This window comes from Lathamus discolor, chromosome Z, assembly GCF_037157495.1.
Source record: "Lathamus discolor isolate bLatDis1 chromosome Z, bLatDis1.hap1, whole genome shotgun sequence".
Taxonomy (NCBI): Eukaryota; Metazoa; Chordata; class Aves; order Psittaciformes; family Psittacidae; genus Lathamus; species Lathamus discolor.
Window position 1 is genome coordinate 62310577 of NC_088909.1, and position 72089 is coordinate 62382665.

General features: G+C 38.2%; 1 protein-coding gene across 1 annotated transcript; it reads left to right on the forward strand.

Moving 5' to 3' along the window:
- The first annotated feature begins 12129 nt into the window (after nucleotides 1-12129).
- On the forward strand, nucleotides 12130-51847 carry SLC27A6 (solute carrier family 27 member 6). Its single transcript, XM_065661613.1, has 10 exons — nucleotides 12130-12730; nucleotides 21470-21676; nucleotides 23638-23796; nucleotides 24835-24959; nucleotides 35420-35614; nucleotides 43643-43733; nucleotides 45512-45710; nucleotides 46320-46417; nucleotides 48962-49092; nucleotides 50772-51847. The coding sequence occupies exons 1-10, from the start codon at nucleotides 12217-12219 to the stop codon at nucleotides 50946-50948; spliced, it is 1896 nt and encodes a 631-aa protein (XP_065517685.1). The 5' UTR covers nucleotides 12130-12216; the 3' UTR covers nucleotides 50949-51847.
- The last annotated feature ends 20242 nt before the right edge of the window (nucleotides 51848-72089 follow it).

Sequence of the window (72089 nt, forward strand, 5' to 3'; positions counted from 1 at the left end):
AAGTGATAAAGTTTGTAAAGGCTTGATGTTGCCTTGTGCTAAGCTTCTGTATCAGTAAGAATACAAAAGATGATTCCTATGTAAGCAAACTATTTGGCAAAGACATGCCTCTTGTCATTTTTGTCAAGAAAATTTTGAGATTTATACTTTTGAGATTTAGAGCCTGTTATTGCCACTGATCATCTTTTATCATGTGACAGGAGTACTGCTCAGATTCTGCGGTCTGTTCCACACAGCAGCTAAATACATCTCCTACCATCCAGTCTCCTGCTTATGCTGGGGACATGCATGTTAACAGTCCTGCAGTCTCCAGAGAATGCTTTTATCTGTGCAGCACCACAAATTCATCACTCTGTTGTTCCTGCACACAATACAACTTGTGCAAGAACTATCACTACCTATGAATTTATGTTTTCTTTTTTAGTTGGAAAGCAAGATAAATATTCAAAATACTCCCTAGGAGACCAACTAAAGTAGAAAATAGGTAAGGGAGGGAAGCCATTATAGAGAATAAGCAATCTTCCCACTGCCTCTTTTGGAAGAAACAAAGGAAGTTTCTCAGTATCAAGCCATAAATCTTTGCAGTCTTGACAGCAAAGAAGCACAGGAACCTGGAAACCTCATGCACCCAGAAACCTGGGAAGTTTTTACCCTGTGCAGAATGTTTCTACACATTACGCAGTGCAGGAACTCCAAGCCTCAGGCAGGGAGCTAGACAAACTGTCAGAAACCAGGCTAATGCTATTAAAAGTTCAGGGGCAATGAAAGTGTTGCATGGCTTTCTACTTCACAATGTACATGCTGATTTTAAAATATCGCAATGGTTTTATGTGGCATGTCTAATTCTGTATGGCATTCGTAGTGTTCTCTTAGGCTTAATAGCACTTGTTTGTTTTCTCTGATAAGACAAGATTAACTATAAAATTCTAATATGTCAAACAAGTTTGACATCTTCCAACATTTTCTACAAATATGGGTTCTAATTAAAAAAAACATTTACAGAAATCAAATGACGGAATTCTGTAACTCTTGGTATATTAAACAAAATACCTTGTTTTAGGTCAACAGCAAGAAAAATACAGATCATTTTACATGCTTATAAGAAAACACAAATCTCACTTATATATTGAGAAGGAAAAAAAACTAAAAGGTTTCTTTGTATTTAGTAAAAAAAAAAAAAAAAAAAAAAAATCCACACCAGAACCCTGCTGTTTCAAAATACAGAAATAAGGCACATTTTACCACATCCATCATGATTAAACTTTGACAGTCAACACCAAAGGAAAATCACAGCTGCTGAAAATATGCTAATATCCTTCAAACACAGCAGAGAAGTAGGGGTGAGCAATTTTCTGTCCAAGTATTCTGATCTCTTGATGAGTCCTCATGCAATAAAGCGACATGAAGACCAGAGTTTGGTACCTAAACATCATACTGAAATTGGACAAAAGAGAGAAATAAAAGTTCCAACATAGAATCATAGAATAGTTAGGGTTGGAAAGGACCTTAAGATCATCTAATTCCAACCCCCCTGCCACGGGCAGGGACACCTCACACTAAACCATGTCACCCAAGGCTTCATCCAACCTGGCTTTGAACACTGCCAGAGATGCAGCATTCACAACCTCCCTGGGCAACCGATCCCAGTGCCTCACCACCCTAACAGAAAAGAACTTCCTCCTTATATCCAAGCTAAACTTCCCCTCGTTAAGTTTTAACCCATTACCACTTGTCCTGTCACTACAGTCCCTGATGAAGAGTCCCTCCCCAGCATCCCTATAGGCCCCCTTCAGATACTGGAAGGCTGCTATGAGGTCTCCACGCAGCCTTCTCTTCTCCAGGCTGAACAGCCCCAGCTTTCAGAGACAGAGATACTTCTGCGGCCTTACAGTAGGTTTGTGAGAGTGCTGAAAGAGATGATGATATGTGGGATATTCTGCTTCGGAATGCTAGAGACAGTAAATGCGTATTTGGAGTCTGCCTGTTGATAGGCAGAATAGAAAAATGCATTGTGTAGCAACAGCTCTTAATTATTTTCTGCCAGACCTATCAAACGGCTTTTCTACACATACAGCAGTGTTTAGCAATTTTGACTGATCCAGCCTGTGGAAGGCAATGTAGTGCTGAGGGACAGAGAACAGGAAGGGGACAAGGTAACGAGGACAGCATGTCCTTGGACTCTCTAAGCTCCTATTGCCCAGTCCTCCAAGTCCATCTACCTTGTTTCTCACCCTTAGTTGTCAGTAGTCTAAGGTAAAAAAAAAACAACAACAAAACACAAAAACACAAACCCACCCTTGCTGTTTACCAGCATGAGAGATATTCACTAAGCTACTTGAAAAAGAATGCATGAGAGAAGTGATTTATTGCCGTTTCCGAGCCTGTGATGTCTAGGCAGACTGCTATTACAAATGTGAAACTGTTCTTCAGCCTGTTTTTTCTTCCGTTAAGCAATTTTCTGCTTTGCTTATTCCACACATGAATACTATTCCACAAACTCCTGCCCTGGCATTCTGCAGCAGTTGCAAAAACAACTCATGCTCATTTCCCCATGCTGCTGTTTTTCAGATATCATGGCTTACAGAGAGATGGAAATGTAGGAAGACATACTAACCACAAATTACTCCAGTCAGACCATGCTGGCTGGTCATCTCTGTATATCTTCGCATGGTCAGCTGACTTTCTGAAAGCTTCCAGAATTCCTTTTCCTTTCAGTTGTAACTGGACGTGACTAACACGTTAAAAGTGATTTTCAGCGCTGTCAGTATAGTAGCATGCCAATACAAAATGGCATTACCTTAGCCTGTATTAGTACTTCACTGACCACTAATATACTGTAAGGGGATTGTTCATACTGTTGAGACAGGACTCTGAAGCTGTGATTAGCCAACAGGACATTTATTAAGTCACTAATGGACTAGTGTACAAGGCAGCTTACAAATGTTCATTACAGTAAATCCTTAAAAGAAACTAAATTGGCCACTGCACACAGACATACCCTTGAAAATTACTTTTCCAACACCCTGGCATGAAAGCAACATTTTGCAACAAGATCATTCGTATAGATATAAAAAGTTATTAAACTGCATCCAGCTGAAGGTTTTGGCAAGAAAATCCCTTTCAGAAACAAAGCATAATTATTTGCTCCCATAAAGCTGATTTTTTATAAGTGTCTATACTTGCCTTATTGTTACCAGTTTCTTTTTTTCTTTTATTACCAGGCTAGCATTTGAAGATACCTAGATATTTACCTCCTTATTTTTAAGATAACCACTTAATAGCACACACACACCCCAGGCAGTTAGAAACTAAGAAGATGGCCAACTTGTCTGAAATGTTCATCTTACAGCTTAGAAACATCATAAAATGACAAGCACAAAAAATATTTTCTGTGCATGTAATACTGACTATATCAAATAAATGCAAATTAATGACATTAAAATATCTGATCGAGTCACTTCTTCCTCATTAACTTTATAAGGTTTATCAGTTACAGTGGCTGAATATGACAGATGTAAACTGCATGTCATATGACAAGTTACGTGAATGAAAATACATGATTTTATTTATTTTTTCTTTTTTCCAGAAATGGTTTTCAGAAAAATGCTAAAGATTTGAGGCTCAAGCTGGAGTCAGTGAGCACTGCATCTTCTTAGAACCTGTGAGCATCAAGTCACAGACAGTGCCATGACAGGCAGGTGCCACTAATTGGCCTTAATAGCTCTGACCACCTGGTATTGGCTCAACTTCACCACAAAGCCCCAAGAGCTCTGTTTAAGCTGAGGTCTGGACAGCCACTCTTACCTGAACTATGCTGTCCCAGTTCTGTGGATGGACCTTGCTGTATCCTTTGTTTCTAGTACTACATCTGGGCTCACTGTCTGGACCTTGCACCTGATTCAATCCCCTGGCCTTCTGTCAACTGCTGACAGCCCCTGTGTTGGAGTATTCCAGATCCCCTGTGTGTTGAGGCGCAACAGGACTACCTTCTGCTCAGGGAGGGTACTGCTGCCTGTACTGTGGGCATGCTCAGCACCTGACTTGTCCCAGCATATTGAGCTGCTGTTGTTGCTTGGTGACACTATGTGAAGCGGAGCCACAGTAACACAAAGTGGGAGTTTTCAGTCATCTCTCAGAGTAAGCTGCCTTGTGAAAAGGGAAAGAAGAACACCAAGAAAAAAGGGGACCACAAAGAGCATGCCAAACATTTCTTCAAGCAAACATGAAATTCATGTGTGCCAGAAACTGTTACTAGCTGTAAAAAAAACCACACCAACTTGATACAGGAGACTTAATAAAACAGTATTTTGCTTTACAATCACACTAGCCTGGGTGTAGGTAGAATATGCTTGAGGAATGAGTCTCTTGCACAACAAAATGACTGTGGTTTTACGATTCAGAAGAAAAGGCCTAAACATGTGCAGAGAAATACCAGTACCTGTAACTGTCAAGCATCTAAAATTATTGTCTCCCTCATCCATCCTAATTTGGGTTTTAGGCATTCAAGATATTTGTTTACCCTCTTTATTTCCATAAAACAGAAAAGTAGCGTGTGAGGAGAAAACTAAGAAAATGAGCAAAAAGTTTTGCTACTGAATTTAAATAAGTATTTTAGCATAGCCCAATTATACCAGATGACACAGTATTTCTCAAAATGGTGATCCATATAGAAGACAGGATTTTTTAAAACATAGGGAAAGATTCTGAAATGTGAGTACAAGTAAAGGGAAGAACTGCTAGCAAGAGGAGGCTGCAGTTGACAGACTGTTGTATCAGCCAACGCTGATAATATCTTCAGAGTCATCAGGTAAAATTTCTAATGTAACCGAAGTACAAAGTAAGAAAAGCACAAGTAAGGGACAGATGTTCTCTGGCACATTGTTTCTGTAATGGAAACATGAAAGCTCAGAAAACAGAGGCAAGTTGAAAACTATCTTAGGCATGCCTGAAGGCACAGAAGGAAAACACCCTGTTCTAATCCTTTGAAGGATTATTCCAGCAGCCCTTTCAGCTAGAAACTCAACAGGATAATAAAAAGACTAAACACTTCCAACTGGTAGCTATGCAAAACACACTGATTAGAAAGACTTCTAAAAAATTATTTTTAAATTAACTTTTCTCCCCCTAGCACATACCCAAACAGAATTGAAATGCTAGGCGTCTAGCTCAGAGATGATATCTTAGAACCAGTTTGTTGTATTTACTCATTGTTGCAGTTTTGCTCGAGGTATCCACATTGTTTTGGCACAGGCCAGCACGTCAGAAAACTTCCCTGGTGATCATTGGAAGACTTTCTGCTATACTCCTATGTTACAGTATTCTAAGCCAAGATAAGATTACATAGAAGTAATTTTTATCATTTGACATGTCTTAAAAAATTAATGGGGATATTACGGTCTGCATTAGTAGTCTAGAACAACAATTATAAGAATAACAAAAAATCATGGCATGCACTGCCCATGTGTTTAGTTACTTTCAAATCACCCATAACTTAAGTCCAGTCAAACTGCGGTCATTAGAATACCTATTTAAAGGATGTGAAAATCATGGCACTTCATACTAAGAAGTCCACTTGTTTTCCATTCAGTTTTCTGAAAAACATGTTTTCTCCATGCTTTGAAGACTTATGTCTTTCTTGCACTGCACCAGAATATCCTTTCTACAGGATTTACATTCAGATTCAAATCTTCATCTGACTCTTATTTAAGAGGTGTTTTTGACCTTTTTCTCCAAATTATTAACTGCCCTCAAGAGACATGTGTCCCTTTGAACAGTCAGAGCCATCCATTTCCTGTACGCGATTAGCAAGGCAGGAGCGGTGAAAGGAGCAAAATCAAGAACATGGGCTTGAATCTACCAGAGTAAAATGTGAAATTGATTAGCCAGGTTCAGATAATACATATATATATATACATACAGCTCTACACTGTGTTATCCAGATATTAAAAGGCATAATGTCTCAAAATTATTAACATCAAAATTACGTGTTTTTTACACTACAGAAGAATTTCAGCAATTTGTGTATATTTTCTTGCTACATTGAAATGTTACGGGAATATACTTTAGTTTTAGCTTATCATGCTTTTCAAGAAGATTTTTTTCTTCCATCTGAGTTCCACCAGAAGAAAATTAAACTTTTTTATATTTCATTATTGGGTCATTCGATACTCTGAGGCATCAATTTTTTTTCTGTTGAAGGGAAATTGAGCAGAATAATTACAGTATACTAAATAATTTAGTGCTCAGCAATTTGTCTGTGGTATGAGGTTATGAGTTCTATGTAATGTAAGGGGTAAAATAGATTCCAGCTCATGACATGTAACAGGAAGCTGATTAACGGTTATATTTCTTCCTATACTTTTGAGGTTTTACTTCCTTAAAATAAATGTCACTACATTTAAAATATAGGAGGTTTTAGGGGGTTTTTAGAGTTAATATTTGGAATGGCCTTAATTAAGCTTCCTTCACAGAATGAATTTACCATTTGAAAGTGTGTCCTATGTTAACAATTTTAATCTCATAATAACATACACTTCTCCCAGACAACTATCGCTTTATTCAATGCACATGGTAGCTCGTGTTTACTTAAAAGTTGAGTAGTTTGTGTTACAGTCATTGACCCATGCATGCAGAAAATTTTATCTTTGCTGCTGCTATTAATTAGTTAACATGAAATAAAATTATTAATTTATTTGTAAGCCTTTCAAATCCTGTGCTATTTACTTTTAAAAATATTAATAAATATGCATACATCTCCACTAGATAAAAACCTGACACTGTAGAGAGGAAAAATTCTGGTGGTGAATTTTGCTCTCCTAACTTCAGAGGCTAGACCAGCCACCTAAACTGAGGTATACAAGTGCCACTTAGGATGCATGAGACTGGCTTATCACCTTCTATATAGCACCTAAAGGTCGGGCAAATTTTGCCAAGGAATCTAGAATAGCACTAGATCCCTAATCATGGGCAACTGAGTCACACCCAGCGTAGAGGCAACACTTGCTTATAAGCCACATCCTTACACTGCTGATACAGCTGAAACCTTGTCAGGATAGTCAAGCAACCAATTCAACTCATCCCACATTAGACATCAGACTAATTTGGTCAGACAAGTGATTCTAAATTATCTTAGTCATACTCAATCTCCTTTTGTGCAAGCTCCCACTATAACCAATTCTTGTGTTGGCCCATCTGCCTCACAGACACCTGTGTGCTGAATTTGACTCAGAAAAATTAATCAAATGTGTCTGATAAGTTTTAAGGGTTCAATTTTTCAGCATCCCACTTAGCATAGCATATAAAGCATGGCTCCCCATGACTTAATCTATAGTTGTTTGATTAATAACCAAATCAAGAGTCTAAGAGGGTCTTAAAGTCTAAGGTTAGGCATATAGCTTGGCTAAATCACTCTATTTGGGGAGAGCATAAGTAATTAATCTAGCATCACTTAGGAATTGTGGCACAGGCAATGATCAAATCCAACTCCAGTATTGCTTCACCTGAATGCTGTGACTCTTTCATTGTCTGATGAAATTTCCTGCCTCAGCTTATCCATTATTATACAAATGAGAAACTTACTGAAAAACAACTTACCAACTATAGAAATTTCCTTCCTCCCTAGGGGAGGATGACAAGATGCAAATTAATCTTAACCTCACAAAGAAACTTAGATAATGAGTTCAGAGGATTGATACAATTTCTGTGCACAGTTGAGAGAAAGAGGGACAATTTAGAGATCATAAAACCACAATTTTTCTTTGAAACTAAGTATTTCAGTGTATCAGAGTTATTACATTAGGATCTTGCTCATCATTTCTGTTCTTTGGGATTAGCAGCACTGGTAACATCTAAAGCACAAAATTCTTCCTTCACTGGTCTCATGACTAATGTCTTTGATGTGCCAGTCATTAGACACGTTAGTAAATGCAATCTCCTGCTCACTTGCCTGTCTGATTTTCAACTCACAGCACAGTTTATTTAAAACACATCTCTCATTCATAGGTTATTCTGTATATATCTTCTTTTTGTGCTCTATCAATTACCTACCACCTGCAGCTTTTTCTTTCACTCTCATCAGTATACACAGAGCTTCACATAGATCTGACTCTTTGAATACTTTTGTTCTCATTTCTTGCCATACCTGCACTACATGGCAGAACGCTTCCCCTTCAGTTTTCTTTCTCCCTTCCTCAAACTAATCATTGCAAACCAGAGTATCTTTAAACCCCCTCTATCTTCTTCTTTTGAATCAACATGTAAGGATAGCTCACGGTCTTTCCGTTTATTCATTATGCACATTTACATAGCAGTTAACAATGCCAAACTCTAGTCCACCAAGTAACGGTACAGTTGTTTTTTTATGTTACTTCAAGGACAGGTTACAGTAGCATTTAATTTACTTATTATTTATTAAAAAAACAACCAAATGACCAAACAAAGCAAACAAAAACAACAAAACAAACAAAAACACAAAAAAACAACCAAACAAACAAGACCACCACCACCACCACCAACAAAAAAGCACACCACAAAACACCAGCCCAAACTTTCACCTAAGGAAAGCCAGATAAAATTCTAACTCTTCACAAAACATATTTCTGGAAAGTGATGCTCAGCAGTTGCAAAACTGCAAAACTAAATAATTCTGTCTTCCATAAATGTACATCTGTATAGGATACAACATATATAGATACCTCCACTACACCTTACAAGTAAGGAACTGTCTTCTGTAGATGTACATGTATATGGAATACAACACATAATGGATACCTCCACTACACCTTACAAGTAAGCAACACTACTGCATCAATAAAAAACTATCAGCCCACTGCCACTATTGCCTTTAAAGAGTCATGAAATCTATTTGTAATCTAGTTTTACACTATTTAGTTTGCTTGAATTTGTTTCCAATATATGTCCAGACAGCATTCATATAACAAAGCTGTGTCTGTATATTCTTAACCTAATCAGGCCTCAGTCTTAGTGGTAAACCAGGAAATAACACTAGTACAAGAGACAGCTGAGAACAGAACTCAGCATTTCAAGCATTTGTTGTTTATTCCCTTGGAGCAAAGCCAAACGTGTTAGTCTAGATTTAAAACTTTATGCTAAAAGTCAAAAAAGTAGAGTTTTAAGCTAAAATGGACTGTTCTGCAGTTGGAGCTGACAGAGACTACTCACGATTTAACACAGTTTGACTATGCAACGACCTAAAGAAAAGATGTCCCAGTAGTAAGGAGCATTCTTAGTTTTGAAAAGCAGTTTAAGAAGCTGTTGCCTGCCACTTCTCAACATGTTTGTTGCTGTCTCAGCCCACCTTTCTCCCTGATCCTCTCATTCAATTCTCGGTGCTTAATGGGACCACAGGAAAGACAGTTCATATGATTTCCAGGATTTTAAGGTGCTAAGAAGTTTTTTTCAAATGACATAAAGTAATGAGCATGAAGCTGAGCTTTGGCTTGACTCAAATGGCCAGAATTAAAATTCTATTATTTCTTGTATCCCTCAGTTTCCAGAGCAGAAAAAAACAGAATAAACTGAACTTTTCGTGTTAAGATTATTGGGGAATTGGTAAACAACGTACTTCAAAAGCTCCTTTCTCTCAGCAATAAAGTACCATTTCTCCAACTGCATGACATGAAATGTATGCCAAAATGCCTGAGAAATCAATGCTCTGTTGTTTCAGTTCTGCAGTAGCTTTTTCAAACATTAAGCAAGGCAGTGTGCACTTTGATTCAGACTTATTTACAAGCTGAGTTTGTACAGCAGAAATGTGTATCACATTTACTACAGAGGGGAAAGTCTTCTTGTAATAACACAATAATTTGAGGAATCTATTTGCAGCATTTGAATTAAATCACTTGAGTTCTTTATTAGTTCCATGTTTTTCTATCACCTATTGGGTAACAAGAGAGCACTGGCATGAGTGATATTCTGGAACATTGTTGTTATCCTCCACAGGTGGGAGGGCAGGTTTGTCCCTTTATGAGTCATTTGTGCTGTGGTTTAATCAGAGTGTAGGCCTCCTGGGCTTGCCAGAAACAATACATTTGTTATTCTGATTGCCTGGAAACTGTTCTTCATTATCTGTACAGATCATCCTTTCGGCTCTTTTGCAGCTGTTGCTTCCTCACCCATGAACATTTTCACTGACACTTCAATGACACCAATTTTCTTGCTTCTGTGATAAAGCTCTAAAAGATGCTAAGGAGATTCTTAGACATAAAGAGAAAGACTTGGGCAGAAGTAGGGAAGAAGCCAGTGACTGCGTACCACACAGCCACTAACTTGTTCACACACTGAGTCCTCCCCCCCAGAGTGGGATGGGGAGAATCAGGAAACAAAAACTAAAACCCATGGGATGAGGTAAGAACAATTTAATAATAAAGTACAGTATCATACTACTAAAAATGAAATCGGAAATAACAAAGAAATATAAAACCAAAAGGAAAAAAAAATTAAACTCAACAACAACAAACAAAACCCCCAACCGAACAACAGTGATGCACAATACAATTGCTCATCACCCACTGACCCAGCACTTTGTCTTGTTGAATCTCATCCCACTGGCCACTGCCCACTGATCCAGCCTGTGCAGATCCCTCTGCAGAGCCTTTCTACCCTCCAGCAGATCAGCCTAATGTCATCCACAAATTTACCACACTTGATCCCCTCATCCAGATCATCAGTGAAGATAATAAACAACACTGGCCCTAACACTGAGCCCTGAGGGACACCACTAGTGACCAGTTGCCAACTGGATGTGATACCATTTACCACCATTCTTTGGGCTTTGCCATCCAGCCAGTTTCCAACCCAGCAAAAAATACACCTGTCCAGGACATGATAAACCGATTTCTCCATCAATATAGTAAAGGAGGATTCTAGAAAGAACCTAGAGATGAGTTGCTGTTACTATTCAGGCTTTACTGCTCTGTTCAGGGTTTCTACTAATACTTGTGCTAGTTAGCTTCAAAAGAAGTTAGCATATCCCTTTAGATACGGGATTCCCTCCAAGCTGTTCATAAAGTTCAATTAGAGTCTGTAAGAAGTATCCTCTGGTATATAAATTTCTGTTTTGTCCAGAGATGACATCCCTCACTGACTCCAAAGCGCACAAAAAACAGCAATCTGGCTTGGAGTTTAAAGGAGACCACCAAGGCCAAACTGTCAGCTTTCAGATCTCACAATTAAGACATGCCATGGTCTACATAACTCCAGACTCAGCTAAACTAAAACAGATAAGCCTTATGTTACGCACTGAGCCACGGAAGCATTTTGCAAATCAGCAGGTCACCAAGAGCAACAGCACTGGGTGCCGAGCCACCAGCATGTTGAAGTGCTTGGGGTACAGACCTCTGCAGCATCGGGATCAGCACCATGCCCAGGTGTGACTGCTTCCCTGCATACCTCCCTCAAGACAAAGGCGACATTTGCATGGTGTGCTAGCATTCAGCCTTGGCCCAGCCCGTTTCCAGGGGGACAGAGCAGCTCCTTAAGGTAGTTGCTAGACCCGGGGTAGTTGCAGTGCTGGTCTCCTCAGTTTAAAGCTACCCCGGAGGCCCACGTTGGGTGTGAGCACGGACAGCGGGCTACCTGGGCCGCTATGGCGACAGCGCCTGGGCGCCGAGGCTCAGGGACCAGTGGCGGTAACTGAATTCTCGGGCACGAACCGCCGCAGGCAATCAGGGATCAGTCTGGGTGCGGGGGGGAACGGGACACCCCTTGCCCCCCCAGAGATGGGGTCCATCGCTCTGCCGCCGCCTTACCGAGCCTTCCAGGCTCCCGGCTGCGGAGTGAGGTGAGAGAGCACGCCCCGCCTCACGCAACCGGCTCAGGGAGCAGCCCCCGCCGCCCCGCCCGCAGCACCCCAGGGCGGGCCGTGCTGCGGGAGCCTCGCCTCGCTTCACCGTTCCGCCCGCCCTCGCTGCTCCCGCTGGGGCCTGTCGCCTGCACGTGCCCGGCCCACCGCAGCGGGGGTAGGCTGAGCCCGGCGGGCGGCTCCGGGCGGCGGGGCGGTATCCGTGGCTCCCCAGCTGCCCTGCAGCTGCCTGGCCGGGAGCTGCTGCGGGCTTCCGCGGGCGGTAGCGCACTGTCCTACAGGAGGAGCGGGCAGGAGAAGCCGCAGCCTTTGCCGGCTTTCTCCGCAGACTCGGCACTCCACCTGTTCGCTCCCCGCGTCCCGGCTCGTGTGTCAATCCGCCTGGCTGTAGGGAAATGAGTGGCTGGGAAGACCTTTATCCGCTCCTAGTGCTGCCCTCGTGGGTACCAGGCGCTGCCGCCGGAATTGTCTCCATGTACCTCATCCAAAGGGTCATCTTCCCCTACTTCTGGGCAGACCTGAGGTACCTGCTGAAAGTACTGTTGTATGGGCTGAGAGTGGAGACGTACCGGCTGCAAGGGAGGATTTTCACCATCCTGGACAAGTTTGTGAAGCTGGCTGAGAAGCAGCCCCACAAGCCGTTTCTCATCTATGAAGGGAAGGTGCACACCTACCGGGACGTAGACAGGAAAAGTAACAGGGTAGCGCAGGTCTTCCTACACCATGGCGCTCTGAAGAAGGGCGACACAGTGGCCTTGCTGATGGGCAACGAGCCAGACTTCATCCATGTGTGGTTCGGACTGGCCAAGCTGGGCTGCGTGGTGGCTTTTCTCAACTTCAATGTCCGATCCAGATCTCTTCTGCACTGTGTCAGTAGCTGCGAGCCCAAGATACTGGTCGTGGGGGCAGGTACAGTATATGCCTGATTTGTGCATCCAGAGTTTAAAGTCACATATCCCCAGAGACTGTCTCTCCAGCTTCTTTATTGAAAACCTGCTTTTAAGATTTTCACAGAATGAAAGAAACCTAGGGCTAGAAGGAGCTTCAAGAGGTCATAAATTGTAAGCCTGTAAGGCAGAATGAAGTATACCCATGCTTTGGGGATACCGGTTTAACCTTTAAAATGATTGTTGCAAGAAAGTTTGCAACAGCTCAGTACAGCATGTTCCAAGCAGTTAATTGCTTCAGCGCTTGCCCCGTGTACCTCAGAAAAGATTAAAATGGTCTATTAATTTCCCATTTCTTTCGAAAACATCTGTTTTAATCTTACTTAAGCCGTTAAGTTTTGTTCTCCTGTACTACCTCCCCTCCTTTCTAGTGATCAAAACCACTCTGCAAAATCGAAGGTCTAAGCTTAGACTATACAATCTCCATTACACAACTGTTCACAGTCTTCTAGGAACTAAAACTGAGGGTTTTTTTTTTTTTACAGGCATAGCACATAGTAATTGATTTGTAGTAACCAACTTACTCTTGGTGTTGTAGAAGAAATTTAATAGGAAATAATAGTGTTACATAAGTTTCCAAAGGATTCTACATTTTTATTGAGTTCTTCAGAAGAATTTAAAATCTTATGTAGGCATACTGTGCATTTTCTATGCAAAGTAGGCTTCAATTGTGTATAAATTGAATGTCTAAACTGACAGCAGATCCAAAATCTAAACTTGCCTTAGCATTTATGCTGAAGTGCAAGTGAACCTGCAATGCTAAAAGATCACAGAGAACTCTGACATTTAGTTTGAGGACAATATTTCAAGATATTAAATAGTAAAGTTGTTTTACCTCTCTAAAATTATTATTTCGAGTCTAACCTGCCTTACTCCATTTCACAAGTTCTTGCTTTATTCCTATTACACAGGTTGTAGGGTTTTGCATCCATGACACCTAAATGGGGAATTTACTCCCATTTGTTCTCTGCTGCTGCAAATTTGAGCTTTCAAAAATATACTTCAGATTTTTCCCCTTGCATGTTTTGTAATTATAAATTTTGCCATTCTGATTCTATATGGTATGCTGGTTGGTTTCAGAATGCTTGGTAATTAAACCAAGAGAATGAAACAAAAGCCAACTTAAATATAATCCCAAAGCACATGTCAACAGTGCTTCTGAGCTGACAATTTTTAATTTTGCTTTCTTACTTGATAAAAACCACCCTAATTTAACACGGTTTCATGAATATGTGCTTTTCCATGGATGGATTGAGGAACAGAATTAATATTCAGGGAATTTTTGTCTGTGGTGAGGGAGAACTTTGGATCAAAACTTTTATCTAAGAGTATCTTTATTAAAATGAGAGGTTAACTAAGGGGGGTTGTGGAGTCTCCTACACTGGAGATATTCAAGGCCCGCCTGGACAAGTTCCTGTGTGATGTACTGTAGGTTACCCTGCTCTTGTGGGGGGGTTGGACTAGATGATCTTTTGAGGTCCCTTCCAACCCTTGAGATTCTGTGATTCTGTGATTCTGTGAATGAAAAAAACATTAGTGAAGCGGGAATGGGATCCGTGTTTCTGCAGTCTTCACTGATACCAGCAGCTAACAGTAAAAGTGACTGTGTTAACTAGCTTACTCTATGAGTCTGCTTCTGCTCACAAAAGAATAGCTATGTGCAGGCAGGTCATACCAAAGGTATATCAATATATTAGTCTCTGAGCTGGACTTTTGTATGCTGGTCTTCTGAAGTTATTCATGTGTTTCAGTCTCTGCATTACATTTGTCAGTCCCTTGAATCTGCAAGGCTCTGCAGTATTCTTTTTGGGGACTTAGAGGCTCTTTTTTATCTCTGTCTGTGAAACAAGGTGAAGTTCTGCTATGTCCTTGATTATTGGCCATGTCATGTGGAAAAGAAGCCTCTCTTCAGGAGTCCAGGTTTTGCAACTGAACGTTCATATACCGTTTGGTGACTGTGAGGACTAACTCATACCACTCTTGAAACAAAACATATTATGCATAATTATTGTACATGGTAATTTCTCCTTTATATTTGTAAAAATTGCAGGACACTATTAAACACTGAGGTTACACAGTTAGATAACTCTCGGAGGTCTGTAAATATGTTTTCATCAAGTATTAGTGTGTGTTTCAAGGAATTATTCTTACCAGTAAGAATGACTTGAACTTAGCTGTGTGTTTTGCTTTTGTGGCACACTTCTCCACAGGATTGTGCATAGCTTTAACATAGTAGATTTTTTTTGCAAAATATTTACACTAAAACCAATCAACCTGTGGTCCATTATCTGTCATTGTCATAGTCAGGCATCATGTTTGGCAACTAAGATTGGGGTTTTTTTGTATGTATGATTAGTAGTGGATTAGTATGTAATCAGTAGATTAGTATGTAATGGCATTATTTCTGATTAGTGGAAATTCTAGTTTAAAAAATATGTATATTTTTTTACCCTCCACAAACAAACATATGCTTGACTTAGCAATTCCGTTTCTTTAACAGTTACAAAACAATCTTTTCAGTATTTTGGATGACCTTTGAACTTGTTCATACACTGTAACACAGCGGAAATCATCCACTTAACACTTTGCCCATTGACTGTTTGGGCTCAGCAAGACCAAATTTGCTCTTGAAATTCTTGTCTGTAATGGCGCATTAAATCAGGAACCTGTATTCAAATCCACTTAATATTAAGGTTTGTTTTGTGCCAAAGGGAAGCTTGCACCTTCTGCTGATATCAGATCAGCAGAATATTTGTTCCCATAGATCATTGTTTATTATTAATCATCCCTGCTCAGAATGGTGGTGCAGCCTTTCTCTGCGAGAGATGATTGCATCTTGGTACATGTCATTTTTCCAAATGCTTTTGATTTTACAAACATGATACCTCTATCCACATGGGCTCAGTACTATTTGTGGTTGCATTTTCTTCCACGCCATGTTCAGTGTTTCATGCTGCCTCTTGCAAGATGACTTTGATTTGTGGAATTTGTGCTCTCTAGTTTTCTTTTGTGCGTGCATATTTTTCAGAGGTTGTGGTTTAGTAACCTGGTCCAATTAGTATCATCGTGTCTTTCCTTCAGCACTCGCAGTCAGACTTTCTTCAGCCTTCTTACAATTTCCTGATATTTTGATTGCTTCTTCTAACTTTAGATGGGAGTCTTCCAATAGTAATTAAGTTTGGGGGGGTTGGTTTTGACTTACATATTCTACATATTTTCTGCAATTGAATGTTTTATTTTTACGCCAAAGATATGCTATAAAAACATTAAAATTTCTCCTTCTTTTTTGTTTCTTACATGAAATGTCTATCTCTAAAAGGCTGATTTCTTTACTATGATCGCAGCAAAATAATTTAGCAAAATCTAGTAACTTGTGTTTTTTCTTTCTCATTGAACTGCAGGTTGTAAGGCAAATACAGATTCTCTGATTTACAGATATTTAGAGTTTGTGTTCCTTTCCATTATTTCCACTAGCCTTTGTGCCAGAGAGAGGTTTTGCTTTAGCTACTTTCATTTGCCTGCTGTTCCCAGAGCAGTTACCTCTTGCTTTAATTTGTTACGTAACATCCTCACACTTCTATTCCCAGAAGTACTGTCTACCACCACTCCCTTTCTGGGGAATGTTGAAAGAGATTCAAAAATTGGAGTTTAAAACTGCATTTTAATAACACAACTATTAACTAGCATGTAAGTGAAGTAGGAACTTCGAGAAAAAAAGCAGCTGTATGCCCATGTTCAGGACCACACAGCAATCTGACCTGTTTAAAAGGTACTGGATCTTAGCTACATGTGTTACAAGATTATGCTACCCTTACTTGTTAAAAAAAATGCTGGTTAAACAGCAGAATAAGGTAGTGCTTAAAATAAAGGCACCTTTTAAGGCAATGTGTCCTTTCTAGGGAATATTTATATTCATTGGAATCTTGCTTGAACAAGGGATTACACTTTATCTTTTGGACAGTAGCTGTGTAACAGCAATACCAGTAAACAACACTTAAAATTCAAGTGACCCAACAGAAGGTACAAATGGAATTTGCCGGTGCATTTTTAGTGTTGCTTCTTGGTAAAATTCAGGTTTTAGTAGGACACCCCTGATTGCCATCATGACTTTTGATGTGAGATTTAACTGTGAAATGACTGTATTATTTAACTGCATGTGATTGATTTGCTGAAGTCTTGGTAGCAAAGGCTATTCAGGGAGCGTACATGCTGCATGGGCATGTGTGGGCAGCCTGCTCTATGTGGGCCAGCTTGAGCAGAGGTGTTGGACCAGGATGACCTCCAGAGGTGCCTTCCAAACACAGCTGTTCTGTGATTCTGAAATCCTGTACAGAACTGCATCTGCCAGCTGTGCAAGTATAGCCTTTTCCTGGACAGGATTCTTTACTCTTGATGCACCAGCACTGCTTTCTGCTACTTCTGAGTGTGTTCTGAATTTCTTTCCATCTAAGCTCAGAATCAGGGTCTTCTGTAACTATCAGGAGTAAAGTTCAGACAGAAGATACCTATATCCTGGAGAGAGTGAACAGTGTTTTTCGGTATGAGTGAATTAAGGTCACATGGTACTATATACAGGTAGCAGTATTATCTCTTATGTCTTAGTAACTGAGAGAAAAAAATAATGAATTTTACCAAAACTGTCTTTTGTTAACTATTTGGAATAAAAAGCTATTTAGACTGAAACATTTAGGACAAAGAAACCATAGAAGACCTACAGAAGACACTCTTACTTGCTGTTAGTCACCATGTCTTTTAGATCACTTGGTTTTCCTGTCTCTGTCTGAGATGGCCTTTAAATGGAAAACAGTGCTAACTGTGATTCCCAAGCTGGTTTCTGTTTTACTACCTTTACTGCCTTCAGTGACATTTCAAAATACAAACACTGATCCTGGGCCAAAGCAGACTTTTAATTTCTGTTATTATTACTTAGTGAAAATAAGTGCTCAGTGTAAGGAGTCACTTGGGGCATCAAATACAAATAACAATTATTTCCTGAGGCTGATGTAGGGAAGAGTTTGGACTTGCCATGGCTTACTGAGCATACCAACCAGGGTACACATCAAAGCCATATAAAAAAAAAAATCACACAGTTTCCTTCCAAGTAACTTTCTGTTCAGTACAAGTTGATCTCATAATCTGATGTATTCCTTTCATCAGTGTAGGACTGTGTCCTTGCCAACAGGCTGCATTGTTTCTTCGCTGAAAAATAACATAAAAACCCTTTTGTGCAACTTGAAGCCTAGGACAGGAGTTAAAATGAAAACATATTTTCCTTGCTTTCTGAAAAGATGTGAGTTACATATCCATGTAACCAGTTTAATGGAAGTTTCACAAACTTTTTGTTTAACAATGAATTCTTTAAAAGCAACAGTAAAAAAAAGGCAAAAAAAAAATAAAGGTGGAGGAACATATTTATCTTGACCAGTGACAGGGTTTTTTTGGTTGTTTTTTTTTTTTTTTTCCCCAGTAGAAGGTAAATAGCAAATGGTGAATATTCATATACAAACTGTCTATGACTGCACGCAGATGCGCACAGAACAGCTAACTACATTGCCAAACTTTAGATAAGCAGTCATTTCTTCCAAAACAAATAAAGGCCTGAATATACTTTCAGAATGAAAAAAAGCAAACAAGCACTTTCGAGAAACCATAAGATTAAATAGTTAAATTGGTTTACTATAATTGCTTTCTTGTATGGTAAATTACACATACCAGGTACCTCTAGACATAATCAAACTTTAGCTCCTCCAACAGGGCTGTTCTTTCCTGACACATGGACAAGATAATATGTAAAGACTAATAAGCCCTATGCAACATCTGGGACAGAAGTTCTTTGTTCATGGGACAAAACATAAGTTGGCTAGTAACAGAATTATTCTCTAGAAATACGTTTAGTACAACTGAAAGTTACCTTTGAAGACCCCATGCTCCTTGTGTTCCAGAAGTAATTTTCAGCTTCTGGCACATTAAATACAGCTGTTTTAAATTACTTTTTCTTATGCAGGAAATCACTTTTGTTTCTGCTGTTCTTTGCTATCTAACTAGAAATTTCTTTCAAGATAACATATAATTACCAGCTGTTTACATACTGTTCCAAGTACTAGATTCTTGAGCACAGAAGAAAAACTCTTTTAGAATTAATTTGTAGTTCAATTGTAGTTGAAAAATCAAGCAAGCCTCTGTGCAGCAGCAAAAAACAAAGATTTTATGAGCGAATACTTACAGAAACAATAAACAACATGTATGTTTTATTTGAAGCTAGCTCTTAATTATTTAGAGTAAATATGTTTCATTCTACTAAAAGGGAGCTATGCCCTCCTGTCATTCTTGAATCTTAAATTATTTTGTGTATAGAGTTGAAATCAATGGTTGGTATCTTTCTTCCTTTGAAGGAAGGAAAGAAAAGTGGTGGGGGGAGAAAAAGTCTGTTATTTTTGACAGTCTTGCACCTTGTGTTACTCAAATACGAGGAGAACTTGGTGCACATGTCATCTAGAACTTCTGAATGCCTTTTAGGATTTAAGAATATTTGTGAGTATCTTCAGGTCATGCAGTCCTAAAAAAGAAGATGTCTTCTATATACATGTTAAGAATTGGTAAGTAATACAGTTTCGTTGCTTTCAAAAATGTAAAAAGCAAAACAATTTAAGGAAATGCAAGAAGGAATGAATTTATATATGTAAAACAAGAAAATGCTGCAACGATCACAGATACAGCCACTTCTAACGTGTGTTTCTTTTGCTAGGTTCTCAGACTGAGTTGCACCTACAAAAATTATCATTTGTATATTTAGGAGATATATGTCTATACATGTGGATAACAGGAAGACAAAAATGAAGAAGAAAGAAAGAAGTATTCTGTCACATTTGATTGATTAACAGCTGTTTTCCACTATAAAGAATACTGTTGTATTTTCATATTCATTACTTAAAATACCCTAGTTTTATAATATGACAGCAAAACAGAATTATTATGCCAATTAACCTTGACTTTCAATGCATCAGGTTTCCTGCAGTTAACACTATTGTCCTTAACATTATTTTATGTTCACAATTTTCCATTCTATTGCTATATTTAATGGAAGGGGTTGATATTCCAGTGATTTAAACGGGAGGATATCTGTCTTTTAGCTTTTCATTATTATTTGGGTGATTCTTTCCTGAAATCACTCTGCAATACAAGGAAGTTAGAACACAAAAATTTTAATGTCATACTTCATCAGATCTATTTGCTAAGCATCCATAAAATATATAAGATTTGCACTCTGTAGGGTTTAGGTTTGTAAGACATATGTTTAGTTGGCGGCAGTAGGCTGATCTCTGTTATAGTAATAGAGATTCGTATGTCATTCATTAAAATATATAAAGCAGTCAGTCATTAGAAAAGTAGTTTTCTGAAAGATTAAATATCTTCAGATATTTTAATGTGAAATTTATGCAAGAGGTTTCTACTGGTGGTATCCGTATTTGGACTTGATGAGGATTTGAAATACTGGCTCTGGCAATGCCTCATTATAAGGTTCTGTGTGAGTCATGTCAACTTTGTTTATTCATCTCTAAAACCTGAGATAGTAACATAAATTTATACCTGCAGGGGTATTTGTAACATTAATTACATAGGATGAGATCTAGCAAAGCACTTAAGTGTAGATGAGTCTTTAAGTATATGAATAGTTCTATTGAAAGCAGTATTCCTGTTCTTGAGACTGTTCCTGGATTAGTACTTCAGTGCCAATGCAATGTTCTGAGAAAGTGATAGCTTGTAAAAATGCTTAGAAACATAAACATAAATACAAAATGTATTACCTAAGGATTGGCCTCTATTTATATTTTTCCTTTTTGTTTAATCTGGGGCTCTGTCATGATTTTCTTCATGATAAGCCAACAACATAGACTTTAGTTATGGTGCTGTTTTTATTTTATAAAAGTGAGTTTGTATTTATCTTCTGGTAAAACTCTATAGAAAAAATGTCTTTTAGTGAAGGAACAGCTTTCAGTGAATGAATGTGTGATAAAAAAATAAACATGAAGTAAAATAAAACTAGCTGATACACCTGAAATCAAGCGCATTAGGGTATCTAAAACACTCAAAGCACTACAGAAATAGCCACATGGTTCTCCAGCAGTGTCTGAATAAGCCACAGGCCTGTTTCATATTTCTATTCTGTGAAATTCAGGTTCCTACATATATGATAGTTTATGTGTTTTTAAATTAGTCACTTCTGTGCTTTGTTAAAAAATACCCTTTGGTGAGAGATTGCTGTTGAAGGCATTCATGGAAAGCTGTACTCCAGTTACCAGCTATGTATGTATTTGCCTTGCATCTTCAACAGATTCCTTCATTTTATTTGAAGTTGAAACTTAACTACACTTCATTCTGGTTTTAGCAATGACCAAGGATTATCCAAAATGAGGTGGGATGCAGCAGCTAGGAATAAAGGCTCACCATTTTGGCTTGAGGGCTAGTTGGCAATTAGACCTTGTGGGGTCAGCAGTATTTTTACCACATCATATCATGTTTTCAATGACTTTTTGTTCTAGTTCATCATTACTTTATTTAATTTATTTATGTCCATGGAGATGACTTTCCTTCCTCTTTCTAATATCAATAATAAAACTAATAAAACCTTTTTTGGGAAGAATATTTTATTTAATAGTTTTCTGAAGAGATGATGTAACTTTATATTATGTTAATTTTTAAGATTTGCTTGGGACACTGGAAGAAATTCTTCCTGACCTCCAAAAGGATATTAGTGTTTGGATAATGACGAAAGACTCCACTTTTTCAAGTGTGCATACCCTTTTAGACAAAATAGAGGCTGCATCTGAAGACCCTGTTCCAGTTAATCGACGCTCTGCCAACAACCTCAAGTCATCTGTTTTATACATATTCACTTCAGGAACAACAGGTACAAGAGTCTGCATTTTAATTCAGCATTCTTGAATTTTCCAAAACTCTAATCTTTTGATTCATCTTTTCGTTAGAGAATATCATGTTTCTAATTTAGAAACATTATAAGCATGTTTCTTGTAACTGTTTATATTCAGTGATGGGCTTTTCTTTTTTTTTTTTTTTCCTGCCACATTGTACAAATACTACCAGAAGCTTTACCTCTTGTTAGTTCACAGCTAAGGTGTATATAAAATATTTTGCATTTTTGTGGGTTTGCAATTATATTAAGTACTATTTTCTGATCACATATCACTGCCTAACTTATATAGCCAACATCATAACTAGAGCTTTAAAAAACAATCTTCAAACAATCAAATAGACATTTGTTTTTTCTTCATTAAGTCAGATTCTATGCAGGTCACTTTAGAGGCAGAAGATAAGATTATTTAATTTATTTGCTTCAGGTTCTGGGGAAAACCAGGAAATAAAAATGTCAGTCTGGAACAAAAAAATTGGGGAGTTACAAATATTGTCAAGAAGTCAGGTATGCTTGTAGTACTACTAATATAAACACGGATGATCTTCTGGTTAAAAATAAGGAGTTCTAGCTAAAAAAATATGATAGAATTCTCCAGGTAGGACAATTTTGTTCTTAGAAGTGCATTCAGAACATCTGCGTAAAGTCTGAAATTTTAGTTATGTAGAATTTAAATTACTTTTGAATGCTTATGTGCATTACGTTGATTTACACTGACCCATGTAACTAAAAGAGTAAGGTTTGTTTATTCTGAAGAATGTGGAATAACTAATTCTAATCTACAGTAACTAAGCATTTTCACACTTCTAAATAAAGCAAGTGCATAGTGTTGCTCCTAAAATCAATGACCAGTAAACTTAGTTAAAAGAAGTAAGTATCTTGCAAAGTCTGTAGTTACCTCCCTGCAAAGGCAGAATTTAAAAAGTCAAGAATCTGTAGAGCACTTCTTGCTATAAGTGGTTCACAGGCAACATGGGTTTATTGCCTTTTCTCTTTAAAGCTATTTCAAAACCCATCATACTAAAGTGTAGCTAGAATCTCCAAAGATTACACTTCCAGTTAACAGCTCCAAGTAAGTCTTCAGATGAATGGTGGCTACACTATCGTACGTGAGAAAACATTCTGAACCATTAAATTTTTAATTTTTTTTTTAAGGTTTTAAACAGGGAGAATTTAAGCGTTTTGAGTTCTCACTGTTCATCATCAGGACTCGGCCTAAAATTCGTGTCTGTGTGTGAGAACATATATGAAGCAAGAACACAGTCCCTACTCAGAATAATGGGTACCAGAGTAATAGCCCAAGAAGCCCTTGTGTGAGTCTGTGCTTTGCTGTACAGAAATTCTGTGCTGAACCTGAAGAAACTCACTAAGAAGAACCTAAGTGGAGTGGACTTTTTGCTGGATTTTTTTTTTTAATTTTGTTTAATTTTCATAGAGTTCTAGAACAAATAGGTAGACTTAGGTGTACGCATCTTAGATAAGCACCCACTATGTGATCTACTTTGTCTAGATCCCATACCTTTCTTAATTACATTACAATCAGTATGACTCTTGCCAAGAAGAGATCTAGTGTAATGCCTCTTTCTTTATGTTAAAGGAAGTCTGTATGTACAGTAAATGCTTTTGGCCCTTATTTGGCTCTATATAGCTTGATAGTGTGTTAACCATGGCATTTCTTCATGTTTCCACCTATTTGAATTGATTTGACATTAGATTAATTAACCAACATATCAGGTTACAAACTGGTTTATGTATCTTTATGTGTACAGAACATGCGTGCAATACTGTATTAAACAGACAGTTTTCTATTAGCGGCCATCTAAAGAGATGGCTGAAAATTTGGTCAGAAAGAAACAATTGATTCTTTTATGATTTTAGAGATGTTCCACAGGAAAAAAAAAAAAAAATGTGCTAGGCATGGATTTATGTTTTCATTACAGGTCTTCCAAAGGCTGCAGTCATCAGTCAGATGCAGGTTCTTAAAGGAGCTGCTGGACTGTGGGCTTTTGGTGCTACTGCAGATGACATCATTTATATTACTCTGCCTCTTTACCACAGCGCAGCATCTCTTCTTGGCATCGGTGGATGCATTGAGTTGGGTAGGGCTTGTTTTGCTTAATTGTATTAATGCATTATATGAATATTAAAAAATTACTAAAATGCATAAAACATATGTTGGTTTACTGCCATTTGGGAAACTAATGCTTTGCTAAAATCAAATAATCTTTTCAGAATAGCTTTATATTTCTGTATTTTGGGGGAAGATGGTGTTGTAACGGTGAAGTATCTCTTACAAGCGAACCTTGTGGTATTGGAGAAGAATTAGTTAAAGTCATTTGTGTCACAGATGTTTTTACTCTGTTTTATATTTAGGTAAAAAAGAACTTAAGGACCTATGTAATACTTTGACAGTGTGTATCATGCATTAGTATGTGTACAGACTAAGCACTGGATAGTGGAATAGAACTAAAATGTATTTTGATGAAAAAAAGACTTACAAATGCATGTAAACATTCAGCTTTGTCATAAGTCATTAGATGATAGATAACTTTTCCCAGTTAATTTGTGTGATGTTTTGGCACAGGCAATAAAATACGTATTTTACTGAGGCACCATAAGTGTCCTCAATGACTTTTTTCTAAAAGATTTATTTGGAATTTGACGGCAAGTATTTCCTGTTTCCTGAAGCATCATGGCCAAGTCAGAGCATAGGAAAGATCATTTGGTTATGTGTTAATTCTGTCTGAATCTGCATTGATTAATACTTTTTTTGTTGAAAACTTAGTTTCTGTGATACCCAAATGATTTCCTAATTCAGATTGACTTTTCTGGATATTTTCAGTTAAATTCTTTCAAATAATGTAACAACACCAACAAAGATAAGCTGTATTCTTGCTTTTAACCTTTTATCTATAGGTTTACTGTCTCACCAAGTAGGAGGCTGGGTTCGTTCCTCTTCTTTGCCTACCAGATTTGAACACAAGTTTTCTAATAAAAAGACCTTTAATACCAAATAGTTCTCTGAACAAGGCTCTTTGTTCCTCTTATGTTCTATTTTCTAGAAATAGTGGACATAGCTAGCTAAATTGGCATACAGAGAAAAATGCTTTATTTCCTTTTCTACTGTTTCCATAAAGGTGCAACCTGTGTGTTGAAAAAGAAGTTTTCAGCTAGTCAGTTTTGGAGTGACTGCAAAAAGTACAATGTGACTGTCATTCAGTATATTGGAGAACTGTGCCGTTACCTTTGTAGCCAGCCAGTGGTAAGTGGAACCGAAGTGACAGCGATTTGTGTGTAAGAAATATTTACATTTATTGTTCTAAATGTGGTTATCTTAAAAAGGAAATACAACTACACTGAGCCTATCCTTCTGCTCTTTTTTTTTTTTTTTTAATGTGAGTTCTTCAAATATTTGGTGGTCTGTAGACTGTAAAAAAAAAAAAAAACAAAAAAAACCAAAAAAATCAGTTTTCAGAGTTTTCAAGGCTTTGTTTCTTGGCACATATGACAGGTCTCAAGTTTTGTAGGTCATGTTTTTGAAGGAGCACAAGAAATAATCTGCAAATTGTGTTTGCAGTCTGAGTGATTAATTGTTCCCCTCTTCTGTCCTTTAACTATACAGTTAGAGGATGGCATTTTGTTTTACACATTTTATCCTGTTCAGCATCTTAAAGCAAGAATGATAGATTATTCTATTTATTGCTTTATGTGACTTTTTATGTGATGATTTATTGCCTTATTGCTTTATTTTTATAGGAGCTGGCATGTCTAAACTCTGCTTTGTGAAGCTCTGTAGATTTTTTGGTTTTGGTAGGGTTTTTGCTAGCTGGCTAAAGAGAAGTATAATGGTCCTAATAACAAAAATTAAATTATAAAATGAAACAGTTTGATGGCTAGGTACTTGAAGAAAAATAGTAAATATTTGTCATATTAAATCTGTAAGAGAAACATGTTCACAGAAATAAGTGGAAGGATTTAAGTACGTCAAATAATCTGCTGTTATTTTTCAAGTAGGTGAAATAATTTGCCAAGTTGTTATCTCTCTTTAAGTTTCATTAACATAGAAGTACTATATATACTTGCAGCATGAGAAAAACAGGGCAAATACAAGTTTATAAGCTCTGTGAAGGTATGTGGACTGTATTCTCAAGGTTAGAGTACTGTAAAGGCCTTCTATAACTATAACTATAGTTATAAAAAACTGTAAAACTATAGCAATTAAGTGCTTCATTTGCTTCTTTAACACTAAGCTTGAAATGAATGGTATATTTCTAATGAAGGTCAGAGTGGCTTCTTACGTCATACTTTCTGAATAAAACTTTTGGCAATCTCTGTGGTAGCATATAGATCTTCACTTAGCTTTCTGATTAGTTTGGCCTTGGTTGATGTTTTGCCTACCCCTCACATCTGCAGCATCTCTTGTGTCTTCAAAATGTGTTCAAAAGTAAAGACATTTTGCAGTAGAATGCATCTGAAACCTCTTCTGCATCCAGCTTGGCTTAGTGATCTATTGTCTGGAAAGAACATTTCTTAGTAAACAAAGTTGTCTTTCTTCCTCATGTATGAGCACAAAGAACTAGCAATATACAATGTTCATAAATTTTGCTAGGCTCCTAAGTAAGTGAGTAATTCTCATGCCTTTCAAACTCTTTTTTTGCAGTCTTTTGATCATATAAGTCTTTTGTAAATATAAGAACCCCCATTGATAGCTAGTAGCCATCACTAGCTACCAAATGGATTCTGCTCTGTGAATATAACTAGTCTAGTGAAAGAGAATATTCAGCAAATTAATAACCTGATCTTGCTGGCTGACATTGCTCAAAGTCTCTTAGCAGTGATCTATGAAATTTCGAAAGTACAGCATAGCAGAGCTCCCTAAATGCTGTCTAAAGAAAGGTCTTGGAAATAATTCTGTACTAATATGTGGATATACTTTCCACAGCAGGTTGCAACACTTTTAAAATTTTAATTTTAAAGTGTATAAACTTATTCCTAATGCAGTTGCAGATTTATTTCAAATTTGAAGCAATAAGCTATTAAATAATGTGTTGCATCCTGGAGCATTTGGAAATATATGAATGGTAATGCAGCAAATTTTTCCTTTTTTTCTGTAAAGGACAACTGAATCCCAAAGTGATTTACAAACAAAGGCTAGAAGTCAGTTTTCTTAATCATTATGTCCTATCTTCTTCTCTTATAAGCTATCATATGTTATAACATTAATTGTATGATTTATGATATCTTACATGAACTTGGTAAGTGCTCTATAAAACCAGAGTTTATTTCTACTTGCATTCAAAATCTATTTCATGATTAATTAAGTCATTGCTTAGAAATTTTCTTTCAATATCTGTCCTGTTTTATGCCCACTTGGCATTGAGCCAATGTTATCCTTTGGCGTCAGTATCTCCTTTGGGTTACCACAAGTGTGTAAGACCATGGATATCAGCTTTCAAGCTTTATTTTGTTAAGCTGAAGCAAGCTAGTCTCTCCACTAGGTCCAGTTTGGCCATGGCATAAAGCTCTCTGAAGTGACTTTAGAAAAGATACTTAAGGATTTATTGTATTAAAACTTATCTATTAGAACAATAATAATTTAGAGGGAGAAAACAAGGAAGTCAGTACTGCTGGGATAAGCAAACAGAATGAACGTTTATTTCCCTGCTGTTGACTCAGGTGTTGTGGTAAGGGGTCTAATAATGGGATTTACAAATGTAGGATAGCACTGTCTAGCACCCAGAAACAGGTTGGTTCGAAGGGTGGGAATTCGATAGTCAGGTAAGGAAGGAAAAATGAATCAGCAGGCACTTCCCTACAATGCAGGTTTTACTTCACATTGCATTTTATTCCCCATTAGATTTAGCTCAATTTAAGTTCAGGACTGGAAATAGGTCTCTCTCTTATCATTAAAATGTGGAGCAGAAATTTTTCGAATGCCTTGCAGGTTTTCAGCATAAACATTATACTAAACGCCCCTAAAAGAGTTATGTGTCACAGTTATAGACAACCACACCTATACCTTCCATTTGAAGCCTCTGAAAAATCTCTGTATGTCACTACAATTTTATTTACTGAGGGTATCAGGAGGTAAAAAAACCCTGTATATCCAATAAACTTTGTGCTTTGAAATTCCATGGCTACAACAGTAGTATTATTTATAAAAAGTGGGTTTAAAACCAGATTATAATCCCATCCATTTTGACTACTGCCTTCTGATGTTTTAATGTACTGGCATACCTCTCTTAGACTCCATCCACATGATGATTCTTCCCACTAATAATGGTTTTTCAGGTTTTCTTCCTGGAAACGTTTACTGCAATGTTCGTAGATTCCCTTAGGCCTTAGGAAGCATTGGTTTTCCATACCCAAAACAGCACTGAAGGCTAATTGCGATGTCATTGCTAGCGTGATGGCTCAAAACTCTTCTGATCTTTAAGAGGTCACATAACTTGATCTATTTCCTTCCAGCTTCTTTTCCTACATATTCATCTTTTGGGTTAAGTCAGTGCCGTCATGCAGAAAATGTCCTGAGAGTGAAACTGTCGTGGTTTAAACCCAGCCACAGAGCTCGTTCACTCACTCCCCCTGCTTTTCTCCCGCTTTCTTTCCTCCCCTCCACCCCCCCCCCCCCCCCAATTTCCCCACTCCTGGAGGGATGGGGAGGAGAATTGAGAGAGTGTAACTCCCATGGGTTTAGATAAGAGCAATCCAGTAACTAACGTATAACACAAACCACTACTGCTACCACCAATGATAATAATGATAAGAGAAAATAACAAGGGAAGACAATACAATACCACTCGCAGAAAGAGTTCGACCCCCCCGAAGAGAGCTTGTACCCTTCCGGGGTAACTCCCAGTTACCTCCCTGGGCATGACATGCTGTGGTATGGAATACTTCTTTGGTCAGTTTGGGTCAGGTGTCCTGTCTCTGCTTCCTCCCAGCCTCCCCTCGTCCCTGGCAGAGCACGAGACTCACAAAGTCCTTGGCCAGAATAAACATTACTTAGCAACAACTGGAAACATCAGTGTTATCAGCTCTGTTCCCAGGCTGAAAGTCAAAACACAGCGCTGCACCAGCTACTAAGAAGGAGAAAAACTGCCTGCTACTGCTAAATCCAGGACAGAAACCTTGAAACCACAGTCATACTTCCACAAAGGGAAGTTTCCTATTGCTCACAGAATACTGTGTGCAATGCAGAGCGCAAGAAATAAGCTGTGCATGCTTTAATTTTATTAACTGATCTTTGGAAAGTTTTTATTTTGGCTTGTGGGCTTCTAGGACAACCACAAAAATTACTGGGTAGAATATAGACAAAAGTGACTTTTTTTGTTGGCAGATACTTTCCCAGGAAGTGGAAGTTCAGCTAAAGAAAACATTTCCTGTTAGAAGAGCTAAAGGAAGAAAACTCCTGTCAGGATCTAGTCCTATTAGTTTATCAGGAGATTGATTAATGAAAGAGTAGTGAGAGTGAGATATACTGAACAGCAAACAACCAGTTCCTGAACTGGAAGGCTATGTCCTCTTCCTAGAGTTCCTGTTCCTTTCTTATAGTGGATCTCTTCAGCACCCTTCCTGTTTTCTTTTACTTGTATTTTTAAATTTGGGTATGTATTTTGCTCAAAAAATCTAGTTGTAATTTGTAGTTAAACATTACTGGAAAGTCCTTGTAAGCATGCATCTTGAAGAATTTATTACATGCCTGACCAATTTGGTGGCCTTCTATGATGGGGCTACAGAATTGATGGACAAGGGTAAAGAAGTTGAAGTCATCTACCTGGACTTGTGCAAAGCATTTGACACTGTCCCACACGACATCCTTCTCTCTAAATTGGAGAGATATCAATTTGATGGATGGACCACTCGGTGGATAAAGAACTGGCTGGATGGCCGCACACAAAGAGTTGTGATCAATGGCTTGATGTCCGGCTGGAGACTGGTAACGAGTGGTGTCCCACAGGGATCAGTGTTTGGACCGGTCTTGTTTAACATCTTCATCGCTGACATGGACAGTGGGATTGAGTGTGCCCTCAGCAAGTTTGCCAATGACACCAAGCTGTGTGGTCCAGTTGATACGCTGTAGGGAAGGGATGCCATCCAGAGGGACCTTGACATGCTTGTGAGGTGGGCTGATGCCAACCTTATGAAGTTCAACCACGACAAGTGCAAGGTCCTACACCTGGGTCAGAGCAATCCCAGGCACAGCTACAGATTGGGCAAAGAAGAGATTCAGAGCAGCCCTGCAGAGAAGGACTTGGGGGTGCTGGTCGATGAGAAAATGAACATGAGCCGGCAGTGTGCGCTCGCAGCCCAGAAAGCCAGCCGTATCCTGGGCTGCATCAAAAGGAGCGTGACCAGCAGGTCGAAGGAGGTGATCCTGCCCCTCTACTCTGCTGTCATGAGACCTCACTTGGAGTATTGTGTGCAGTTCTGGTGTCCTCAGCATAAAAAGGACATGGAACTGCTGGAACAAGTCCAGAGGAGGGCCACGAGTATGATCAGGGGACTGGAGCACCTCCTGCATGAAGATAGGCTGAGGAAGTTGGGGCTGTTCAGCCTGGAGAAGAGAAGGCTGCGTGGAGACCTCATAGCAGCCTTCCAGTATCTGAAGGGGGCCTATAGGGATGCTGGGGAGGGACTCTTCATCAGGGCCTGTAATGACAGGACAAGGGGTAACAGGTTAAAACTTAAACAGGGGAAGTTTAAATTGGATATAAGGAGGAAATTCTTTCCTGTTAGGGTGGTGAGGCACTGGAATCGGTTGCCCAGGGAGGTCGTGAGTGCTCCATCCCTGGCGGTGTTCAAGGCCAGGTTGGATGAAGCCTTGGGTGGGATGGTTTAGTGTGAGGTGTCCCTGCCCGTGGCAGGGGGGTTGGAACTAGATGATCTTGAGGTCCTTTCCAACCCTAACTATTCTATGATTCTTCTATGATTCTATGTGTCATCGTAATTGCAGTAGGGTATCTCTCTTCTAATAGTCTTTCTAGTAACTACCTGATGATCCTGTTTTGAGGGCTAGTGTGTCAGTAGATGAATGTAAATCCTGTGTGGTGTCCATCATATTTTATATTTAACAGGTGTTTGCATTTCTTAGGCCCCGAGATTAAATATAGTTTCATGAAGGTTACAACACAGGAAACATTTCATGCCACCTTTGCTTGAAGTTGCATTTGTTTCTCTCTATTTGGCTTTTCCTGCTGCAGAAATGAACCTGTTTTCTTGTATTCTGTTGAAGCAACTCAAATTTAAAGCAATTTAAAAATGAAGCAATTTAAAAATGAAGTGCATTTTTAACTAGCTGCAGTCATGAATCCTTCCTTCACCGCTTAATATCCTGTTGATGGCACTTTGAAAGGCATGTCTTTTGTCAACAACTTAATCATGTAGGTAGTCCACATAGTTTACAAAGAGCACTTAGGGAGAAAAGTCTGGCATATGGAAAAAACCAGGTTTGTGGTATTTAGTGTAATAAGGCAGATCCTGACTTGTCAGTTAATTACTATACAAATGAAACAAGCATTCAAAATGGAGAAGTAGTCTGTCAGAACTGATTTATGACTTATGCAGCTATTTCGTACAGGGTTCAAAGATCTAAGCAGAATAAACTGAAGAAAAGTCCTAGTATAAGGTAATAACAGTTCTTGCTTAGTAATACTTCAGAAAAGCATTAAAAAAAATTTCAACTATATTGTTATAAATGGATAACTGAATTCCCATTTTATTTCAGAATCAGCTGTAAGAGAAGAAAATAGTGGGGGAAAATCAACAGGCATTTTTAAAAAACCTTGGAAATATGTTCTAATGTTTTGCTAATTTTAAAATGTTTCCCTAATTATCTGTAGAGAACTGGCTACTGGTAAATTCAGGACACAATCACATTCAGAAACACAAAGCATGAACAGCTTCTCAGAGGACAGCCATTGTTTGATCTTATTTGTGATAGTTGATCAGGGCAAGGCACTGAGTCCTTCATAAGTGAGATATTGCGAGGAAATACAGCTTTTAGTGAAGAAAGTGTTAGTGAGGTACTATGCTGTTACAGCAGGCTAGAATGTGCATGCAGCCAATCACTGCATACCAACTATTGCAGGGATAGCTTGCTGACATGACACAGCTTGTTCAGGAGTCCAGAATGGCACAGAGAGAGCAGAGCTTATGACAAGAGATATGTACAAGGCGATTTCTTGGAGTTCCTCCTGCTCCTGTAATTCTGTCTGCTATACCACAGAGAAGCTATTTGATGAGGTATCTGAATAAGAAATTCAAAGTACGGCTTTTTAGTGCCATAGCTTGTTTAAAGCATATGTTCCTGCATATTTCATTTATTTTTCATCTCATGCATTAGAGCACTCCAAGTGTGCATCACTCAACCAGGTGTCTAGAATTTGTTAAAATTATCATCCCTTTTCTTTCCCTTCTCTTATTTATTGCATTCTATTTATTGCATAAATTTTCGGCCGCATTGGCCATGGATACTAACATGCCTAGAGTTGGCAGTGATCTGGACAATAATACGTATCATGAACACATAGACCTATTAATGAAATATATATTAAAATGGCTAATTTTATTTACTGTGATTCACTTTCCATTGAGAGTTAGTTGCATGAAAAGCTAATAGGAATTCAAGTCATGTATTAGTTATACAGATTAAGTAAAAATATATAAAACATAGCTATATAAATTTACTCACACGTGAAACTAATGTAACATCACTGTTTAAAGTTTTCCGTCATTATAATCCTTCTCTTCATACCTATTAAACCTGCTAGGAAATTAAATTACATGTACTTTCCATTCTTACAGTAGAAAGACTGCTAAATGCATGACAGTTTTAATGCCTTTTCCTCAGAAAGTGCTGCAGTACTCTACAGGGAGTCTTAGATCAACAGATAAGTACAACTGTGATAGAGCTGACTAAATCACAAATACAGAAGTTGTAGTAAAGCAGTGTAACAGAAAGTTTGCCTTCTTTGTGAAGAAGTGAACTACTGACCTTTTTTTTAAGAAAATTTGCTCTAATTAGTTCTTGATCATGCACCTTTTTTGTATTTTTGCAAAAGGGCTGAATGTATTAAGAGAATACTTCTCTTAATATGTCAGATAGTCATACACTGTATTGTGGATAGGTGTTAACATTACAAGCATAATAGAATGCTAACCTGTCAAGTTTATTGTGTGTATTTTCCACTACAGAAACAACTTGGTGCTGTAGTAATGTAAAACAGCCAAAATAACACGAGGAATTGAAGGTATAAATGAGGCTGTAATTGTTCTTTTGGAAAAAAAAAAAAAATTAAAATTCATTTAGGCCACTTCTTCCTAGTCCATCCTAGTCTGTGGCTTTGCAACAAGCAGCTATCAATGATTTTATTTTTCTTAAAGTATAAATAATTGAAGCAAACTTACCTGCTTATTAAATTGGTCTCTAGAGATTTTGGATATTCCTAGCCTGATGAATGGCCCACTTAATTAGTACGTGTGTATATATATGCATGTGTTTGTCTCTTCTGTTCAATGTGGAACAAAGGATTTCTGTGAAAGAATCTTGTGTTATTTTTCATCTCTTAGAAAAGGCAGTATATTTAAATTATTCAGTGACATCAGCAAGGGGTAACTGCAGTTTAGTTACTGACAGGTTAATTTCAGTTTAGTAATGAAACTGTAAGGAAAATAACAATCTTTGGAAAGTTTTTATGTTGAGCTGACTGGAATATTCTAAAGATGGTGGACAATTTTTTGTGTGTAAGAATGAAAAAAAAAAGTTAAAAGACTTCCTAATAAAGTTCAAAGTAGCACTCTTACAGAAAAGGAATACCTTTTGATTATTTAAAATACATTATTTTTTAATGTGACCTTATTATTTCAGATATATGCAAATCTACACTGTTGCATTGTGATATTGCATCTGAAGTTGAAATCTGAAAAATCAAACTGCTCCAAAAATAACATCTATGGGCAATTTTCAGACACTTTTTTCAAGGCTGTGTCCCGGGTCAATTTCATTGTACACTGCAATGAAGCACTTGCTAATAATGATTTAACATGAAATCAGTGAAGTATGTGTTTATGTGGTTAGAAATTACTTTTGCATCCAAACTAAGGTAGGAGAGGAAAAGAGAAAAAGGAAGAATTGGGTTGTAGAAACAGAATGGTTAGTGATGAAGGAAGGCCTGTGAGGTAATTATGAGGTAAAATAGGATAATGTATCAGATTGTAATCTTCCAAGACCTATGCACATCTAGCAAAATAGGTGAGTTCCTTGCTGAGTCATTCCAGCAGGAAGACTTAATTTCCAAAAGACTCTGAAGCTCAGTAGAGGACTTTTTTGTCCTTCTATGAGTTAGTGGTTTCAAAGAGGTCAGTCTTTGTGATTTAGAGAAGGAACTTAAAATTTCACTATGTTTGCAGTTTTTGTTACAGGAGTGAAAATTCATTGTCCTCATGAAACTGAATTTGGCCAAGATGTAAGCCTCTGGGGAACACTAGTTTATGTAATCAGTAGAAAATTCACTGGTTTTTATATCTCAAATATTTTAAGATTCCTGTTTCAGCCAGCTGACCAGACCTCTTCACAGAACTAGTTTGCTGTGGTTTTATGTGACATTAAAGCTGCCGAAATGGATTTTCACTACAGAGACACACCTAATTCATACTGGACTAGAGCTGGAAAGGGAAAAGGAAACTAGACTATAAGAACAGAAAATACGGATTATTTGCTTTCTGTATTAGATATATGTGGACTTATATATACACACACATAAATATTTAAAGAGTGAATATGTGCATATATGTGCACCTGTATATAGACAGGTGTTTGCATACATATGTGTAAGTGTACATAATAGAAGTATATACTGACAGTGTTGCAGTACCAGAGTGCTATGCAGTTCTAAAGGTATGTGGTAACATACCTTTATTTATTTTGCACTGTCTCACTTCTAGGGCATTCTATATTGCCACTTGCAATGATTAAAAAGGGAGCTTACTTTAAAACAGGTGAAGTTAAAATCAAACCAAAACAGCAATTTAGATTTTTTGCCTTCTGATACTTCAACTGAAATCTGATTGTATTTTAAAGGTGCTCCATGCAATCTCAAGGTTTGGGAATGTGTTCATAAAATTAGAGAGTCTCACTGAACTGGGTGAACATGTACAATTGTGTTCCTTGTAATAAAACATGGGAGTTGACAACAGTAATTCAAGATCACCAAGAAATAACATATACCAAGTTACACTGAACAAAGCCTTGCAAGTCTTAATATTGAAAGAAATACAGAAGATGACTCATATAGTGTGTGGGAAGGAGCAGATATTACAAGTGTGTGAAATGTGAACACACAAGAAAGTAACCATAAATCTCTGCTGACTTTAATCCCTTGACAGAAATAATGTCTCTGTTCTTCCCAGTTTTCTAATTCCTCTGAGTGGAAACAGACTGAGACGATGAAACTTTAAAAACATGGAAGCATTTATATAAATTGATGTAGCTTTTATTCCAGAAATTATTTGCTTGTTCAACAAGATAATAGGGGTTTTATTACACTTTGCAATATTGTAGCTGCAGGTGAGCTATGGCAGCTTTCTTTAACTTCTTGATTGGTTTTGGTTGTTGTTTATACTTGGTGTATTTAAAGAAGGTACATGCAACAATCAAATGAAGTTACCAGTATATTGTATTTTAAATTATGTTTTTTTTTTTTTTTTTTTTTTTTTTAACAGAAGGAAGGAGAAAAAAATCACAAAGTTCGATTAGCAGTTGGAAATGGAGTAAGAAATGATGTATGGAGGGCTTTTTTAAACAGATTTGGTTCTGTTAAGATCTGTGAGTTTTATGGTGCTACTGAAGGAAACATTTGTTTCATGAATCACACAGGAAAAATTGGATCTGTTGGACGCACCAATTTCTTTTATAAGGTGACTATTGATTTACATCTTACTTTGATAAAGGTAAAATATTTCTCAGTTTGACCACAGGACTTGGTCTGTGCAACCAAATGGAGTTACAGTAATAAGTCCAAAGTAAATTTTCTGACTTAATCACCCTCTGTAAAATCTTGGCTGCCAAAGTACTGCAGATAGTATTTAGCACCCAACCCAGTTACACTTTCAGCAGTAACACTTAGTTTTTTCTAAAGGTTCAAGAGGCAAAAAAGCCTTGCTGTTCTGACTATCTTTAGTAGGTTCCAAGTGTCATTTCAAATCTCTGTATTAAAGGATAAAAGAGAAAGCTGGATTTGCTTTAATATGTAAGAACTCATTAGCTGTGAAATAAACATTTAAGTATCCCTTCTGAGTCAGTGTTCTACGGATCATATTTAGAGTAGTTTTCAAGAAGTGTATTTACTGTGAATATTACTATGTAAGTATTTGGCATGGGAATTAATAACAATCAAAATAATGTACAGACAGACACAGCGACATATTTTATATGCAAGTGCAATTAAACATAAGCAACTTAAACATCTAGTCTATATCATTAGTCAGAAATTTCAAAGGTAACATAATACAAATATAATCATAGTTGAGTAATTGTGACAGACAATACTTGCCAAGGATATTAATTAAAAATCTAACCTCATTTATCTACTAAATCTGCTATATTTATTTGGCTTGTTCTAGGTTATTAAAACTAGAAAAAGTATGAATTTCTTTATTTATTCAAAAGCCTCTGATACATTTTTCATCAGCTTTGACAATGGGAGCTACATGTCTTGGGGAAAAGGAATACATAGTCTTTATGTCACATACAGTGGCTTTTCCTTCATCCTTCTGAGTAAATGAGAACTTATTTCAGCTTGAAATTCATAGATAGATTTTTCCCTTTGGGTGCTATTAATACCATCTCTTAAATGGTTTAAGATTTCAGCAAGTAACATGTATTCCTAGCCTTAGCTAATAATATGCAAGACTTAGAGAGGTTTCCTAGCAAGGAGACTCAATATTCAACATTATGTTGTTATTTACACCAATTTTAACTTGTGTTGACATAAATAGGATTAAATGCATTGCCTAGAATTTGCAAATTTAATGAGATATATATACCTATCTATACTGAGATACCTGTCTACATATACAAATACTGCTGGCTTAAGTGGCATCTGTGCTCCTTAGAACTAATAGTAAAACGTCCTGACAAAACTTTTTTTCAGAGGATGGTGTAAAAATACTCAGAGGTGTCTTCTTATGACATGCAAATAGTTTTCTAGGTAGCATATGTTCCAGGGTCCACAACTTCAATTAAGCATCGTCACATTACAATGACTGCAGACTACTTTGCAACTCAGGGCCAGAGGAATTCTTCACTTCTGGGATACAAAGCTAGAACAGAGGGAGGAACTTGGAAACACTTAGGAAAACACCAAAAAAACTAGTGTCTTTTTCAGAAACTGTTGAGAGCTCAGGAATTTTAGCAGACTGGCTCTGCTTATTCTCTGGTCTACCTGACTTAGGCTCTGTAGTATGCATAGTGGACATCAAGTGCTGATGTCTAGAAGGGTAGAGATCCACTGCGGAAAATGAGGAATCTGGAATTTACACAGTAGTAGGTGAATCAGGAACCTTAGAACTGATGTTGATTTTTGTTTCAGACTTTTATAAACCACATGCTTTAATTATTTTAAAACTTCTTTTTTTTTTTTTTTAATTAAATGTCATCAAATGTTAGCTTTGTTCCAAACCTGAGTAAAATTGTTTTCAATATTTCAGAACTTTTGATTGAGTTATGACATAATTCATTAACCTTTTGGAAATATCATGTAAATGTTACAGCAGATAAAGGGCTAGACTTCAAATTACCTATTTACTGATTTAAGTATCTCTATTTTTAATCAAGTAGTGTTGGAGTTTTGCATGTATTAACAGGGGCACTTCATATGTCAATAGCATATGCTGTTTGTGTTTCCAAAAGTGTGTCTTTTTGAGCATGAAACATGTTACTTTTTCCTCTTTAATGGTGGGGCTTATGATCTGAGTCAGTCCCTGCAGATTAGGAGCAAAAATAGCTCATGCAAACTGCAGTTAAAAAATAAATGTAGTTGTAACTGAATACTTGATCTCACTAGACATCTTTTCTATATTTTCTATACTATTCCAAGTTGGAACTGTTATAATCTATGGAAACATCAGTATAGTCTGCTAAGATAATTATGGGTTCCTCCCCTTGTTTACTCAGTGTGAATATGGAAAAGCCATAAGATGGAAAGAACTAAGAAAAGCCATTCATTGCATTTGGCTTTGCTTGAAATCAGTTTTATTATGCCTTTTTCTACACTCTCTTTTCCCTAGAGATAAATCCACAGTAAGACTTTGGTTATTTCCATAGTTTCTCTTATAAGGAGAGTGCCCAAAGCAAGTTATCTGTGAGCAGGTTCAGTATTTAGCTACTTCCATTCTCCAAGGGACCTGAGTTGTGTTGGATCCCAACCTTACCCCCAGGTTATATACATTTGGCATTGTATGACTGTAGAGTTTGAGAAAAGAATGAAGGTTGTCATGGAAAACCAGATTGAATGCAGAGGCAAACTACTTTGCCTTGATTACATGAACATAGTATGTTTAGCCAGGTCAGCGGGTGGATTATATGACCCATTTTATGTGGAAATACAACTGCCCCAAATCTCTGCTAAATAAAGGAAGTTTCAGAGACTACTCCAAAGCTCCATCATTACTTTTTTGTAAGTAATATGTTTCGATCCAGATCAGTCATACTTGTGTGACATACATGGCCTCTCTCTCTGAAAGAATTTGTGTCAGTGGAAGGACATGGCATATTAATAGTATTACAATAGTTATATGTCTCAAATTAACAGTTCTTCAATTTGTTAACTACTTGGGCTTTGCTCTGTCACCAGTGCAGTGCCTCTGTATGGCAGTTGCTTCAGTCTGCTTTGTGACATACTTAAGTTTGGGAACCTTTTATATGTGTTTTTGATTATTCCACAATCTGTGAGTACTGTGACAAAAACTGTATTTCAATGACATAGGTATGTTCAGTTTTGCTTATTACAGGCATTAGTTGCGGGTTATTTAAAATACATTTCAAAGGTTGAAGATTATTAATGCACTGTCAAGTGTAGTTACTGTATTTGTTTTACTTCAATCTGAATGACATCTGCTGGACTTCTAGCAATATGTAAAGGAGAGCAGCTTTATTTCTAATTTGCTGAATCATAAATGATCTGAAAGTGGAATGCGAGACTGTCTCCTGCTGGAAAGCAGAGAATGTCAGAGACAAGGCCCTGCCATCAAATTCCTGCCGGTTTTTTTGTTTGTGGGGTTTTGTTTTTTTTGTTTGTTTGTTTTTGTTTGTTTGTTGTTGTTGCTTCTTCAAATAAATGCTCCAACAACTTCTGAAACATTATTCTCTTAGCACATGGGATAATATGAAGATACCCTTAGATGTATTCTTTCTGTTAGGGAGACATATTCTTATGTTAGGGATTTACCTAACACCTATTTCTTAAACTGGGAATAGGGAGAGAATTGAGTAAGACGAGAAGAGGCCTCTGTGTTCATATATGTGATACAGGGAAGGAGAAGGAAGTAACTTACTCCCTTTCTGTTGGCATAATTGCACAGTTGAAATGAAGTAAATGCAGTATAAAAACCCATATATACATTTACCAAGAGTATAATGGGAATAATAGTAGGTAGGTTTAAAGTATAGTATTTTTAGCAGGGTAAAAAGAAAAGACATAGGAAGGCATTTCTGCTCTACATGGTGCCAATGGCAGTTTCTAAAGGTGAAATGCAGCCAAAAGGTACAGCTTTAAATGACAAATTAAGCTCTTAGAATGAGCAAAGTAACTTTTCTGTCAGTAACTACCAAGGGTTGGGGATAAATATTATTACTTGTGATAAATATTAAGGTTCTGAAATGAAATATTAAATATTATTACTTGTGATAAATATTAAGGTTCTACAGAACACATTTACTTTCATAAATTGGAAGACACAAAGTAATAGGAAGAAACAGATGAATGTTATAACAGTTGCCAGACATCCAAGAGGCCACCGTGTGTGAGAAGTTAACTCAAAGGAGTGTTTTTGTTTGCACTTGCTATTTTTCAACAATACTTTTCGTGTAAGAGGCACTGGTTCATGTGCTTGAAAGCATCACTGTAGTATATGAATAAATCCTTCAATATGGATGTTCATACAGAGTCAATGAATGGAAAAGTAAAAGCCTCTGAATAGCTTTTTACCTGGCTTTACAGAGAAAACAGTGCATAGATTAACGTAGTAATATATTACTATATTTACATCTGGTATACATATGTGTATAGTTAATGATTCATTTTATTAAAATTTTATTATAAAAGACATACATTATGTATGTTTATACAAATGTGATATGGGAAAAAATCTGTAAGACTCTCAGTCATATCTATCAAATACCTCTTTCTTACCCTGAAATAAATTCTGAGTGATGGCAGAGAACATGTAATGGGAGAGTGGGACTAGTGTGATACAGTGAAGTTTGTAAGAAGGGCTAAATTAACCCATGGCAAGTACACATGAAAAAACAGCACGTAAAAAAAATATTCCAATCTTTATTTATAAATGTATTTTTTCATTATTTTAAGTATTCCAACTATTACAAGAGTCTAAATCTCTCTTACTCATAACTGTATGGATCAAAACCAGCTTTGAGCTGAGAAATGTTTAAATCTTGTAACAGATCATAAATTATTTCAACATATATAATATTTTGTCTTTTACACAGCAATGCATAATTAGTGTTACACACTTTCTTCACGTAGTCATAGAATTTAAGTGGCATAAGAGATACTTTTTGGTTTAAAAGTAAACTAAGTTAGGTTTAAGACCATGGAAAACTGGATTCACACGAAAAACATTGGAATGTCTTAATCCAAGCAATGGAAAATCTCAAGTTCATTGGCCAAGGAAAATGAGTGTTGTTTCTGCTCTTTTCACTGGTTTTGAACTAAAATAATCTAAGGTACTTCAACAGGATTCCAGGGTATTTCATTATAGTACGCAATGATTCAGTTAGTATCAAGCTTGACTTTTAAAAGTATTTTTCTTGGTTTTGTTTACTTTGGTGAACAAAACAACTGTACAGAGGACCTATACATCTATTTTTTAAAGCATAAGAATCTATTACAAGTATATTTTAAAAGCTTTCATAAGATATGATGAAACTATGCTTCAGAATTATTTTTTTTCTTTGCATATAACTTTTTTTAAGATGCTTAGAATTGTTACATGTAACGCTTTGTTTTGGAAACAGATGTTCTCCTACAGAATTCAACAATATTTGTCTCTAAAATGGTTAAATGCAAATTAATAGCTTGTGATCTTTTTCCTCTGATGAAGGGTCTGTAAGCACTCACTGTAAGTGGAAACTTTAGGAATTTCAGAGTTATTTTCAAAATAATATTTAATCTCAAATACTTTCAGTCAATAAAAAAAAAAAAAGCATATGGGGTGGGATGCTGTTGCTAGATAACATCCAGGTAGCATGGTAATAGACAATAAAATCGCAGCTTAGTTCATTTTAAGTTTCAGCTACATAAATTACACTTTTTGTTTGATACATTTATTTAGGGAGTAAAATTTAGATTAAAATGATGAATGATGAGTGAAGTACTCTGTGAAATGTTTCAACAGCTCAGACCCTCTTTTTCAAAAATTTGAAATAATGAGATAACCAAATGTAAGCCTGTACCCAGACTAAATGCTTTGCTCTGAAGCTTTCATTTTGTAGTATTTAATATGAAAAGAAAGCTGTTTCCACAGAGACAGCTGTTTGCACATTGTGTATTGGAATAGTTTCATTATGCATGTCTAATGCAATATGTGCGGTTTTCACCTTTTGATTATGTATTTGCATGAGTATTATTTTAAAAAGCTAACTGGATGGGGCGTAGTTAATACACTGGAGTTGCAGGCACTGAATGACATCTGCAGTAACATAAGTAAGAAAAGGCTCAGCAGTTCAATTTTTAGATTATTTCAGATACTAAATTAAAGTTTATGAGTATTTATAACAGCGTACTCCATCATACAGACTGATATGTTGATAACATACACCTGTTGAGATCTGAGCGAATGAACAGACAAAAATGAAACTGAACAGGGCGCACTTCTGTTCTAATAAAACAAAAATATCAGAATACTATAGCATTTCTTTCTAATTACTTATACTATTAATTGCATTTGGTTTGTCATATGAAATCTATTACAGTAGTAAATACCACTGTAAAAAAAAAAAAAAAAGTGAAAAAGTACAGCAAATAAATGTAGACAGCCAAAAGAAAGAAAACTCTTGGGAAAAAATTACTTGGTTTTGTTATGAATATCTCCCTTTTTGTTCATCAAGAATAATACAATTATTTTCTAATTATGGTGAGCATTCCAGCTCTCAAATTCTTAACCTTGGTAAATGCTATAGTATTAGGGGGAAAAAAACCCACAAAAAATTTACTTTGTTCAAGAAGTGTCAAATTCTTGGATCATTAATTGATTTTGCATGCTATGACCATGTTCCTTTGGTCAAATATTAAGATTATCTTTTTGTTTCAGACTTAGTGTAGAAGGAAGACACATTGAAAAGACTTGGTCAAATAAGTTTGTCCATATGAAGCTGATAATGTGTGCTTGATGTCTGATTCAAGTTGCTATTTATTCAGACTTCCTTGAAAACAAAATTATGTGATATAGCTTCAGTAACATTTCAAATTAAGATAAAATAATTAGGCAACTCTTCATCCAAATTAGCTGCAGAAAAGCAAAGAGGTTTATGTTTTAGCATCCTACCCTTCATTCACATTCATATCACCATCCTTAAATTACATCGCATTTCTTTATTGTGAGGAGTGCAGGTGCATATTTATGTTTTCTAAATTGTTTTCTCTGATTGCCAGGATTTCTCCAGGAGAAGATAACTGTATACCCTTGGTTTGACTTGTCATTAAATAGATTGCTGATACATTTCTTTTTGAAAAGGGAAATCAGAATCCTAAACTGGGCAAACTGACACCTTTGGATGGTAACTGCAAACACAGTGGTCCATGTAGAATCAGGCATGTGATACCTGTCAGTGTCTTTCAAAGGTTTTATTTGGATTTATATCACAGTAGAAAGATGGAGTGAAATAAGATTCAGATCCTCTCTGTTGGAGAAAAACAGTATTGCAATTTCTAGTGTTGATAAGAGTATCTTTCCCTCTCCTTCAGCTTACTCAGAGCCACAATCTTGCTGATCCATATACAAGAGGAAGGTTAGTTGTAAAACATGACCAGGAGTCAGTTAGATTAGCAGCGTCAGGACTCAAGTGTTCACAATATTTCAGAAAAATGCAGAACTTGCCCTGATGTAACTGTGGAACATGCACAGCTACATGACCATGTCAAATAGCATGGGAATATGTATCCTTCTGTTGATGCTTGTGATAAGACTTCCCACCATACACCAGCCTGAGAAACCTTGAGGGAAGAACTGAGGCTAGGTAAGCAAGAGTAAAGCCCAGCAGTAAGCGTATTTCCCTTTGTAAGGAGGTTTAGGTCTTTACTTTGCCAATTGTTTTATGTGCCAGAAGACCCCAAGAATACTTTTCATATCAGGTACCACCATTAAATGTCAGTTAAATCCCAGGTATGCTTCTATCATCCTGATTCATGTACGCTTTTCTACTGATAGGTGGATCCCATAAATCACTCTTAAAAAAATTAACAAAATTACAGTTCTATGTCTTCATCAAGTATTTTTGAAAGTTACAACATTATAAAATTCTTTGATGTTGCTTACCTCCAGGAAATGGTGTAAGTTTACCTACAGAGTGTTTTCAGGTTTAAATGAAACTACATTCTGTGTTTAGATGAGGAAGACTGGGGTAAAAGTTTCCTTGCTTATACCTGCTGCCACCAGATGTCACTGTGCAGACGAATAACTGACGACCCTTTTCCCCCCCTTTTTTAGCTCTTTTTCCCATTTGATTTGATCAAGTACGATTTCCAAAAAGATGAACCAATCAGAAATAAGCATGGTTGGTGTGAAAAAGTTAAGAAAGGTAAGTATGTATTTTAATAGGATATAAGGGCCTTTGATTGAAATACAAGTACTTCAGATAATTTTTTTTTAAGGAGCCCCGTTATTGTGTTACTGTCCTCTGCCAACATCAACTATTACTCTTTGCTCTGACAAAAGCAATGTGATTTTGATCTAAGATAGAACAGTATTAAACATTCTAGTGCTGACACCAGAAGAATTTAGGAGATCCTGGAATATATTAACAGAAGAGCAATGTTCAAAAGTGATTATGCGGTATTATCTCTGAATATGTAGATAATGACATTTCTCGTTTTTAAAGGAAGTTAACATAGCAAGATGTTTGCTTCAGAGTTCTGTGAAAAAGACTGGTCAATTAAATCAATGGTTTTTGGTGAGAAATTAAGTGTTCCTAACTAAACAAGTTGATTAAGCTTATATTTGTTTGGGGTTTTTTTAAGAGATTTTTTTTTTTTTTTTTTTGCTTGATTATAGCCTGCTCTCAAAATACCTATCAAACATCTGGTATCTCTTGATTATACTGATTTTCAAAGTGTTTATCAGATACTGAAGCATCTCTGTTGTACTGTGAGAAAGTAGCGGTAATTAATGCCTGGAAGCTGAAGCAAGAAAAACTCATACTAAAGGTCAGGCAGACAGCTTTAACAGGGAGATGAAGCATATTTTTCAAAAGAGTTAAGAGATTCTCTAATAGGTCTTAATCAAAGATGGACACTTTCAGGAAAATATGGTCCCCAAAACATGATTTTTCATAGGAAATTATCTGTAGGGATGGCAGACTAGCCTGTGGGAGGAACACATTCTCTAATTAGACAGCTGGTCTAATTTTCCAGTTATACCAACCAGTACCAATGTCCTTTATCTTCAGAGCATTATGGCTGCAGTGACACTACCAGTTAACTAAATGCTTTCATCTTAAACACTACCAATTTATGGGGAAAAGGCACATATTCTTTTATGAGGAGGCAGTCTTAAAGTAAAAATTCTGCATACCTCTAGATGCTTTTTTATTTTTATATGTTTTCATATTTACAGTTTTTGTTTCTGATACAAAGAAACGTAAGTCTTGAACTTCATTGTTCAGAATGTGCTTCCAAAAAGGTATGAAGTTTGTACTATTCCACTTTCAGCAAACTAATACCCAAATACTCTACATGCATGACAGGATAATCCTAGCCCCATCTCTCCCTATTTTTGAGGGGAAAAAAAAAAAAAAAATTAAGACTATTATATTTTACTCTAAGAAGAAAGCAATGAGGCTGTATCACATCAATGAAAGGTCTTAAGGCTTGTTCTCAGAACTTCAGAAAGGAGACTACACAGGGATTTAATGCCTGAGTTGAATACCTGTTATTTATTAACACTTTTTTCAGTAGGACTCAGACTCAGCACTCTAAATTCAGTAAGGTGTGGGGAGTGGGACGTAATATTAATATGAAGGGTGCACTTTGAGAGGTTAGTAAACCCACTAGTGAACTTATAATTGATAGATGACATTTCTGGGAGAACAATGATGAGTCATCAGGAAGAAATACAAAAGACTAGGAATGTGAGTAGACAATATGGTACTGTGTCTGTATGGTCACTTTGCACGGAGAGGTGACCACAGGAACTGTAAAGCAGTAGAAACAGTTGTTATTCTTGGGTCTTATCTACAGAACCCTGCTGTACTTGGTTCTTGGTCTTGTAAAATCATAAGTACCAAATTAATATTAATGTAAAGTACAGGAAATGTGCAATGATATCCCAGGTTTACATTCTTTCAACTTCTATGTATAGGTGAGGCTGGCCTTCTCATTTCCAAAGTCAATGCGAAGAACCCCTTCTTTGGTTATGCTGGCAATAAGAGACACACAGAAAAGAAATTACTCTGTGAGGTATTTAAGAAGGGAGATCTTTATTTTAATACTGGAGATCTAATGGTTCAAGATCATGAGAACTTTCTTTATTTTTGGGACAGAATTGGAGATACCTTCAGGTATAATCATTGTTTCTTTTCACATTTCTTCACTAAAAAAAATAAAAAAATGGACATGCAGAATATAATAATACTGTTCTATTTGTTTTGAGCCTGAAGTGTTCAGTTTATTACTATTGTGATGTAGTTCGTAATGATCTTATAGAGGGTATTAGGGGCTTAATTTTTAAAGTGTTCCCGTAGAGCTGGATAGCTCATTTCCAGAATGTTTTGTAGGAATTAACTCTTTGAACAGTCTTTCCAATCAGCATAGTAACAAGTGATGGTTTTGCTGCAAGCAAGGAAGTTGGATACTGAAGTGGAAAAAAATTATCAAATACTGAAGACTGGTCACATTTTACATGTTTAGATACACATCAAAATTGGGAAAACCATTATATCAGATTATGATCAGCTTTCATTGTGCTTTATAGTAATAGGTAATATCCAGTACTATTTGAATTGCAAGTCTTTTGGTGGTGAGATCAACATACCAGCATGATAACTGGGAACCAATTTGAGGTGTTGTTAGTCTGAAAGAAATGGAGTTCCTACTAAAGGTAATGTTATTTTCAGGAAGAGGTGTCCATATGTTTTCATGGGGCTAAACTGTTTTCTAATGTGTTTTAGATGGAAAGGGGAGAATGTTGCAACTACAGAAGTTTCTGATGTCATTGTAATGTTGGACTTCATACAAGAAGCAAATGTGTATGGTGTATCTGTGCCAGGTAAGAGTTTTAGCTGTATGTTTTAATTCCCCTGCGCTCCTTGTTAATCCTCATAACTCTTTTATTTCATGTTTTAAACCTAACAAAAATGTACATAGAGATACTGAAAATACCACCAGATTGCGAATGAGCCAATGAATCATGCATTTTTATGTGCATGCAGTAATGTGTATTTTTTAAAAGTAGCCTTACATGAATATGAGAAGATGTGGAGATGTGGTGCCTGGGGACATGGTTTAATGGTGGACTTGCCAGTGCTGGGTTAATGGTTGTACTCAATGATCTTAAAGGTCTTTCCAGCCCAAAAGATTCTACAGTTACATAATGTAAATTAAAGTTTAAAGGTTTATTAAATTCACAACCATGGAAAATCCACACATCCATGTGTCAAAATGTCAACAAGGTAAGAGTTGTGGGCAAAGTAACTCTAAGGGAAAGTGTATGATGACATTCTTCTGTAATATTTTACCTTCCACTTATCCTCATAAAACATCTGTAAACAGATATATTACAAAACCAAGGACAAGGTCAAAAAGAAAATGAAGAAAAATAAGGTTAGTTTTCATGAGAGCATCTGAGCTTGACTCCTATTCATGCTAAATCTTTTCTTAAAATGCTTATTGTATCTGTCTAGGTTAAAGACAAGTTTCTTTACAGGAGTCTGTATAGTGCTGTGCTTTACATGAGTAGCTAAACCAGCATTGATAATTTACCAATGCATGGCTATCACTAAAAAAACTTGCACAGTATCAAGGCTTTCTCCCTGCAGCAAGTATGCTGGGGCGGGCAAGAAATCAGGAGCAGATGTAGATAGGACATTGGGCCCAAACTAAGCAAGGGGATATTCCATATCAGATGATGCCGTGCTCAGTTGTAAAAGCCCGAGGAAAGGAAGAGGATAAGATGTTTGTGTCTGCCTGACAATGCAAAATAACTAAGGAAGTCCTGGTTTTGCTTTGCTTCTGCACGTAACTTTTGCTTTACCTATTAAACTGCGACTATCTTGATACATGAGTCTTATTTTCATTCTATTCTCTTGCCATTCCATGAGAGAAGGGAGTGAGTGAGAAGCTGGCTGGATGCAGGCTGAACCCACCACAAAATTACAGGAGTCTAAAATGTGAAAAAGGTGTCACCTCTAATTTAAAGCCACACAATAAGAAAGATCATAATAAAGAAGACTGATTGAAAATCAGACACAAAAACACGAGAGCTTCTCATTTCCTATACAAGTCTTACCACAGATTCCTACCCAGTTAATGTGACTGTCTTGATATGCAGCTTAACATACACAAATCAAGTTCCTTACAGACTTTGTAGCATTAGCAAAAAAAAAAAAAAAAAAAAAAAGAAACCAAACCAAACCAAAAATACCCCAAACCTATATATACAGAAAGGAGACAAAAGATAACATTGGCAGATTGTCTTTGTCATTATTACTAGCTGATGGTTAAAGTGTGCAGTTTGACTGCTGAAGTTCATTGCTTCTATGTTTTTCTGATTTTGATCTTTCCCATAGATCCACAGTGCTCTCTCTTTCCACATAAATGAGTAAGAACCTGTAATCTCTCTCTGTGTTAAGGACATTCAGACCCACAGTTTTGAGAGAAGAGAACGCCAAGAGAGAAAGCCTAAAACTGAAGAAAAGACATAATTATCTGATCCAGGGTCGTGGTTTAAGCCCAGCTGGTAACTCAGAACCACGCAGCCACTTGCTCACTCCCCCCGCCCTTTCTTCCTCCCTCAGCTCCCAGAGGGAAGGGGACGAGAATAGAAAGAATGTAGCTCCCACAGGTTTAGATAAGAGCAGCCCAGTAACTAAGGTATAACACAAACCACTACTGCTACCACCAATAATAATAATGATAAAGGAAATAACAAGGGAAAAGAATACAACTTCTCACCACCTGCCAACCAATACCCAGCCCGACCCCCACAGAGATTTAGCCCTTCTGGGTAACTGCCCCCAGTTTATATACCACGTGCTGTGGTATGGAATACCCCTTTGGTTAGTTTGGGTCAGGTGTCCTGTCTCTGCTTCCTCCCGGCTTCCCCTCCTCCCTGGCAGAGCATGAGACTCACAAAGTCCTTGGTCAGAGTAAACATTACTGAGTCACAACTAAAAACATTGGTGTTATCAGCACTGTTCCCAGGCTGAAAGTCAAAACCAGAGCACTGCACCAGCTACTGAGAAGGAGAAGAATGGCTGCTACCTGCTGAAACCAGGACATCCAGAAAAGAGGCTCAGCCCTCTTGTTTCTGAGAGAAGAAGGGTGTTGATGTTGTCCACCTTTATTAATATTGATCATGGGACTCCTAACTCATTTACAGCATTATTGCTTAATCGGTCACTTGAGTGATCTCCAAATATATGTAATACCATATAATGTATTAATATAATCTTCTAGCTTTACTAAAACACAGAAGATCATATATGACTGTCATTTTATTGATGCATTACAGTTTTTTTTTTTTGTAAGGTTTATCACCAAAATGTCAACTTCACCTATGTTTTAAAATTCTTATCTCACTTTTTCCTCCCAGATCATGAAGGAAAAGCAGGAATGGCCTCTCTTATTCTAAAGCAGAATACATTGTTGGATTTGGAGCAAATATATAAGCAAGTAGTGACCTATCTACCAAGTTACGCTTGTCCTCTTTTTTTGAGAGTTCAGGTAAGCTGCATTATTGCACAGAACACACGAACTTCTACGTCATCTGAACACAGAGATATCTAACTGAATAACTGAAAGTGCTTGTTCATATATCACTTGATTACTTTTAGATCTGGTCCTATTTGCTGTCTTCATTAATGGAGTCCTGGGAAAGGAATTACACAAAAAAATCAATAAAATTTGCAGATTATGTTAAAATGGGAGGAATTGAGTACAAATGAGTAAAGACAGAGATTGTACAAAAGGATTTAGGGAGATTAGAAGCCTGACCATGGGAAAATAAAAAGATATAGATTAGTAAACTGTGGACAATTGCATCTGGAAAAAAATCTAAAATCCATTTTATTAACTGGAAATGAGAGAAGAGAGATGTAGAGGTAAAGCAGGAGATACTGATTGTGCACAATAAAATGATATTTCATTGACATTAGTGACACTAATGACAAAAGCTAAAGCATTTGAAAAGGTACTAGGTAAATTGAAAAGCTGAATTAAAAATGTACTTTGTTATTGTCACCACCATAATCATCAATCATGCATCTTCATTTCTGGTGTTCTAAAAGCACAATGACAAAGGCAAAAAGAAAAATGGTTTTGAAGGTGCTTATGAAGTAAGCCTCCCAAGTCTGAAGATGAAAAAAAAAAACCCCACTATTTGAAAGGAGAAATGATGGAAGTTGGATCAATGGGCCAATCAGAGGTTGACTAAAATGATGGTAACTTAGTCCAGACTTATTGCTATACAGATGTACAAAAAAGTCTTTATGCTGGGCAAAAGGAATCTGACTCTTGGATGTAGCCTAGATATCAAGTATCTAGAACTTCCATTAGATTTAAATGCCTACATTACAGATGAATTGCTGTTGGTACTGCTGCCGTTTACCAAGAAATGAGGCGGTGGTGGAGGCTCAAGGCAAAAAGATAAAAACCTGTTGTTCTTGTCTCACATTTAATCATACTTTAGAAGTTGTCAGATCTTAGACCAACTAAAGCAGGCAGATGCATTTGCTCTCAATTTCTAGTTTTCAGAGATTGTTTGCACATATATTTAAATATGTAAAAACAGAATAGAAGACAATGGAGAGAGGTCAGAAAGTGCGGCTGAAAAGCAATAGTGAAGATAAAAGAGTCTCCCTAGAGATGCCTCCCACTAGTTTTTCCAAGGGACACAGTGACACTGAAAAGAAGCTTGAAACATTACAAGATGTATGGTAAAGATCTACCTCTGTTGGGACCTGGCTGAGTGTGATATGGTTGATTACATATGTCATTTTTTAAGCCCTTTATTTAAGGTGACAATAATTAGAATTTCCTGAGTTCCACCAGGAAGTTCTTAATAATGACAGTTTTTACCCTCAAATTCTTTACAATGTATAGTTTTATAAGCACACACAAATGAGGAAGCTAGATTGGCCTGGGCAGGCTGCAGCTATACCAGATGAGACACTGTGATGAGACACTGCGATGAGACACTGCACAGCAATGCAGAAAGCAAAGGGTTGTAACTTTTTTCCACCACATCTTCAGGCTGGTCCGTAGCAGCACAGAAGTTCTAGTTTTCCAGGATAATGGAAAAGTAATAACAGAATTAACTAACATCAAGATATTTTCAAAAACAAATGTAAATGTGAGCAAAAAAAAAAGTTCTACTGAATAATAAATCTTTCTCTTTTCTATAGGATAAAATGGAAATGACTGGAACATTCAAACAACAAAAATTTCGACTGGTGGATGAAGGTTTTAATCCATCTACGATTAGTGATCCTCTTTACTTTTTAGATAATTCTAAAAAAGCATATGTCTTGTTAACCAAAGAGGTACATGAAATGATCTTATCTGGGAAAATTAAACTTTAATCTAATAATAGGTTATTGAGGGACAGTCTATATGAGCTACTGTGTGAGAAAACAGTAATATTAATTACCAATATTTATACATAGTTATCCAGAATCATATTTTATGTACTTGATACTTACATTCAGATATGTTTTGTATCTTTCCTCTCTTTGTTATTATTGATTATTAATCATTTTTTTACCTATTGAGACCAATTTCTAATTACATGCTCTGTAGAATATGACTGAAATCTGTTTTGTCTCAATCTTGGAATAGAAATGCTGAGTCTGATGTTTTTTCTTAGTACAAAATTAACATGAACAATATATGAGATGAAACAGTAAAAAAAAAAAGATTCAACATAAAGGTATTGTGACACAAGTTGTTTCGAGAGAGAAAATTTGGCTCTATTTTCATGTAGTTTAGATTTATATTTACTTCTGACTATATATTTTAAGAAACAAAGACTTGGCAGTGGTTGGATGAAAACACAACTTTTCCGTAGTTTCTTCTGATAGAACATAAGATTAAAGACAGTCACAAAGAATAAAGCCCTCAAACCCAAAACTAAGAGGTTTGTACTAACATCACTGCTGAGAGTTTTTTGTCATAATCCATGCTCTTTCATTTGTTAGACTGGCTGTCTGGAGTGTCAAATTCTCAAGACAGTGCAAACTTTTGTTAAAAATTTAGTGGAGGATCAACAATAGCCAGAGAAAATGTGCACACTTAATGGGGAAAATAACTTATATAGCATAAAAAGAATTATTACAGCACTTTATGTATGTCATGCATATCGACTAATGAATAGCTTCCTTACTTTTATTAATGACTGCCAGATATTATTATTTTATGAGTATAAAATATAGCAGAAATTTTAAAATTCTAAATCATATATTCTAATACATTGCTTTTTAAAAGTTTTAAAATAAAATATAAGATTATTTAAACCAAATTCTTTACCATCTGAGTTTGATTTAAGTCTGATTGAGTAAAGTCTATTTAAGTCTATTTTGTAGCCTGCTCTGATACACTACTTGGACAGTGTCGTCCTCTAATGGACTGTGATACCCGCATTGACCATCCAGAGGCAGTATCATGGAAAGGGTTACTTCAATAAGACTCTTCTGTTAAAACTGTGGTGAGAAACCAGGCTCACATAAAAAAGTTGGATGTACCATACTTAAAAAGTTTACTATCCTTTCTTGTTTCTTTCTACTTTGTTCATCTACCAAGACATTAGAACTTCTGTTAACTTTTGATACTCTGATCATCACTTTCATTGATTTTCCTTAAAAACCCAAGTCAAGGATCCGGTAAAAACCACACAAAGATTCATAGCTTGTTTGCATTTCTGAATACCATATTCATTATGGGACTTCCAGTATAAATAAGCAAGTTTGCAGTTTTGCAATTTACAAAGCAGCAAGACCAAGCTGTGCTTACACCAACATCATACTTGGTGGTAGATGTTGCTGTAATTGTTAAGTACAGCACGGGGAAAGTAGAGGACTGCAGGGTATGGATGGAAGGGTTCACTATGGTCTAACACTTACTGAGCTCTCCCACTTTTTCTGTTTCTTTATGTAGTTCCCAAAATGTCTGTATATGACAGTAAGAGAGGTGGCGGGTGCTGGTTGTTATACTTATTCAGGCAGATGGAAGTACCGTTGCTCTGTCTGCAAATAGTTTCACTTTCCTGCTCAAGAACTACAAATTTAACAATTGAGTATTTACCATAAAATTAATCCCAACTTTGTAAGTTATGTTATAATTTTGAGGAAAGGATTGGTTGTCGAAATCAAAACTGGTTTATGCCTATCTTACAATAAGCTTGTGTTGAATATACTTCAGGATCCCCCTTCTTTCATTAGAACATCAAAAATTATGCTGTTTCTATGCCAAATAATGCATTTAAAAAAAATTAAAAAAGCGTACTCTGATATTGATATTTACAAACATGTTTAATCTTGTAACAGTTTATTTTGCTTTAGAACATTTGATAATATTCATGACTAGCGAAAAGATTCTACTTACATGCAACAGAAAAGGGGGGGGGGGGAAGCTATGAAAAACAAGATGAGGAAACGAGTAAGCACCTTTCCATGAAGCAGATTGTTTTTGTGTAGAGTGGTTATGGTGGAGAGAGCATCAGAGGTATCAAACTGCATGTGTGCTAACTTCCATGCTCTGTCCATGACTAGGGCAGCCAGTTGGTAGTTTTGAGTTCTGTGGTATGTTTCAGCAGCAGCAGGACTCAGTTCTAACTTGATTGTCTCGAGCAGCCTACAGGTGTTGGTTTCCCAACTGTGACCACTAAAAGTACAGAATTCCACCTACTCCTCTATATTCCTCAGTGTAACCAAGACAGCCTGGGAGATCTGCCCGTTTTGAAAGGCTCGTCAGAGTCCTGACCCATACACTATCCCAAGAGACAGGCTGTTTATGACCTCAAGAAAATAATAAAGAGGAAATCTACAGAACCATAGGATCCATATTTCCTAAGGGGAAAACTGTGTCATTTTCAATCCAGTAGTTTTTCTTCCTTTTAGCCAGTAGATTAGGTGCCAGCAGATGCATTGAAGCATGTTGCAGCAAAACACATTTCCCATGGAGATCATTGAACTGGCACTGAAGTTACCTCAGTATATGCCTGGGAAGTTTAATTTCACATAGTAGGGGTAAAGAAACAGCTGAGGATGGCTGGGGTGTGAATGGAGAGCTTCACTGCTAACCTTATAGTAAAAAAATGAGACATTAAAATCAATAAAAGTAATTATGTTTTAGATTTAGTGTCTGTGTCTTGAAGTTTTCCTCTGCAACTAAGGATTGTCAACAATGAAAGAAATCCTTAGTTTTAGGAAATTAGATAGGAATTATCACTTAAGGAAGGCAAATTCCTGCAAGTGTAAACACATATCCACTCTCTTGTCCTAGTGGTACAGTTAACTGGTACAGTTAATACAGTTAGTCTGGATTAGCTTTCAAAAATCTTCCTCGGAATCCTTAGGAAACAGTAAAAAATACAAGGTTCTTAAGCAGATCATGTCCTGAATTGTGTCCTACTCACCTAAGTCAGGTAAAGTTTTTCAAGAGATGAAGCACCTGCTTCTAATTTTTGTCTTGTTTGCATTTTTAAAATTAAAAAATACTGGACTGCTATGGGAGGAAAGACAAAAAGACACTCCACCTAAAAATAAACAAATAAATAAATTGATTCATTTTTAGTGGCCTGGCCCCTGCTCACAATGCAGCCACCAAAATGATGTGCTTTCTCACAAATGGCAGAAATTATAAGACACATACCAGTATGTATGAAACTCATTCATTAAGTCAAAACTAATCTCAAGGAGAGAATGTCCTGCTGTTCAGAATTTGCTATCTCAAAAAATGCTATTTGCAGTAAAATTAGATGCAAAGACTTATCTGACAGCCAAAGAAAGTTACATAGAATCGTAGAACCATAGAATAGTTAGGGGTGGAAGGGACCTCAAGATCATCTAGTTCCAACCCTCCTGCCATGAGCAGGGACACCTCACAGAATCACAGAATCACAGAATCCCAAGGGTTGGAAGGGACCTCAAAAGATCATCTAGTCCAACCCCCCTGCAAGAGCAGGGTAACCTACAGTACATCACACAGGAACTTGTCCAGGCGGGCCTTGAGTATCTCCAGTGTAGGAGACTCCACAACCCCCCCTGGGCAACCTGTTCCAGTGCTCTGTCACTCTTACAGTAAAGAAGTTCTTCCTGATGTTAACGTGGAACTTCCTATGTTCCAGTTTACACCCATTGCCCCTTGTCCTATCACTGGATATCACTGAAAAAAGCCTAGCTCCATCATCCTGACACCTACCCTTCACATATTTGTAAACATTGATGAGGTCACCCCTCAGTCTCCTCTTTTGCAAGCTAAAGAGACCCAGCTCCCTCAGCCTCTCCTCATAAGGGAGATGTTCCACTCCCTTAATCATCTTTGTGGCTCTGCGCTGGACTCCTTCAAGCAATTCCCTGTCCTTCTTGAACAGAGGGGCCCAGAACTGGACGCAATATTCCAGATGCGGCCTCACCAAGGCTGAGTAGAGGGGGAGGAGAACCTCTCTTGACCTACTAACCACTCCCTTTCTAATGCACCCTAAGATGCCATTTGCCTTCTTGGCCGCAAGAGCACATTGCTGGCTCATGGTCATCCTCCTATCCACCAGGACCCCCAGGTCCCTTTCCCCTTCACTACTTTCCAGCAGGTCAACCCCCAACCTGTACTGGTACATGGGGTTGTTCTTCCCCAGATGCAAGACTCTACACTTGCCCTTGTTAAATTTCATCAAGTTTCTCCCCGCCCAACTCTCCAGCCTGTCCAGGTCTCGCTGAATGGCAGCACAGTCCTCTGGTGTGTCAGCCACTCCTCCCAGTTTTGTGTCATCAGCAAACTTGCTGAGGGTGCACTCAGTTCCCTCATCCAGGTCATTGATGAAAATATTAAACAGCACCGGTCCCAGCACCGACCCCTGAGGAACTCCACTAGTCACAGACCTCCAGCTAGATTCTGCGCCATTGACCACAACTCTCTGCCTTCTTCCTTTCAACCAGTTCTCGATCCACCTCACTACTTGATCGTCAAGCCCACACTTCCTTAGCTTATCTATGAGGATGCTGTGGGAGACAGTATCAAATGCCTTACTGAAATCAAGAAAAACTACATCTACCGCTCTACCATCATCCCTCCACCTAGTCACTTCCTCATAGAAGGCTATAAGGTTGGTCATACATGACTTCCCCCTCATAAAACCATGTTGGCTGTTCTTAATGACCCCCTCATCCTTGATATGCCTAGTGATGGAGTCAAGAATAAGTTGTTCCATCACCTTTCCAGGGATGGAGGTAAGGCTGACCGGTCTATAATTACCCGGGTCCTCCTTCTTGCCCTTCTTATAGATTGGTGTGACCTTTGCCATCCGCCAATCCTCAGGCACCTCGCCCGTTTCCCACGACTTACCAAAGATGATGGAAAGTGGCCTAGCAATGACCTCCGCCAGCTCCCTCAGCACCCGTGGGTGCATTCCATCTGGACCCATCGATTTACAGATGTCCAGTTTGCATAGCTGATCCCTAACCCAATCCTCATCTACCAAAGCAAACTCCTCCTTTGTCCTGACTCCTTCTGGGGCTATAGAAATCCGGGGCCCTCGGGGAGAGTCTGCAGGAGTAAAGACAGAGGCAAAGAAGGCATTCAGCACCTCTGCCTTCTTTATATCCTCTGTCTCCAGGGTACCCACTTCGTTCAGCAGTGGGCCTATATTGCCTCTTGTTTTAGTTTTATTTGCTATGTATTTGAAGAAGCCCTTTCTATTGTCTTTAAACCTCACACTAAACCATGTCACCCAAGGCTCCGTCCAACCTTTCTTGAACGTCACCAGGGAATGAGCATCCACAACCTCCCTGGGCAACCCATTCCAGTGCCTCACCACCCTCACAGTAAAGAACTTCTTCCTTATACCCAACCTGAACTTCCCCTGTTTAAGTTTGTACCTGTTTCCCCTTGTCCTGTTGCTACAGTCTCTAATGAATAGTCCCTCCCCAGCATCCCTATAGCCCCCGTTCAGACATTGAAGGCTGCTATGAGGTCTCCATGCAGCAATCTCTTCTCCAGGATGAACAGCCTTGACTTTCTCAGCCTGTCTTCATATGGGAGGTGCTCCAGCCCCTTGATCATCCTGGTGGCCCTCCTCTGGACTTGTTCCAACAGCTCCATGTCCGTGTTATGCTGAGGACACCAGAACTACACACAATACTCCAAGTGAGGTCTCACAAGAGCAGAGTAGAGGGGCAGGATCACCTCCTTCGACCTGCTGGTCATGCTCCTTTTGTGCAGCCCAGGATACGGTTGGCTTTCTGGGCTGCAAGCGCACATTGAAGCCGGCTCATGTTCAGTTTCTCATCGACCGACACCCCCAAGTCCTTCTCTGCAGGGCCGCTCTGAATCTGTTCTCTGCCCAACCTGTAGCTGTGCCTGGGATTGCTCTGACCCAGGTGTAGGACCTTGCACTTGTCATGGTTGAACTTCATAAGGTTGGCATCAGCCCACCTCACAAGCGTGTCAAGGTCCCTCTGGATGGCATCCCTTCCCTCCAGCATATCAACCGACCCACACAGCTTGGTGTCATCAGCAAACTTGCTGAGGGCGCATTCAATCCCGCTGTCCATGTCACTGACAAAGATGTTGAACAGGACCGGTCCAAACACCAGTCTCTGAGGGACACCACTCGTTACTGGTCTCCAGCTGGACATTGAGCCATTGACCACAACTCTTTGCATGCAGCCATCCAGCCAGTTCTTTATCCACCGAGTGGTCCATCCATCAAGTTGATGTCTCTCCAATTTAGAGACAAGGATGTTGTGTGGGACAATATCAAACGCTTTGCACAAGTCCAGGTAGATGACATCAACTGCTCTACCCCTGTCCATCAGTTCTGTAGCCCCATCATAGAAGGCCACCAAATTGGTCAGGTAGGATGTCCCCTTAGTGAAGCCACGCTGGCTGTCACCAAGCACCTTGTTGTTTTTCATGTGCCTTAGCATGCTGTCCAGGAGAATGTGCTCCAGGATTTTGTGAGGCACAGAGATGAGACTGACTGGTCTGTAATTCCCTGGGTCATCCATTTTCCCCTTCTTGAAAATGGGGGTTATATTTCCCTTTTTCCAGTCATTGGGAACTTCACCTGACTGCCATGCTTTATCAAATACAATAGACAGTTGTGGCGGATCAAAGACGAACTCCAGTTCTGGTGAAATCTGAAGAACTTTATTCAGCGTCTCGCACCCTTTTTATAGTCTAAGTGCTAAGCAGCAACTTCCCACTCTCGTACTTCTTTATCAACCCGATTCATCAAAACTACTAGGAGTCATAAATATTTGCATTGTTTGGTCTGTCTTTGATTTCCACATCCTGTTTTATCTTGCAAACCGCTTGCTTTGCTTTGCTAACCAATCTTTACCCTTCATTAGTCTCTTTAGTGTTCTCAAGGCTTAAGCTGGACCAGGGCGATAACACCTGAATCCATTTCGTTAACTATTTCCATCCCGTCACCCACAGACAGTGGCTTAGCAACTTCCTTTGCTAGCTCCTTCAGGACCCGCAGATGGATTTCATCAGGTCCCTTGGACTTGTGCACATTCAGGTTCTTTAGATGATCTCGAACCAGATCCTCTCCTACAGTGGGCCTGTGTGATTTCAGCCCAGCTGCCACGCAGCCAGCTCTCCCACTCCCCATATTCCTGCCTCTCTCTCCTCCCCCCCCCCCCCCCCGCCTGCCCCCAAGAGGGATGGGGAGGAGAATCAAAAGAATGTAACTCCCACAGGTTTAGATAAGAGCAGCCCAGTAACTAAGGTATAACACAAACCACTGCTGCTGCCATCAATGGTAATAATGGTAAGGGAAATAACAAGGGAAGAGAATACAACTGCTCACCACCTGCCAACCAATACCCAGCCCGACCCCCACAGAGACTTAGCCCTTCTGGGTAACTGCCCCCAGTTTATATACTGGGCATAACATGCTGTGGTATGGAATACCCCTTTGGTTAGTTTGGGTCAGGTGTCCTGTCCCTGCTTCCTCCCGGCTTCCCCTCCTCTCTGGCAGAGTATGAGACTCACAAAGTCCTTGGTCAGAGTAAACATTACTGAGCCACAACTAAAAACATTGGTGTTATCAGCGCTGTTCCCAGGCTGAAAGTCAAAACCACAGCACTGCACCAGCTACTGAGAAGGAGAAAACTGACTGCTACTGCTGAACCCAGGACAGGGCCCAACGTCTTCATTCTCACAGTCCCTGTGTCTGCCTTCTAAGACTTGGGTGGTGTCGTCAGAGCATTTGCCAATGAAGACTGAGGCAAAGAAGTCATTAAGAACCTCAGCCTTCTCCAAATCCAGGGTACCCAGTTCTCCTGCTAGCTTCCAGAGAAGGCTCACATTGTCCCTAGCCTGTCTTTTATTTGCAACGTACCTAAAGAATCCCTTCCTGTTATCTTTAACATCCCTAGCCAAGTTTAATTCTAACTGGGCCTTAGCTTTCCTAACCTGGTAACTAGCTTCCCGGACAACATCCCTGTATTCTTCCTAGGCCACCTGTCCTTGCTTCCTCCTTTTATAATCATTCAAAATAGTACCTAAATAGTAGTAGTTTTAGGAATCCATTTAGCATGAAGTTTATTATTAACAGTACTGTCAATAAATGACAGCATAGTCTGACAATTAATTTTTCCATAAGGGTAATAGAGGATCATTATGTCCTCCATGTCCTGGTATTCAGGACATAATACCTGTACACATTATACCATTAATTATACAAATAGATTACATGAGGTAGATGGCAATGCAAGTTTTAAATAAACTAGGTCATTATAAGAGTGAGATGAAATCCCTGTATCACTAAGAAACCCACAAGTTCTCCACAGTCTGAGGGTCCTTCACCAAAATAGTCTTCATTCAGTTTCTCCAAAGACTGCATCAGACAAAGTTCAAATCAAACAGTCTAGAATTGCTTTTGCAATATAACAAAGCAGTCTTCATTGCCAGCTTGCAGCAGGAGATACACTGACCTATTTCCATCTGGAGCTGCTCCTGGCACTGTGAGTTTTATATGGTTTGCATAGTTCCCATTATTACAGAGTCCTGCATTAGAAGTGTGGAGTTTTGCGTTACATCAGCTGTACCATGTACAGGAATAATTCTTACTTATAAAAAGGCACTTAGACTGGCCAAACCCCACTTTTCTTCAAGTAACTCATACTGCTATGCTGACGAAACTGATAGTTCTTGCAAGCATGTACAGACTGTGGTACAGTTTAGGGATGGCTAACTTTGGTAAGTTGTTCTTTGTGGTGGTTCTCAGTTTAGAACTTCCTTAGCTAAATGGCTCAATTCACTTAAAAACAAAACAAAACAACTTTATAACAAATTGAGTATTCAGTACTCAATTATTTGAAGTGCATTTTGCAATAAAGCAGTGAATGCTTTTGATAGGAATTCCAACATTAAAAGAGTTATGCTCATTCTGTGCAACCTGCTGAGTACAGATAAACACAGTTGTCAGTGTTTTACAGTACTTACTGTATAGCAAGACATATCTTTGGTTTTAAAATCTGTCTGAAAAAAGCAGATTTGATCCAAAAGAAAGACAACTTACTTTGGTACACAGTTCTTTGTCTGGTAAAAACCATTATTCACTGTTTTTTACATCTTTGTTAAGTGTATGTAGCCAAAATACAATCACTGGTTTCCAAATCAGACAAGCTAATTTAATCTAGTTACAAGGAATGCATCTTCAGTTGTCAAACTCTGACATCAACACTATTCATGCTAGCAAAATTATTCAGATGGTTATATACATGTGCAGATCTTTACAGTCTTAAAAATGGAAATGTTCATGAGATATTTTCTGATTAAAGTTACTCAACTTGAGCAAATTAAAATGTAAAGATTAAAAGGTGCAGAGAAACTAACTGAAGACTATGAGAGTAATGCTAGCTAGAGTGTTACTTGTGATTCAATGAAAACAGGTTGTTGTGATTAGCACAATTTCCATTCAATTTTCTTTTTATTATTCCTTTCTCATTCATTCTTTTCTCCTTGCTAATAACAAAATATACTTGCATTTCAATTAAAAAAGATAAATAATAAGGTAGAGAACATCCTGAGCAGATGAAACACCACCCTTGGGAGGATGAGTGATCAGTAGTGTGGTGAAGAGAGTGGGCAAACAGGGCACAGAGCAACAGTTTGTATGGCACTTCATGCAGGGGACCCCAGTAGTCTTGCAAGCTTCAGAGGTGAGCTCAGCCAGCGGTCATCGAGACAGTACTCTAGGATGGCATCTTCTCAGCAGAAAGCAGTGGAAATGGGGTCCTCTCTGCTGGCCAGGAAGGACATGGTGACAGACTGAGGTCCCTCATAAACATGTACCTGTCCCAGCATCTGGCTGTAGTGAGTACAAGAGCCTGTTGGTGATACTAGATGGCGGCTGTGCAAGATGCCAGCAGAATGATGGTTTGCTCTGCATGGTGGCAGAGCTATGGGAGGAGATTGACTGGTGACCCACCTAGTCACCTGTCTGGCTGATGAGGTAAAGGCTGTGGACACTGCCTATTTGGACTTAGGTAAAGCATTTGACACTCTCCTACATCATTCCCCTGGAGAAACTGGCTACTCATGGCCTGGATGTGTGGATTCTTCGCTGGGTGGTAGGGCAGAGAAGTGATACAGAGAAGCCCTGCGGAGAAGGATGTGGGGTTTTGGTTGATGAAAAACTGAACATAGCCAGCTTCAGTGTGCTCTCATAGCCCAGAAAGCCACTGGTATCCTGGGCTGCATCAAAAGGACCATCACCAGAAGGTTGAAGGAGGTGATCCTGCCCCTCTGCTCTCATGAGACCTCACCTGGAGTATTGTGTGCAGTTCTGGTGTCCTCAACATAACAGGGACATGGAACTGTTGGAACAAGTCCAGGGGAGGGACACCAGGATGATCAGGAGACTGGAGCACCTCCCGTATGAAGACAGGCTGAGGAAGTTGGGGCTGTTCAGCCTGGAGAAGAGAAGGCTGCGTGGGGACCTCATAGCAGCCTTCCAGTGTCTGAAGGGGGCCTATACGGATGCTGGGGAGGGACTCTTCATTAGGGACTGTAGCAACAGGACAAGGAGCAATAAGTTCAAACTTAAACAGGGGAAGTTCAGGTTGGATATAAGGAAGAAGTTCTTTACTGTGAGGGTTGTGAGGCACTGGAACAGGTTGCCCAGAGAAATGCTCCATCCCTGGCAGTGCTCAGGGCCAGGCTGGACAGAGCCTTGGGCGACATGGCCTAGTGTGAGGCATCCATGCCGATGGCAGTGGGGGTGGAACTAAACAATCTTAAGTTCCTTTCCAATCCAAACCATTCTACCATTCTATAATCCTATGACTCCATTTCCATTTTGCTGCCTACAAAAATCCACCTTGTGCGAAGAGAAGCTTGTATCTACCCAAATACCTGTAATCTGCCATTAACAAATTGTTTTTGTTGGGAAATTTGTAGTTCAACATTAAGTATAACTCACCATTTTCTTAGTCGTTTTTTTTTACTAGCACATCTCTGCCACATTATGGAGTCCCTATGCCACCTGTTGGGTATATTCTGAACTAGCTTGGGGTATTAAGTCTTCAGATGTACAGATTATTTTTTAAGACCTTTCAGCTCCCCTTGTGCTATACAAAAACTAAATTTCGTAAGAGAAACGTGGCACACAAGAAAGCAAAATACTGTCACATATTTTTGAGGTCACTCACTTTGTTCAGCTAGCTCATAACATTAAATGAAAAGTAGCCCTTCCTGCCTAGAATGTTGATCCTATAGTCTGTATTTTTCTTGAACCTCGCTAAACAATATTCAGCACAACATGTTCTTCTTAGACAATATCTCACCTAGTTAAGATAATCTCCGCCTTGCTTTGGTAGACCAAGACCAGTGTCATGAAAGGAGTTTCTAAAAACTGTTTCTAACGAAAAAAAATTCTGTGACGGAATGATGATTGTTGGCGTATTATCAGTAGTATTTACACAGCCAAGCAGTGGATGACAATCAGCCTTCATGCTAGCTGCACTGTACACGTTCTGTTGGCAATTTCCACAGTTACATTCATGGACCTGCGGACTTTGAAGGGAAGTAATTCTTTTTGCATTCCATAAATCATAGTATCTTGCCTTGTGCCACCACCATCCTGTCCCTGTTTCATAAAGCTCATTTCTCATTACAGGAGCCAGCAGGACCTTGAAACTGTACAGTTAAACAGAAACAATAGACTAGATAGCCTAGGGCTTGCAGCATTCAGTAAAGTATTAAAAGACAAATGTATTACTGATTTTGATGTCATTCTGTTGAAAAAGTAGTTCTACATAGATATTTTTTGATCTGCAAGTGAATCAAGTATCTGCTGTGACAAGACTGGATTCACCCAGAAGCAGGTATTTGAAAAATTTATGTCCAGTTTACAAAACTGCAGGGTTTTTTAATCTTAATAAAAGTTTTACTGAACAATTAGATTTTGTATTACAACTGCTAATTCCCACATCCGGCAGCTGCTGGTCCTCATGGAGCTTCCCTCCTCACTGAAAATTCTCACAGAGGATACGGCATTGTGCGTATCAACACAGACTTATCAAAGCCATAATCCCGTAGCTGGCACTGGAGTTCCGCTTTTGCTTTCCTTTTCTAAACCCCAGATAACTCATATGGTCATTACACTTTGAAGTAACCCCCAAGGATTATTAGGAAAAAGGAAAACAATTTCAGGTACTGAAACTTTTAGGTAACACTGCCAATGCCATTCAGTTGAACTCACTGAAAAAACAGTAATTTTGGCCCTGCACATTCCATTGCATCATTCTTTATTAATAAACCCCTGTTCAAATTACTGATTTTTTAGCCTCAGCTTTCAACAACTATTCATTTTACAGTATATCATTGAACAAATAGCCACACAAGCCCTATTCCTATTAGCAGAAATCCCTGAAAAGACAAAGAACTTTAAGAAAAAGCACTTTTTTTTTGTCTCTTCAGCTTTTTTTCATCGTTTGCTTCTCTTTGGATGCTACAGCACTGAAGCCAAACTCAAGAAATTACTAGCTTTGTAACTACTAAATGTCTCAGACACATGTATTTGTTTGTAAAATGGGTCAAGTGCCATTCAGCTTCACTGTTATTAGTATAATCTATTAATTGTTCAAGTGTTGCCACTCCTGGGCTGATGATGAGGCTATTCATTCTGGTCTCTCAAAGATACTGACAGAGGATTCTGGCTAAAAATGCCTGTGCTCTGGACTTGTTTTTTTTCTCCTATGTTCTGTTATTCCACTTAAAAAAAAAAACAAAAAAGAAGTTAATTTTAAGGTAATGGGAGGCAAGGGATAATTCTTTAGTTAATGCAAAATCACTCACAGATTAAGGATTCCTGCAATTAAACCAACAAATCTCCTGAGGAATGAAAACCACATTTCATTCAGTAGCTGCTAATGCAGAAGTTTGTCAGGCAGATGTACCAAATCACAATAATCAAGTTAGAAAGCTTTTGAAAGACCTCTTGGGTTAGTAAAGTACATCCTCTAAATAAAATATTTAGACCTGGGAAACTGAGGACTGAAGTGGTTGATTTAAAAATAGATGTGATGTAGATGAATGCTGAGAGTGAAAGAGCAGACAGAAGATACTTCTTTTCTCCTGAAAGCCCCCTAGTTGTTTCCTCTGTATTACAGTTTGCTGGTACTCCTTGTAAGAGTGAAGCTACACTTTCCAATGTAGTCAGAAAGCATGCCAAGAAGGAAAGCACTTCAAAAGAAAAAGCCAAGACAAAATGTGAGAGAAACACCTTGTTGATTCAGGTAGCTATTCATGCATAGAAAGGTGCAGAGAGGATAAAATTTAGTTGTATTTAAATTACACTCCAGAGTTTAGCTCTAACTAATACATTTTTAAATTATATATCTTTTAAGGTTAAAGGCTAACTTACTCACCTGATGATACATCTGCCCAGGCAGATACCTTGCTGATCCCAGCCCTGGCCTGCTGTCCCAACTTTCCTGGCTTGACCTCACATCTGCCTCATTACTACAGACTTTGCTGTTCCCGAACTGCTTTGCTTTTCCAGTCTGACTGCTGCAGGACCATGCCCTTGATGGTGAAAGCGTTGTCTCTGGCTGCTTGCCAGCATCCCCTGTACCCTGGCAATATTTACCTGGTGGAATAGCCCTCTTGTACACAGCAAACCTTTCACATGCTTTCAGTTTTTTCTAGGATCCTGAAACAGACAGCTCAGAGGGCTTTGCAACCTATAGAGACAGGAGCATTAAGAAAAATTATCTGAGCTATTATTCCTTGAGGCTTTTAATTTCAGCATTGGCATTGGCTGAATTTAATGTCTTCAAGGAGATGATAAAAAGAACTATGTGAAAACGGAGAGGAAAAGGACAGTTAATGGGAAGCTCAGTTATGTTCTCAGAACACAACAGGGGTGATTTCAAGTCATCTTCAATAGTTGAAGAAGTGTTTCATTGTCCTGACTATTAAAATGCATGAAATATTCTCCTTTTTTATCAGTAAATGTAAACTATTGCTTTAGTTATCACAAAAAGGTCATACAGCTTAAAATTGGAAGCAAAGTAGTTTTAACATAATAAACCAGTGATTGTCTGAGAAAATGAATAGCATTTGTGATTCCATGCACATCAGTTACAAGAACAAACCAGGAGAGCTCAAAAAATTGAACTGCTCCCATTTGTGGGAGAAGTATCACGTCCTACCGAAAGTCCTTGAGCACAACGTACATCTTCCAGCATGGAAAAGGCTACCACAGCATAGTAATAGAGAGGCCGGTCCATCTGCAAAGAACCAGGCATCTCACCGTAATTCTTCTCTTCTAAATGTGACCTGCTTTTTCTGGAATCCTTTCTCCTGACAAGGGAAGCCTGTCCTCCAGGATGATGGTTTAGCATGACTGCAAGTCATGGGTGAATTTCCATAGCTATGGTTCTCATTTTCCACATAAGCAACTGCTCAGAAAATCTTTCCATTCTACCACAGCTACATTCAGCAACTATGCATACAGTATTACGCCAAGTGTGTACTATCAGATATTAGTAATGTAAACACGCATGTATACATTTATTACACCTATTGTGCAAAAAACCCCAAAAGCCACGATAGCTGGGGACAGAGACATGATGACAAAGTATGAAGTCAATGAAGCAGAGTGTCATGGCAGAGATGGTAACAAAATTGGGAAAAGAGCTAAGCCACTCATTTGTGAGAAAACAGCTTATGTGCAAGAGAAAAATGTTAATTCTTTAAAAAGCCTGGTTACTTGGGGAACCTAGATTAGTCTGATAGCTCCCTACATCTTTTTCCACCTAATTAGACAAACTGAAAAGATCCAGAATTGCCAACACCATGAATAAAGAGAAAAAGGTGCCACTTTATACACGTGACTACATGGAAAGATATTGCCTGCTGGATAGTGCATGAACTCTTCCAAGTACGATCACAAAAGGTTTGCTGCAACTATGGAAACTACAGATCTCCCAAATACAACTGCTCATAAAACATTTCTGTCTTATAAACAAACAAATAAAACCCAAAACCACATGCAGTGACATCTGAATATACAACAGGATTACAGGAACTAATAGAGTTCTGCTGAACTGGAGAGAAACTACACAAAACAAATGATTTGCATTGAGAATTCTTTCAAGAGTAGCTTATTTGATTCAAAAATGTGCAAACCATTTTTGGATCAAAACCAAACATAAACTGTGGGTCAAGCAAAAGGCATAGTACAGACAATACTCAAAACTATCTTGACTATGGCAACTGGTGTCACACGTGACTAAACATTGTTGATTCAAAGGAAAAAATGAAACAGAAACCTTATATAACTCACAAAACCTAATGCATATAAGGGTGATGGAAAAGCGACTGCAAGAGGTGCAGATCAATTATATCAGTAAGGAAATGCTTTCAGGTTCATCGGCCTTCAGTCAACAAAATGGATTCTACCAGGTATGCCTTAACATTTCTACCATGGTCATTAGCCAGCTTGAAGCCAGGGGATGAAAAAAGCCCCCTTCTAGTTGGTGAGATTCTGTCCGACTGGCAAAGTATATGTTTGTACATTTACATTAACATAAAAAAAAAAAAAAATAAACCTGTTTCAAAAGGAAACTTAACCAAGACTTTGGATCAACAACTGTTGTAATTCCAAGTAATTCTGTGTAATTAAAGTATTCCTGAACAGGATATAGCGGCAATACCTGACCTTGAAGATTTAATTGCAAAATGTTGGCAATGTTGTCTGTTGTACTTTGTGATTCAGACAAAGGTAAAAGATAATCATTAAGAATGTGCTTTAACAGAATTGCAGTACCACATTTAATGCAGTAATGAAGAAGGATGTAATTATTCATATTGGTAAAAACGTGAGGACTACCAAACCTGAAAAAAATACATAAAGCCTTTTATTTGCACATATCACAGAGAAAACAATCATATAATTATTCAGTAAGCTCCTTTTTCTATTATTTTATCTTACATATCCATATATTTTATCAATATGGTTACCATCGATATGGTCACCATTGTCACATTTTACTATCCTGTTCCCATTGTTATACATGAAAGGAATTAAGGGTATCAAAATACAGCCCAAGAGACATGGTACTGAATCAACAGGGGTTTTAGCTTTGAAATGCCTGTCAAGCTGCAAAATTAGATGTTGGGTAGAGGTTTGTCACAGTAACATGCTTTTTACTTTGAGGTATCTTTATGTAATGGGCAGTCATAAAAATAAAGACATAAAATAGGCTGATAATACTTGATAAAAGGGGCAACATGGGCAGATAACTTTAGAGGTAAAGCTAAAAACATTATCACTATTAACTTAATTCAAAATCTTTCAAGGAAGCAAATCCAACCAAGTGAAGAGCACTTTATTTTCCCAGGAAATTCCAGGAGCTCTTTGCCAGTCACAGCTACTTCCATCCATACTGCTGCAAACATTTGTCTGTCATTTGAACACACAGCATCAACAGAGTTGTATGCTAATTAGCTCGCATATAAGCAATGTTTGGGTTGTCTGATCTCAGGGTCAGTTTGACATCCAGAATGCCCAAAGACTCCACCACTTCATACACAGATTGCCATTGTAGGAAACTGAAGCAGAAATATAGATGTCTCTCAGAAAGGACTTTGTGCAATGTTAAGAAAATGTTCCTGCAGATGAGACAAACAGAAGTGGCTGTGCCAAGTATGGAGCGCTGAGGCAATCCACACTGCAGCTGGCACGACTCTGTAGTGCAAAGTATGTACCTGCAGTACATACCCCAGCAGTATCAGCAGAATTGCTACAGAGCCAGTGCAAGGGACACTATCTCAGGTATTTAGTATAGATAGCAAGCAAATCTGGCTGTAAGCCCAGTGTCAAGGGTAGTTTTAAAATACAATGCAGATCTAGCCAGATATATTGAAGTCAACAGAGAGATCAGCTGGGACTACAAAGTCAGGACTGCAGACCTAAGCTATCTGTGGTGAGCTGCATGATAATGTGGTTATATTGCTACAACAAGGTAGCTTAATACAGGTTTGCAGGACAAGATGAAAAATCTAACAAAGGTTTTTGTGGCAATGCTATTATTTTACCAACGCTATCTGTGACATGCCATCATAGGAAATAAAAGCAGTGATTTGGACAGGAGATGAAAATCGTTCTGAAATATCACAGGGGAACAGAGTAACACTGATATAATAGAAAATCAATGAAACCGTTCAGAAAGGCAGTGTATTTATGGATGCCAATTTATGAAGTATGGGTGTTCCCTTTTCCTTGACTTCCTTCCTATTGCGGATGTGTAAATTTCAGGCAGTTGCTGTGCCAAAGAGGATTTTGTAAGAAATCTGTTGGCTTTCTCAGATTTTAAAGTTACCTCTTCGCTTTGGACTTCCAAGGCACAAAACTGCACAGGACATGCCTCACCATTCACATTTTCTTCTAACTCATACAGAGGGCATCACCAGAGCAGTAATTTTTTTTTTTTTCCTAGGACTTACACTATGGATGATTTAACTGTAATTTGCAATGGAGTAGTTTGGGAAGGGGGTAATTTTTGTAGATTCATTCAAATGTAGAATGCTGTGTTTTGTTCTACAGAAAATGACCATATGATAGGCTTCCAGGTAGATTGAAACACCCAAGTAAAATGAATCAGGCAGAAAATATACTTCTGAAACTTTGAACAGAGAAACTGATAAGCCCTTGTTCAAAAGTCGGAATACTGAACTAGTTTTGTCTTACAAAAAAATGAGCTCTTTTCCCTTTACGAAATTTACATTTTAAGTATGAGCTTCCATCTCTTTCACCTTACCAATCCTAGCACTTAATGGATGTGTTCCTTAACTGCTGAAAACAAACAAACAAACAAATGCTTTCCAGAGGCTACAGATCAGATGACCTTGTTCAGTTCTGCTACAGGAAACAAAGGTCCCATGTGGGAGGCAGAGCCTTGTGTCTGAGCAGAATGCCAATGGACTGGCTAATAGTAATACTTAAAATTTAGAATTGTGCTAAGAAAATGTGGACTCCACCTAAAATCTCTGAAACTTCAGTAGTTTTCAGTGAATTTGTTTATAGTGTGTTATTGTATGTACCACCAGAAAGGCATATTTGCTGTTATTATATCCACTTTTTTAGGATTTTGGCATATGCTGAGCTTTTAAGTGTGAGATCGGCAGCACCTAAAAAACCCCAAACCAAACCATGGTTGGAGATCAGTAACACTGACATTCTAGAAGATGTATTTTTCTTGATTGGGCTCAAGAGCCAATCACATACTGCTTGCAATGTGAAGTGCCAGAGATGTGTTACAAATTTTCTAACACACACCTCTTGTTCAAACTTGGTAAAAGGACATCTTTGTTTTAGGCCAATATAATATGGATTGTTGGACGCTTTCCCTGTGCAGAGCATCAAACCCTTCTCTTTAAGTGAAGCAAAAAGTGCTATGCTGGATTTTCTAGGTCTGCTAGAGCCTTGTATTTGTGATGGTGCCAGATCTCTGCAACTTAATTAAAAGCTGCCACAGGATCTGTATGATTAGAAGGCACACGAAAAGTCAGTGAATCTAACTTGCACCCCGCTGGTGATGCTTGGAAAGAGTCCCTTCCTGAGTATGTGTCTCAGCAATGATGCTTTAAAAATTTAAGATAACCAGAGTCTGGGGTAGAAAAATTAATAGTTTGAGATCTACTGCCATGAGAAGTGTCTTTCTCCATGGGACAGCAGCATCCAAGCACAGGAAGCCACTCAAAATGACCTAAGTGCTTTCAGAGTTAAAACTCAACTACACATGAAAAGACCGATTGTGGAGTGAAAAAAAAAGAATGATTGTGGAGTGGCTGGATGAAGAGAGAGAATTCAAAATGCAGAAAGATCCAAGGTGGTATACTACGATACAAGTGGAGTTAAGATGCAGATAAAAGTCAAGGTTAGGTGTCACTTGGCAAGGGCAGATGGGTTGCATAGAAAGCAGCTATCAGGCTTTACCTTCCTATGTGCTCTTTACCTTCCTATGCGCACACACAGAGATCTGGTGTTTGACCTCCCTGGCCTGCAAGACCTTGGACAGGGAGAGAGGGAGGAGCAGCCCCCACTCTGTATGTCTGTGTCCTTCTCCCTTCCTGTTCTTGATCTGAGACAGATAGGGTCAATGGTCACCTGCAGCAGAGGAGCCCCTGCTCATCCAGATTTTGGATGAATCCCAGTTGCTTAAATCTAAACCTGTTACCAAAATTTTCAGCTATTTAAATAAATTTAATCTGGTCAGTTTACCAAAAATATCAGTTATGTATTCTGCATACTAACTGAGTAATTTGTATTCAAATATATTCAGGGTAGACAGCAACTGTAGAAAGGTAAGAATTTGCTACAGTGTATCTTGTTAACTGCATTAGTTAAAAAACCTTGCTATAATGCACTATAATGCTATAATGGAAAAAGGAAGCTCATTTAAGACACCATTAATCAGCAAAACCCTACCCATGCTAAGTTTTAAAAATACACTGAATTTTGGAACTGCACTCAATTAAAAGAAAGTACAAATTAAGAACTGGAAACCAATTTAAGTCACAGAAACTAAATGGACTTCACTGAGTATTCAATTTGGAAACCAATTTAAGTCACAGAAACTAAATGGACTTCACTGAGTATTCAATTTGTCACCTTTTCTCTCAGAAAACTGGAACTGATTCAAGTCAGCTAATGAGTGAGCCATAAAATTGTTCACCCCTTATGCCTTTATTGTAACAGCATGAATGACTGGCTGTATTCATAAATTAAATCAGCAGAACAGTAAGCATGGACAAAGAATTAAAGCAAGCCCTGAACCCTGTCTGCTCAGTATTTTTATAGCTGGCAGGTGTAAAAGAACTGTATATACTTCACCGAATGCTCCCATGTATGTTTCTAGAGGTGAAAATTGCTGTTTTCCCAGCTAAATATTGTCACACATGCAACAGGTTCAAATGTTTAAGCATACCCCAGATGGACAGAACTTACTGTGTATTTAGTCTCTTAAAAACATTTTTTAATCGCAGAGATGTGTTCATTTAGGCTGGATACAATCATACGTCACTACCTCCTCTGGAATGAAGGTGCAAATTCTCTATGAATCCTTTGGCAGTAATAGAAGGCAGAGTCAATGTGTATTTTAGACTTATGATGGAATCTTTTTTAAAACCTTACTGTGTAATTTCTGCCTAGACACAGCAAAACTTGAATGTTTTCCTGTAATGGCCAGAAGCCACCACGCATTTCCTTCTTGGGTAGTGTAAAAAACAAACGTTTCAGGATGCTTCAGTGCCTAGTAAGTAATGAGTATGTAAATACAGAATTGGGAAAGGCTCCTTGCACTTGCAATTTTTAAATCAGTTTGCACCAACAATGCATTTTCCGGGGGGGGGGGGGGGGGGGAAGAATTGCCATTTAATGTGACAGCTCCGTATTTCTGACATCAGTAAGGCACGAGAACAACTTTGAGGGTACTGAGCCAGGCAGACATCCATTAACCTTGGTGGTGGTACTGCTGCATTGGATAGCGCATGAAAACATCCAAAACACTGGTGTTAAGAGGATTTTCTTTCTACAAGTGTAACATAATAGTCGGATCCTTTCTGCCAAGCACACTGCAGCACAACAGGGAAAAAAATAAGGGGAAAAATGAACAAAAGCAGGTTGATGAATCTGGAAATACCAGAGAGTACACGAAGCTGGGAAGAATGAGATGCGGGGATGCACGGCATCCTGCTCACTTCTGCTGATCTATGGGTGCAATTGCTGGCTCGGAGACTCGGCGTGCATCTGTTCACAAACTGACATTCCCGAGAAAAGCCTCGTGTTAAACTCCACAACCGGTTTCGGTACCGGTAGAGCGAGCAGCTGTTCCCCATCTAGATCTAGGATCGGACCAGCTCACGGCTGAAAGAACCGGGCACCTTTCAAGCTGTTATCAACAGGTTCCTCCCCAGCTCCCGCGGTGCGCGGCCGCGCCCGCCCTGCCAGCCTGCCAGCCAGCCGCCGCGCCCTCCCTACGGGG

Excerpts from the sequence above, each read along its gene's own strand:
- SLC27A6 (XM_065661613.1), top strand. The coding sequence starts at position 12,217 with ATGAGTGGCTGGGAAGACCTTTATCCGCTCCTAGTGCTGCCCTCGTGG. Across the intron at positions 21,677-23,637 it reads ATTCACTTCAGGAACAACAG|GTCTTCCAAAGGCTGCAGTC; the intron begins GTACAAGAGTCT and ends TTTTCATTACAG. Across the intron at positions 49,093-50,771 it reads CTCTTTTTTTGAGAGTTCAG|GATAAAATGGAAATGACTGG; the intron begins GTAAGCTGCATT and ends TCTTTTCTATAG.